This window comes from Arachis ipaensis, chromosome B6 (genome assembly GCF_059453495.1).
Source record: "Arachis ipaensis isolate K30076 ecotype BB chromosome B6, ASM5945349v1, whole genome shotgun sequence".
NCBI lineage: Eukaryota > Viridiplantae > Streptophyta > Magnoliopsida > Fabales > Fabaceae > Arachis > Arachis ipaensis.
The window spans coordinates 37425434-37496043 of record NC_142441.1 but is presented as its reverse complement, the minus strand read 5'-3'; the positions used below and the strand labels follow the sequence as shown (position 1 = coordinate 37496043).

Below are 70610 nucleotides of genomic sequence, written 5' to 3'. Positions count from 1 at the left end.
ATGCTTTCTCTCCATGGTTACAGAAGGAGATCCTTGAGTTTTAAACACAAGGTTGTCCTCATTCAGTTGAAGGATCAATTCTCCTCTGTCCACATCAATCACAGCTCTTGCTGTGGCTAGGAAGGGTCTTCCAAGGATGATGGATTCATCCTCATCCTTCCCAATATCTAGGATTATGAAATCAGCAGGAATGTAAAGGCCTTCAACCTTTACTAACATGTCCTCTACTTGTCCATAAGCCTGTTTCTGGAATTGTCTGCCATCTCTAGTGAGATTCTGGCAGCTTGCACCTCAAAGATTCCCAGTTTCTCCATTACAAAAAGTGGCATGAGGTTTATCCCTGACCCAAGGACACATAGAGCTTTCTCAAATGTCATGGTGCCTATGGTACAAGGTATTAGGAACTTTCCGGGATCCTGTTTCTTCTGAGGCAATCTCAGTTGATTCAATGCATTTAGTTCATTGGTGAATAGGAGAGGTTCATCTCCACAAGTCTCATTACCAAATAAATTGGCATTCAACTTCATGATTGCACCAAGGAACTTGGCAACTTGCTCTTCAGTAATATCCTCATTCTCTTCAGAAGAGGAATACTCATCAGAGCTCATGAATGGCATAAGGAGGTTTAATGAAATCTCTATGGTCTCTAGATGAGCCTCAGAGTCCTTTGGTTCCTCAGAGGGAAACTCCTTATTGATCTCTGGACGTCTCAGGAGGTCTTCCTCACTGGGATTCACGTCCTCCTCCTCTTTTGTGGTTTCGGCCATGATGGTCATTTCAATGGCCTTGCACTCTCCTTTTGGATTTTCTTCTATATTGCTTGGGAGAGTACTAGGAGGGGTTTCAGTGATCCTTTTACTCAGCTGGCCCACTTGTGCTTCCAGATTTCTAATGGAAGACCTTGTTTCATTCATGAAACTTAGAGTGACCTTAGATAGATCAGAGACTAAATTTGCTAAGCTAGATGGATTCTGCTTAGAATTCTCTGTCTTTTGCTGAGTGGATGATGGAAAAGGCTTGCTATTGCTAAACCTATTTCTTCCACCATTATTAAAGTCTTGTTTAGGCTTTTGTTGATCCTTCCATGAGAGATTTGGGTGATTTCTCCATGAGGGATTATAGGTGTTTCCATATGGTTCACTCATGTAATTCACCTCTGCTATTACAGGGTTCTCAAGATCATAAGCTTCTTCTTTAGAAGATGCCTCTTGAGTACTGTTGGATGCAGCTTGCATTCCATTCAGACTCTGGGAAATCATATTGACTTGTTGAGTCAATATTTTATTCTGAGCCAATATGGCATTCAGAGTATCAATTTCAAGAACTCCCTTCTTCTGAGGCGTCCCATTACTCACAGGATTCCTCTCAGAAGTGTACATGAACTGGTTATTAGCAACCATGTCAATGAGTTCTTGAGCTTCTGCAGGCATTTTCTTTAGGTGAATGGATCCACCTGCAGAAGTATCCAATGACATCTTAGCTAATTCAGACAGACCATCATAGAATATATCCAGGATGGTCCATTCTGAAAGCATGTCAGAAGGACACTTTTTGGTCAGTTGCTTGTATCTCTCCCAAGCTTCATAGAGGGATTCACCTTCTTTCTGTCTGAAGGTTTGAACATCCACTCTAAGCTTACTGAGCTTTTGAGGAGGAAAAAACTTGGCTAAGAAAGCCGTGACCAGCTTATCCCAAGAGTTCAGGCTATCTTTGGGTTGAGAGTCCAACCACACTCTAGCTCTGTCTCTTACAGCAAATAGGAAAAGCATAAGCCTGTAGACCTCGGGATCAACCCCATTGGTCTTAACAGTATCACATATCTGCAAGAATTCAGTTAAGAACTGAAAAGGATCTTCAGATGGAAGTCCATGAAACTTGCAGTTCTGCTGCATCAGAGAAACTAATTGAGGTTTCAGCTCAAAATTGTTTGCTCCAATGGCAGGAATGGAGATGCTTCTTCCATGTAAATTGGAATTAGGTGCAGTAAAGTCACCAAGCATCCTCCTTGCATTATTATTATTTTCGGCTGCCATCTCCTCTTCCTGTTCAAAAATTCCTATAAGGTTGTCTCTGGGTTGTTGTATTTTAGCTTCTCTTAGTTTCCTTTTCAGAGTCCTTTCAGGTCCAGGATCTGCTTCAACAAGAATGTTCTTGTCCTTGCTCCTGCTCATATGACAAAGAAGGGAATAACAAAGAAAATATGGAATCCTCTATGTCACAGTATAGAGATTCCTTTGTGTGAGTAGAAGAAGAAAAGAATGTAATGTAAAGAAGAGAAGAGGAAAAATTCGAACACAGAGAGGGAGGTGGTGTTCGAATTTTTGGATGGGAGAGAGGTGTTAGTAGATGAATAAATAAATAGAAGGAGATAGGAGAGAGAGAATTTCGAAATTTAATTAAAATAAAAATTAAATTTGAAAGTTAGATTTCGAAAATAAATTTTAAAAGGAGTTGATGATTTTTGAAAATTAAAGGAAGAATAAAATTAAAATTAAAATTTAAAACAATTAATTAATTAAAAAGAAATTTTGAAAAAGGAGAGATGGAATTTTCGAAAATAAGAGAGAGAGGATTAGTTAGGTAGTTTTGAAAAAGATATGATTGAAACAAAAAGATAAGATTGATTGAAAAAGTTTTGAAATTTGTTTTTGAAAAAGATATGATTGAAATTTAAAAAGATATGATTGAAACAAAAATATAAGATTTGAAAATCAATTTTAAAAAGATAAGAAGTTGGAAAAGATTTTGAAATTGAATTTGAAAAAGATATGATTGAAATTTTAAGTTGAAAAAGATTTGAAAAGAAAATTAAAAAGATTTGATTTTGAAAACTAAAGTTGATTACTTGACTAACAAGAAACTAAAAAGATATGATTCTAGAGTTTAAAGATTGAACCTTTCTTACTAGGCAAGTAATAACTTAATATTTTTGAATCAATCACATTAAATGTTAGTAACTAATTCGAAAATCATGAACTAAAATTAAGAAAAAGATTTTTGAAAATTAATTTGAAAAATTTTCGAAAATATTAGAAAGAAATTTTGAAAAAGATTTGATTTTTGAAAAGATTTTGAAAAGATAAGATTTTTAAATTGAAAATTTGATTTGATTCATAAGAAACAATTAAATTTAAAAACTTTTTGACTAAATCAAATCATATTTTCGAAAATTTTGAGTAAAATAAGGTAAAAATAAAATTTTTTCTTGAATTTTTTTAATGAAGAAAGAGAAAAACATGAAAAAGACTCATAACATAAAAATTATGAATCAAAACACACAATGCATGCAAGAACACTATGAATGTCAAGATGAACACCAAGAACACTTTGAAGATCAAGATGAACATCAAGACTTATTTTTGAAAATTTTTAATGAAAGAAGAACATGCAAGACACCAAACTTAGAAATTTTCAAACTTCATAAACTAACAAATTAAAAATGCATATGAAAAACAAGAAAAGACACAAAACAAGAAAATATGAAGATCAAACAAGAAGACTTACCAAGAACAACTTGAGGATCATGAAGAACACTATGAATGCATGAATTTTCGAAAAATGCATAAAATTTTTTAGAAAAAATGCAATTGACACCAAACTTAAAAATTGACTCTAGACTCAAACAAGAAACGAAAAATATTTTTGATTTTATGATTTTATTAATTTTTTTGGATTTTTGTATATTTTTATTTTTTTTGAAAACCTATAAGGAAAAGGAAGCAATGAATTCAAAGTCCTCAATCAAGATTCCAGGAATCATACCAGGTTAGTCTAAAGCTTGATGGCCAGCCAAACTTCAGCATACCAATTTGAAACTTTAGAATTCATTCTTAAAAAAATTTTTAAATAATTTTCGAAAACAAAGGGAAAAAAAAATTTTTTTTGAAAGATTTTTTAAAACAATTTTTTTGTGAAAAGAAAACGAAAAGAAAGTTACCTAATCTGAGCAACAAGATGAACCGTCAGTTGTCCAAACTCGAACAATCCCCGACAACGGCGCCAAAAACTTGGTGTGCGAAATCGTGATCATTCCATTCCTTGGTAACAGCGCTAAAAACTCAATACGCACGTTCATGATCTTATATCTGTTTTACAACATACAATTAACCAGCAAGTGCACTGGGTCGTCCAAGTAATAAACCTTACGTGAGTAAGGGTCGATCCCATGGAGATTGTCGGCTTGAAGCAAGCTATGGTCACCTTGTAAATCTCAGTCAAGCGGATTCAAATGTATTAAGAGATTATAGTGTACTAAAAGATAATTAAAATAGGATAGAGATACTTATGTAATTCATTGGAGAGAATTTTAGATAAGTGTATGGAGATGCTTTCGTTCCTCTGATCTCTGCTTTCCTGTTGTCTTCATCCAATCAATCCTACTCCTTTCCATGGCAAGCTCTATGTAGGGCATCACCGTTGTCAATGGCTACATCCCATCCTCTCAGTGAAAAAGGTCCAAATGCTCTGTCACGGCACGGCTAATCATCTGTCGGTTCTCGATCATACTGGAATAGAATCCATTGATCCTTTTGCGTCTGTCACTACGCCCAGCACTCGCGAGTTTGAAGCTCGTCACAGTCATCCCCTCCCAGATCCTACTCGGAATACCACAGACAAGGTTTAGACTTTCCGGATCTCAGGAATGGCCATCCATGGGTTCTAACTTATACCACGAAGACACTAATAACTCGGACTCGGTCCCCTGTATTAGATATCCAAGAGATACCCATTCAATCTAAGGTAGAACGGAAGTGGTTGTCAGGCACGCGTTCATAAGTTGAGAATGATGATAACTGTCACGATCATCACATCCACCATATTGAAGTGCGAATGAATATCTTAGAAGCGGAATAAGTTGAATTGAATAGAAAAACAGTAGTACTTTGCATTAATCTTTGAGGAATAGCAGAGCTCCACACCTTAATCTATGGTGTGTAGAAACTCTACCGTTGAAAATACATAAGTGATAAGGTCCAGGCATGGCCGAATGGCCAGCCCCCAAAACATTATCAAAGGATCAAAAGATAATCCAAAGATGATTCGAAGATGTAAATACAATAGTAAAAAGTCCTATTTATACTAAACTAGTTACTAGGGTTTACAGAAATAAGTAAATGATGCAGAAATCTACTTCCGGGGCCCACTTTGTGTGTGCTTGGGCTGAGCTTGAAATTTACACGTGGAGAGGTCATTCTTGGATTTGAACGCCAGTTTGTAACGTGTTTCTGGCGTTGAACTCCACTTTGCAACTTGTTTCTGGCGCTGGACGCCAGACTGTAGCATGGAACTGGCGTTGAACGCAAGTTTACGTCATCAATCCTTATTCAAAGGATGGACTATTATATATTGCTGGAAAGTCCTGGATGTCTACTTTCCAACGCAATTGGAAGCGCGCCATTTGGAGTTCTATAGCTCCCGAAAATCCACTTTTAGTGCAGGGAGGTCAGAATCCAACAGCATCTGCAGTCCTTCTTCAACCTCTGAATCTGATTTTTGCTCAGGTCCCTCAATTTCAGCCAGAAAATACCTGAAATCACAGAAAAACACACAAACTCATAGTAAAGTCCAGAAATGTGATTTTTAATTAAAAACTAATAAAAATATACTAAAAACTAACTAAATTATACTGAAAACATACTAAAAACAATACCAAAAAGCGTATAAATTATCTGCTCATCAATTATACCACACATCATCATAGGTCCAAGTAGAGAGAGAATTTTATGTCACCATATCCAAACACCAAAACCCAGATCCTACTCAAGTGTGAGAAGGGATTTCTAGCATGATTTCATGTTTCCTTTTCCAAGGTTCCCATGAAACCCATTTGCGTTCAACCCCTTTTCCAAGGTGATTGAACACTAGCATGAAGAACGAAATTCCTTCTAAAAAATCAAAGAGAAGATAAAGAGAAGAAGAAATTTACTATCATTAATCCATCAAGTACAACAGAGCTCCCTCTCTTAATGAGAGGGAATTTGGCTACTCATAGCTTAAGAAAAAGTAAAAGATGGAAAAAGTGAATCTAACTATGCTTCAACCAATAGCTCAACTGCTTAACCCCTTCTTCAGTACTTCCAAGGGGTATATATACTACTCCTAGCAATAGCAAGTAAAGAAAAATACAAAAGTGAAAGTAAAATTACATTTTGGAGGGAAAAGAAACTCATAACACGTGATCTCACAGTTGGCATGTGATTGGCGCATCAGTGGCGTGCCACGCCTTGCTCTGATTTTGCCTTGGCGTGCCACGCTCAATCCTCAAGTAGCGTGCCTCCCTTCACTGACCACCCTAGCGTGCCACGCCTTCGAGCCCAAGTGGCACGCCCAGGCCTTTTTAAAGACTTGGATAGCCTGGCGTGCCATGTCTTCGAGCCCAAGTGGCACGTCCAGGCCTTTTTAAAGACTTGGGTAGCCTGGCGTGCCACGCCTTCGAGCCCAAGTGGCATGCCCAGGCCTTTTCCTCTCAATGTTAGCTTCTGGAAATTTGAACTAGCGTGGCACGCCCAAGGTTTAGCGTGCCACGCCCATGGTATGTGCTTGATCTATCTCTCTGGAAAGTTGAACTAACGTGGCACGCCCAGGGTTTGGCGTGCCACGCCCTTCATGTGCTTGGCTCCTCTGCTTGCCGTGCCACGCCCAGAACTCAAGTGGCACGCCTAGGTCTTCTCTTGGGTGATTGGTGATGGTGGCGTGCCACGCCTAGGACTCAAGTGGCACACCCAAGTGATTATTAAAGCTGGCGTGCCACGCCTTCGATACCAAGTGGCACGCCCATATGGTTGGCCTTGTTTCTCCCTCTCTGGAAAATATAACCAGCGTGCCACGCCCAGGTGTTGGCGTGCCACGCCCATCATTTGCCTTGGTTCCAGTAGCTGGCGTGCCATGCCTAGCATTCAAGTGGCATGCCCAGTTTGGAATCTTGAGCTGGCGTGCTACGCCTTCGACACCAAGTGGCACGCCCAACCTTTGCTTTGGCCTTATTTGTACCTTGGCGTGCCACGCCCAGATGCTCAAGTGGCACGCCCCAGCCTTTTTATCCTTCAACTTCCTCTCTGGAATTTTGTACCAGTGTGCCACGCCAAGCTGCTCAAGTGGCACGCCCATTCATTTGTGTCCTTCTTAGCTTGGCATGCCACGCCTGGTTCCTCAAGTGGCACGCCCATGTGATTTTTAAAGCTGGCGTGCGACGCCTTCGATACCAAGTGGCACGCCCATGGCTCAAGTGGTGGGTTTGGCATGCCACGCCCAGCCTGGCGTGCCACACCCATGTATATGCTTGGGGGATCCTCTCTGGACTTTAGTACTGGCATGCCACGCCCAGCTCCTGGCGTGCCACGCCAGTGCAATTTTGTGGCGTTTGCTTTAAGTGGCACGCCCGTTTCACACGCCCAGCTTGTTTTGTTATTTTCTTCCCCTTTTTGATGTCTTTTTCTCCTGAAATTCAGCACAAACTCATTTCAAAGCAATGTACTATAATGTTCATCAATTAATGCATGAATTGCAATGATCTAATGAGATTATGCCCTTTTATGGTCATTTTTATGCAAGAAAGAAGGGTAGATGATGCAATTCATCACAACACCAAACTTAAGCTTTGCTTGTCCCAAGCAAATTAGTGTGAGTAACCCCTTTTTATGACTTGAGACTTTGACCTTGAATAGATGCAAACATGACTAAGAGTAGGACTAAGTGCTTAACACATGCATGAATAATTTTGTTTCAATGTCACAAAGGTTCATAGATCCTTGAGGGTTCCTTCAAGTATAAGCTTCAGGGGTCCTTTTTATTGATTGTCACCTTGAAGTAGCAAGAGTTATTTCATTTTCTTTTTGTTTGTTCTTTCTTTTTTATTTATTGACCACGACTCTAAGTATTTTATCTCAAGACAACCCTTTAGTTAGGCTTTCAATTAGCACTCCCAAACCAGTTGGCTTTAGAATAATAGGTGTTGAAACACCCCTAAGAATTTACTTGCCCAGGTTTCTTCTTGACACATCTTCACCACAAGCATCTACTAGGTTCTCTACTCTTTTGAACTGTTTAATGTTTCTTATCATTCCTAGTAGTTGATGCTCAGAGCCTTGGGTCTTTATTTCTCACTACTTCTTGGTTCTATAGATGTTTAAGGAATACCCCTTAACCTTTACTTGTCATACCTTCTAGGACTAGTTGCCTTTCATGATTTATTTTCCCTTTTTATTCAGTTAAGGTTCTACACTTAGTTCCCTGTTTCTTAGTTTTTGAATGATCTCTCTTGGTCTTAATTTCTTTTATTCTTGTTCTTATAACAACTCACAACAATTCTCATGAAGACAAACTATGCTTTTATTGATATTGTAAAAACTTGAAATAACATTGTAAAAACTTGAAATAACATTGTATTTTCTTTCTTGAAATTAAAAAGGACTCACAAAAGACTTCATGATATATATATAAAAAAAAACTAGGTAGTGAAAATAAACTATCCTAATGTTGCAATTATTCAAAAACATGATTCAGAAATTAGAGAGTGTTAACCATGGGACTTAACAACCTTGAGCAGCTTCAACTTCAGTTCATTAGTCCTTTGCTTTTGTCTTTCTTTTTGGAAGGGGATGAGTCATCTTCATCCTTGTTGGAGGATCCTTCTTGTGCTTTCTTGTCCTTAGGCTTCCAAAATTCTAGCCTTCTCATGTAGTTCCTTTCATCCTCCTTATGCTTGGCCAGAATTCTTCTTGTCTTGCACTTAACTCCTCCATTCCTTGCATGAATGTTGGGTATCCTGGTTTTAGAGCGGCCACAGCATTACACAAGTGATTCAGTTTCGCTTGTGTGTTGATATCATATTGCCTTCTCGAAATGGTTCTAGCATCATAAAGATGCCTGAACTCAGCGAGGTTCCTCTGTTGCCATTTGCCTTGCTCTACAATTTTGTCAAGTGCCCTTTGCACCTCTCCCCAATCAAACTGTTCTTGCTGCTCCTTCCTCATGTGCTCCCAACTCCCTTGGAGTTGTTGTATGCTCTGATTCACTTGGTTCTACTGTTGTTGATTATCCTTGAATTGGTTGACATCCTCCCTCAGATGGTTGATTATCCTTGAATTGGTTGGTATTGCTGATATGGTAGTGGTTGGAGTGCTAAGAAATGTGGTTGCTCCTCTTCCTCTTCTTCTTTTTGTTGTTGTTGCACATGTGGCTCATGAACATGAGCCATATGTTCCCTGGCCCTTTGAAGTGAGTTGACAGCCACCACTTTGGCCATCTTCTTGGCAGTTATGGGCTTTTCTTGCTCCACTAGCATTTCGTCAATTATCCTCTCCACCCCTACTTCATCACACAGCCTTTGGATGATGCTGGGGAATGCCAATCTTGAGCTATCTTTGGTGCTTTTCAGAATTTTGTTGATGTTGTTGGCAATCAATTCCTCAACATTGACATTCTCACCTTTTATGATGCTGTATATGAGTATAGTTCTCTCTTTGGTCACCTCTGAATTGTTAGATGTAGGGATTAGGGACCTCCTCACAAAATCTAGCCACCCTCTAGCTCGGGGGCTCAAGTCTCTTCTTCTCAGTTGGTTGGGCCTCCCATCCTTGTCGTTTATCTATTGTACATTCAACACACATATTTCATTTAGAATTTCATCAAATCCTGGGTCATGTTGCTTCATTCTCTCCTCATAGCTCCGGGTGGAGGTTGTCTGCTTCACCATCAGCGTCCTCTCTATATTAGTGGGGCTATAATCGATAGACTTCCCTCTTGCATAGCTAAGATAGTCATAGGATTGTCCTGGCTGAGGCACGGCATTAGCATAGAACTCTCTCACCAAGCTTTCTACCACCTTTCTTGGAGGATTGCACAAGAGTGCCCAGCCTCTATTATTTATCTCCCTGTTGATCTCAGGGTGCTCATTCCTCCCCAGCTGGAAGCCAACCTCTGGGATGATCCCTCTCTCACTCACCCAACCATAAAACTGGTTTTGGTTAAATGAAGAGAGAAACTTGTACTCATTAAAACCTGAACTTGAGGATCCAGAAGTTGGTTCCTTAGTCTTTCTTTTCTTTGATGCTGTTGAGGTTTTTGGTGATGCCATTGGGTTGAGGGGGTGTGTTTAAAGGTTTGAAGAAGGTTAGGGAAGGTTACAAAAGAGAGCAAGCAAAAAAAAGTTTTGCTCCAACACCAAACTTAGAGCTTGATCGTCCCGATCAAGAAGAGAGTAGGGAAGTGGTGAAAGAAGGGTAAGGAAAAAAGAAAAGAGATGAAAAGAAGGAAGGCTTTGTGGAGTCGTTTCGTCTGTGAGATGGGGTTTGAAGTGTGGGGAGAGGTGGGAAAAGTAGTTGTTTTTATAGGTGTGTAAAGTGGGGTTCGAATGGTGGGAATTTAAGGAATTTAATGTTTTCCCACTTGAGGAGTGGCGCTGAGCGTGGGAAGAGGTGCCAATCCTTATCCCACTTCACTTCCTACATGTTTTGAGTTCCAAAGTGCAAGTACACTTTGACCTCTTTGCTTTATGTGTTATCAATCATGTGGGTCCTATTCTCTCTCCTGAAAATAAAACTGAAACCTCATTAGTAATGACAAAAGAATCAAAAAAATCCTCCACATTCCTCTTTGATATGGATGGCTGAATTTGCAACTGATGGGTGTCCCTTGGGACATCAAACTTAATCCCATTGCATCATAATAAATTGGGTTTATCATTGGGTTTTTAATGTGTTCATAAAGGTAGAATAATTCCACTCTTTTCATATACTTTGCTTTCATCCTCTTTTGAACACATTTAAACCACGTTCATACTCTCCCCCAATATATTAAATGCTTTCGGATTTAGTAGTATTGAGCTTTGCTAGATAGTGGTATTTTGTGTGGTGATGGCCACACCAAATTTAATCTTTGGGCTTACCTTTAATCATAAATTGTTCAAGGTTAGTAAGCCTAGATTAAGTAAATTGGTGGCCACACCAAACTTAATCTCTGGGCTACCTTCAGATATGAGTTTTTCAAAGGTGGTAAGCCTAGATTAAGTACATTGGTGGCCACACCAAACTTAGCTTTTTAGCTAGCTCTCAGCTCAATAGCTCATCATTAGCATAGGTATTCATCAAATTGTATTTCCAGACTAAAAGAAAACAGAATATAAGGGTCTCCTAATTATCAAAACAAGAAACAAAATTCTTAATCCACTATCTACAATCTATTTCTAGAAGGTAGGAAAACATAAATTTTCAACTGAAACCCAAACTATCTAAATTGAAAAATTTTAACTACTTCTAAGAAAGCAATAAATCAAAAGGATATAAAGTGTTGGGGTGCCTCCCAACTAGCACTTCTTTATCGTCACTAGCTTGACGTTCTTCCTTTGTTAGCTGAGGTTGTAGCTCACTCTCTTCTCATCCAATGAGTCCCCTAGGTAATGCTTGAGTCTATGTCCATTCACAATGAAGGTCCTTTGTGTTTTGTCTTCCATGAGCTCTACATGGCCATAGGGGGATACATTGAGGATGGTGAAGGGTCCTGACCATCGAGACTTAAGCTTCCCAGGGAAGAACTTGAGTCTCGAATTGTACAGCAGCACCTTTTGCCCTTCTGTGAACTCCCTCCTTGCTATCTTCTGATCATGCCACCTTTTTGTATTCTCTTTATAGATCTTTGTACTCTCATATGCCTTGTTCCTAAACTCCTCCAGCTCATTCAGCTGGATAAGCCTCCTTTCTCCAGCAACTTGTTCATCAAAATTCAACATTTTTATAGCCCAAAATGCTCTATGTTCAAGCTCAACTGGTAAGTGACAAGCCTTACCAAACACCAATTGGTATGGAGATATTCCAATAGGTGTTTTGAAGGCTATCCTGTAGGCCCATAATGCATCATCCATCTTCTTAGACCAATCATTTCTTGAGCTTCCAACAGTTTTTTCAAGAATTCTTTTAAGCTCTCTGTTTGAAATCTCTGCTTGCCCGTTGGTTTGTGGGTGATATGGAGTTTCCACCTTGTGCTTGACTCCATACTTAGAAAGGAGTGCTTCAAGTTGCCTATTGCAGAAGTGTGTCCCTCCATCAGTGATGAGGGCTCTAGGCACCCCAAATCTGCTGAAGATGTTCTTTTTCAAAAAGCTCATTACAACTTTGTTGTCATTTATTGGAGTGGCTATGGCTTCTACCCAGTTTGATACATAATCTACAACCACCAATATATAACTATTTGAGTGTGAGGATGGGAAAGGTTGATGGGAGGAATACCGTCGGTAAGGAATTTCACAAGATTTTCGCGTTGCAAGTATAGCCCTCAACCGACAAATAATTCGCGAATCAAATTTTGAAGGAATTGGTTGTCACAAGTTCAACCCCAATAAAAGTAAGCGAAGTATTCAAACCTCGGGTCGTCTCACAAGGAATAGGCAAACATGTACATCAACATTGGTTAGAATTCTGGGGTTGCAAGTCATGAGCAAGAAATTAAACTAAGAATCCTAACAAGCAAGTAATCTTGAAGTGCAAGAAACTAATTCAAGTGACTAAAGCAAGATGTGAGCAATTCCAAACTAATAAGATAACATCCAATATAATTCTACTCTAAAACTAAACAAATAACTATAACTAAGACAAAGCAATTAGGATTTTTGGGGTTTTCAAATATGAATAATAAAAGCAACTCTTGGCTAGACATGGGAATTGGGGTCACCATCCTTATCTAATAATCATATCTTGACAATTATGAGAAACCAAACTCATTAAGTTTACTTCTATACTTGAAGTATATTAAATGGTTTAGTCAACATCAACCCATAAGGTCCAACCTAGCTACTAATTGATTTAGTAGTAGGCTAGTGTCAATGGTTATCAAATTGACCACTAAGGGTTCCCAAATCATCAAATCCATTAGACCCAATGACTCAAGTTTACCTAATTCCCTTAGCCTAGGCCAAGAGTAAAGAGAACTACTCCATAATCAAGGAAACATTTCATCAAACACATGGTAAGCATTACTAAAAGACATATTCAAATTGCAACTAAATTGAAATTAACAAGTACCCACTAACAATTATCAATGTAAATTCACTCAAACAACACAATTAATCATGCAAATTATCAATGTAACATTAACAATTCAAGATCCATAAGATTCACAAAATGGGTAGAAAATGACAAGTAGCAAGAAAACATGAATCTAACACAAGATTTAAACAAAATTATACTAAGGAATTCAAATTAAGCAATCAAAACTAGTAATCAACAAGATCCAATTCAGAATTTAACAAGGGAAGATCAACTCAAACTAGATCTAGAGAGGAACAAGGGTTTCTCTTTCTAGAAGAACCAAAAACCAAAAACTAGCTAAATATTATGTCTAAGTGTGAATGAATGATCCCCCCCCCCCTTTTCCCCTAGCATCCTTGGGTCTTTTCCATGCAGAACCAGCTTGAATTTGGGCCTCTTGAGCCTCAAAAATCACCAGGCACGATTTTTTTTAATGAGGTCACGTGCAGCTTGTCGCGCGTACGCGTCATGCGTGCATGCGCCTCGATTGGTTTTGCGATCCACGTGTGCGCGCCACGTACGCGTGCACGCCGGCGTGGATTTCTCTAATCCGCGCGGATACATCGATCTTCGCGCATAGCTTCCAGCTGTCCACATCCACGCGTGCGCACAAGGTGCGCGTGCGCGCCCATGCTGAAATTCCCAAAATCCAAATCTTCATGTTCCTTCCTCTTGTGCATGCTTCCTTTCTCTCTTCTAGGCCATTCTTGCCCCATAAATTCTGAAATCACTCAACAAACACGTCACGGCATCGAATGGTAATAAAAGAGGATCAAAATATAGTAATTCTAGGGTAAAAAAAAGCATGTTTTCCATCTTGAAGCAATATTAGGAAGAGAACACAAAACCATGCAATTCTTGTGAATAAGTGTGAAAAATATTGACAAAACCCCTCAAATTCTACACAATATAAACCACAAAATTGGAGTTTATCAAATCTCCCCACACTTAAACCAAGCATGTCCTCATGCTTAAAAATAAAAAGACCAAAGATCATGGTAAGAAAGGGTTTATGAAGTGCAAATTACCTAAATGAATGCATGCAACTAATGTAAGAGCATCTATCTACTTGGTCAAGGGTAAATCTATCCTCCAAGAACACATATGAGCATACGGGGCGAAAATGATATGTAATTCATAAATTCTACCAATTTGAACATTACTGTGAAGTGCATATAACTTGCTAGATGAACGCTTGTGAAAGCCGGGAACAAGGAGTTGAGCATCGAACCTTCATCGGAAGTGTATCCGCTCTATTCGCTCGAGTGTATAGGGTTCGTCATTCAATCCTCTCCTAATCATGCTTTCCAAGATTTATCTTTCATCTAACAATCAACAATTACTTAATGCATGTATACAAGTATCATGAGGTCTTATTCATGGGTTGTAACGGGGCTAGGGTGGAGGTAAGGATGCATATGGTCAAGTCAGCTTGAAATTTGAATCCTTGATTAACCTAAGATCCCACCAGACACATAGAACAACCTATACAGCTATAATACAATACCTAGCTACCCATGGGTTTCACTTTTTCGTATACTCATGCATTCTTTTCAATTCACATCCCATATGCATTGTTATTATTACTTTGTCTTGGGGCATTTTTGTCCCCTTTCATTGCTTTCTCTCTTTTTTTTTATATTTTTGTTTCTTCTATTTTTTTCTATTTCTTTTTCTTACATTCTCATATATACACATAAATTTTTTTTCCTTTTTGGTCCCCTTTTTCTTGGGATTTCATGTACAAAAGTTTCAATGCATATGGTTCAATCATTCAATACATGAGTATGTTCCCAATTCCCAAAATTTCCGATTACAACTACAAATACACGCCTTTACATCTACCCAAGTTGCCAAGTACACCCCCCCTATTTGAATGATACACACCTTCACTCACCTAAGCTAATCAAGGATCCAAATCTAGGGACATTCATTGTTTTTCACTTAGGGTTGTTGATGTGCTCTATTTAAGAACAAAAGGGTTTATCATGGGCTCAAAATTGGTTAGCAATGGTAGATAAAAGGGTTAAGGCCATTTGGGAAAAGTGACTATTAAAATGATGGCCTCAATCATGTAAATACATTCATACACAAAGTAATAGACATATAGAATCAGACAAAGCAAGGATTACAATCATAGAAAGAGAATAATGCACACAAGAATGGAAAATAGTGGTTAGAAGATATAACCACACAATAGGCACAGAGGAGAGTTTGTTTTTAAGTTCCTTAAAAGCTATCATGCATCCATCATCAAAAACAAAAGGTACATTAGAGACTAGTAGGTTGCTCAAAGGTTTGGCAACCTTGGAAAAGTCTCTAATGAATCTCCTGTAGAAGCCAGCATGTCCTAAAAAACTTTTAATTACCTTAACATTGCAAGGTGGGAGCAACTTTTTAATCACCTCCACCTTAGCCTTGTCCACCTCTATGCCCCTTTTGGAGATCTTATGACCAAGGACCACCCCCTCTGTAACTATGAAATGGCATTTCTCTCAGTTCAAAACAAGGTTGGTCTCTTGGCATCTCTTTAACACCAAGGCTAAGTGGTGTAAGCAATTAGAATATGAGTTACCAAATACATAAAAGTCATCCATAAATACCTCAATGAATCTTTCAATCATGTCTGAAAATATGGAGAGCATGCACCTTTGGAATGTTGCAGGTGCATTGCACAATCTAAAGGGCATTCTCCTATAAGCAAAAACACCATATGGACAAGTAAATGAAGTTTTTTCCTGGTCTTTGGGGTCTACAACAATTTGGTTGTAGCCCGAATAACCGTCCAAGAAGCAGTAATACTCATGTCTAGCCAATCTCTCAAGCATCTGATCCTTGAAAGGTAAGGGGAAGTGATCCTTCCTGGTGGCCTCATTAAGCTTCCTATAATCAATGCACATGCGCCACCTGGTCACCGTTCTTGTAGGTATCAACTCATTCTTCTCATTCGGTACAATAGTGATCCCTCCTTTCTTTAGGACTACTTCTACCGGGCTTGCCACAACTTTAATACTTCTTTTTGGACCACTTCATTCATGGTCGGATTCAGCCTTCTTTGTTGCTACTTTGAGGGCTTAGCACCTTCTTCAAGTAGTATCTCGTGCATGCACATTGAAGGGCTGATTCTTTTTAAGTCTGCAAGTGTCCAGCCTATGGCATCCTTGTGCTGTTTCAGCACTTGGATAAGTTCTTCTTCCTGCTCTTCACTCAAACTTGAATTGATGATCACTGGGTAAGTGTTGTTATTACCCAAATATGCATATTTCAACCTTGGTGGTAAGGTCTTCAACTCGAGTTTTGGTACCTCTACTTCTTTACTGTCTTTGGGGTTCAACATGATTGAATTCTCCATGGTTCCTGGTGGTTGTTCTCCACTTGATGCTTGCTGCTCTAACTCAATAGCTCCTTCACATTGTTCTTCTTCCAAAACTCCTTGAACTATCTGTTCTATGGTGTCTACCATCATGCATTTTCCTATGGATTCCTTGGGGTAACTTATTGCCTTGAAGACATTGAAGACCATCTTCTCTTCATGTAATTTCAAGACTAATTCCCCTTTTTGTACATCAATAATGGCTCCAGCAGTAGCTAGGAATGGCCTTCCTAGAATGATTGATGTGTTAGCCTCTTCTTCCATATCCAACACAACAAAGTCAGCTGGAAAAATAAATTCTTCCACTTTCACCAGCAAGTCTTCTACTACCCCATGTGGGAACTTGAAGGTTCTGTCACCTAATTGGAGTGCCATTCTTGTTGGCTTGGCTTCCTCAATCTTCATCCTCTTCATCATGGTTAGGGACATGAGATTGATGCTAGCTCCTAAGTCACACAAGGCCTTCTCAATGTTGATATCCCCTATGATGCAGGGGATTTGGAAACTCCCTGGGTCCTTCATTTTCTAGGGTAGCTTCCTTTGTATTATGGCACTACACTCCTCAGTTAGCACTATGGTCTCTTTTTCTCCCCATTTTCTCTTTCTTGTCATGAGCTCCTTCAAAAATTTGGCATAGAGTGGCATTTGCTCCAGTGTCTCAGCAAATGGTATGTTGATTTGGAGCTTCTTGAAAATCTCTAAAAATCTAGAGAACTGGCCATCCTTCCCATCTTTCCTCAGCCTTTGTGGATATGGTGCCATTGGCACATAAGGCTTCAAGATTGGCTTTGGTGGTGATGGGGCAGGGGTCTCCTCTTCACTCTTATCTTCAGGCTTCTCTGCAGCTCTTTTTTGTTGGTTGCTCTGACTTAGGGTTGCTTCTTCTACCATAGGTGATGGCTTTGTATTCCCCTCTTGGGTTAGCCATGGTATCACTGGAAAATGTATATGTGGACATAGGAATTTTCTTGGACAAAATCCCTACTTGTGCTTCCAATTTTGAAATGGCTGCGCCTTGATTCTTCATATTTGATCCGTACTCTTCTTGATTGGCATCTATCCTCTTGTCAGCTTGTGTTTGTCTCTCCAAAAGAGTGGAAATAGCTCCTGTCAGCTGTGACGACAATTATGCTATTGCAGCTTCTACTCTCTCAAAGTTGCTTTTGATCTCACATGGTTGCATGGGTGAGGTTGATGTGTCTTGAGGGTGGTTGTTGTGCATTGGTTGCGTGGAATGATATGATGTATTTTGTGCATTGTGGTAGGGTCTGTTATTGTTTGATTGATGGTTGGGGTTGTGATTGTGGTATTGATTGGCTTGGTATGGCTTTGTATGATCTGGATTATGGTTTTGTTGGTTCTCCCACCCAAAATTTGGGTAGTTCTTCCAGCCTGCATTGTACGTCTTAGAGTTTGGGTCATATAGAGGTCTAGAATTATTCACATAATTAGCTTGTTCCCATTCACCTTCGACTTTTGGTGTATCCCCTTATTGAGGGGCTTGGGCTTGGATAGCTGAGACTTGGTTACTCTTCATCTTCTTGGTCAAGGCTGCTAGTTGTGCAGTGATCAATTTGTTTTGGGCCAACAAGGCATCCATTGAGTTGAGCTCCATCACTCCTCTCTTTTGAGTTCTTTCTGAAGCATAGAAGTACTCATTCTCGGCTACAGTCTCTATGACATCTATGGCTTCTTCAATGGTTTTCTTCTTGTTGAGTGAACCTCCAGAGGAATGATCTACTGCTTGCTTGGACTCATATGACAGTCCTTCATAGAATATGTGTAGTTGCACTCACTTATTGAACATATCAGGTGGGCATTTTCTTGTCAAATCCTTGAACCTCTCCCAGACTTCATAGAGTGTTTCAACATCTTGTTGTCTGAAAGTTTGTACCTCAGCTCTTAGCCTGTGGACTCTCTGTGGAGGGTAAAATCTTGCTAGAAGTTTATTTACAACATCATCCCATGTGGTTAGACTCTCCTTGTGGAATGCTTCCAACCACTTTGCTGCCTTATCTCTAAGTGAGAAAGAGAACAAAAGTAGATTGTAGGTGTCAGGGTGCACACCATTAGACTTTACAGTGTCACAAATTTTCAAGAATGTACTGAGATGTTGATTTGGGTCCTCCTGGGCTCCTCCTCCATATGAACAATTATTCTAAACAAGTATGATGAGTTGAGGTTTTAACTCAAAGTTGTTAGCATAGATTGTTGGTTTGAGGATGCTGCTGCCACAGTTTCCTGGATTTGGGTTGATGTAGGAGCCTAAGACTCTCCTCTCTTGCCCAACATGATTTCCAGCATCTCCTCCAACATTGTCTTGTACTTCATCATCCATGGTAGTTCTCAGATCTTCCTCCACTAGTTCCTCTCCAACTATGCATTTGCCTCTTGCTTCCCTCCTTAATCTAAGGAAGGTCCTCTCAATTTTACTATCAAAAGAGGATGAAGTTTCTCCCCTTCTACATGTCATACATTCAACAAATAGCAAGTAGAGAACAAGTGAAAGAATCACTCTAGTGAAGATTAGTGGTTAACTTGGTTGATGCAATTAATCAAACAGTTAGAAGAGTGGAAATTTGAACAAAGAATAGCTAAACTAATCAAGGTAAAAATAAGGAAAACAGAGTGGACAGAAAAGTAAAAAAGCTAAAAGAAAATAACAAGGTAATAAAATGGCTTAATCTAGCTCTCCAATAAATTTAATCATTGTCAAATTCAAACCAATCCCCGGCAACAGCGCCATAAAACTTAATGATCAGAATTCACACCCCATTATAAAATTTGTGAATCCGTTCTTTTGGCAAGCGCACCAAAATTATCGCCAAGTAATAACCCACAGTGGAGTGGGATCGTATCCACATAGTTTGATAGATTTGAGCAACTTTAATCAATTGGTGAATTAGTCAAGCTAAGCAGAATAGCTTGTGATTACAGAATTGTAAATGTACAGAAATATAAATGACTCAAAAGTAAAGGAAAGCAGTAAATAGCAAAATTGAAAATGGCAACAAAATTAAAGAGCAGAAACTTAAATGACTTAATAGTAAATGGGAATGGGGGAATTGCAAAATGTAAAGAAAGCTATAGAGAAAGTAGAAGATAAGAATAAGGGAATTCATTGAGATGAGGAGATGTTGTCTCTTTGGATTAAATCCATCTCATATCCTCTTCAATCATGCAACTCATTGACCTCTTGGCAATCATGATTGATTGAGCCCCAATCCCTTGGTGACTCAATCTCTCAGATCTTGATCAATAGCCAATTCCTTGGTCTAATTGCTCATGAAGAGAGATATGCTTAGTCCCTGATTATACCACACATCATCATAGGTCCAAGTAGAGGGAGGATTTTATGTCACCATATCCAAACACCAAAACCCAGATCCTACTCAAGTGTGAAAAGGAATTTCTAGCATGATTTCATGTTTCCTTTTCCAAGGTTCTCATGAAACCCATTTGTGTTCAACCCCTTTTCCAAGGTGATTGAACACTAGCATGAAGAACGAAATTCCTTCTAGCAAATCAAAGAGAAGATGAAGAGAAGAAGAAATTCACTATCATTAATCCATCAAGTACAACAGAGCTCTCTCTCTCAATGAGAGGGAATTTAGCTACTCATAGCTCAAGAAAAAGTAAAAGATGAAAAAAGTGAATCTAACTATGCTTCAACCAACAGCTCAACTGCTTAACTCCTTCTTCAGTACTTCCAAGGGGTATATATACTACTCCTAGAAATAGCAAGTAAAGAAAAATACAAAAGTGAAAGTAAAATTATATTTTGGAGGGAAAAGAAACTCATAACACGTTATCTCACAGCTGGCGTGTGATTGGCGCTTCAGTTGCATGCCACGTCTTGCTCTGATTCTGCCTTGGCGTGCCACGCTCAATCCTCAAGTGGCGCGCCTCCCTTCACTGACCACCCTGGCGTGCCACGCCTTCGAGCCCAAGTGGCATGCCCAGGCCTTTTTAAAGACTTGGATAGCCTGGCTTGCCAAGCCTTCGAGCCCAAGTGGCATGTCCAGGCCTTTTTAAAGACTTGGGTAGCATGGCATGCCACGCATTCGAGCCCAAGTGGCACGCCCAGGCCTTTTCCTCTCATTGTTAGCTTCTGAAAATTTGAACTAGCATGGCACGCCCAAGGTTTGGCGTGCCACGCCCATGGTATGTGCATGATCTATCTCTCTGGAAAGTTGAACTAACGTGGCACGCCCAGGGTTTGGCGTGCCACGCCCTTCATGTGCTTGGCTCCTCTACTTGGCATGCCACGCCCAGAACTCAAGTGGCACGCCCAGGTCTTCTCTTGGGTGATTGGTGATGGTGGCGTGCCACGCCTGGGACTCAAGTGGCACGCCCAAGTGATTTTTAAAGCTGGCGTGCCACGCCTTCGATACCAAGTGGCACACCCATGGCTCAAGTGGTGGGTTTGGCCTGGCATGCCACACCCCCTTTGGTGGCCCTCATTGTTGCTCTCTGGAAAGTTGTACTGGCGTGCCACGCCCAGCTTTTGGCGTGCCACGCCAGTGCAAATTTGTGGCGTTTGCTTTAAGTGGCACGCTCGTTTCACATGCCTAGCTTGTTTTGTTGTTTTCTTCCCCTTTTTGATGTCTTTTTCTCCTGAAATTCAGCACAAACTCATTTCAAAGCAATGTACTATAATATTCATCAATTAATACATGAATTGCAATGATCTAATGAAATTATGCCCTTTTATGGTCCTTTTTATGCAAGAAAAAAAGGTAGATGATGCAAGTCATCAATATATATATATATATATTAAATTGATGAAATGGGTCAGGGGCCGTGAATCTTGGGTCGGAGGCCGAAAAGAGGTAAGAAAGGTAAGTGGTGTTTGTATGGTGTGATGATACAGGAGATTGAATGAATTTTAGATATTGAATGTGTGAATAATTGGTATGATTGTTGAGTAATGATAATTGAGGAATTGAAGTGTAGAATTTTATGGTTTTAGGTAGAAATTGTGTAAATAAGGTAGGTTTGAATTTGGTAGAGTGTAAATTGGTGAATTTGGTTGGTTTCGTGTCAATTTGATAGATGAAAATGAATTTGGCCTGTGAACCTTGAAAAAATTGGTGATTTTTGTTTTTAGGTAAAAAACTGATTTTTGACCAACTTCGGCGGTCTGTAATTCAGTCATCGGAGTTGGGAATTCTTCAAAACTTTATTTTTAGGAAAGTTCATTCAACGATTGGCGAACAGATTTTTGCTAGTAAAGAAATTCACAAATAAATCTTCGTTAAAAGTATAGTTTCTAAACCAACAAAGAATCCTTTCGTACAAAAATTTTGGTTGTCACAAGTAACAAACCCCTAATAAAATTGATAACCAAAGTATTTAGACCTCGGGTCGTCTCTCAATGAATTGCAGGGAGGTGTACTTATTATTGGTTATGGAAGGTTATCTTTTGGGGTTTTTAAATAAGGAACAAGAAAAAGTAAATTGTGAGAATTAAATTAACAACTGATAAAGCTCTTAGCAAGGTATGAAAACTGGACGTCCTATCCTAGTTATCCTTATCAATTGTGATGAGAATTGTTCATTGATCCCACTTAGTTAACCCTTACTAAATAAAGGAAAGTCAAGTGGACTAATCAATTTGATTCCTCAAGTCCTAGTAAACTCCTATAGAAAGACTAGCTTTAGAGGGACCCAAATCAACCAGCAAATTTCAATTATCAAGCAACATAGGAGTTTGATAACTCAAGTGTCTCCAGTTAATCAATTCAAGCTAAGAATATAAAAAGCTAAATTAAAATCATAAATATGAAATACCTCAAATTGCATTAATTATAAAGAAATCAAGTCTAACATTGGAAAGTTCATAAGCCAAATTGGATAAGAAGAGACTCAACAAGACAAATAGATAAACCAAAGTACTAGAATAAATAAAAGTAGAAGAGAAACTAAATTAAAGGAACATTGAACCTGGATTGAGAAGAAAACTAAGAGAAATCCTAAATCATAAAACCTAGAGAGAGGAGAGTGCCTCTCTCTCTACAAAACTACATCTAAAACCTAAAATTATGTGAATTGATGAATGAATGAAATCCCTAATGATTCTCCCATTCTGCAGCCTCTATTCTGTGTTCTCGGGCTTGGAATTGGGCCAATAAGGAGTCCAGAAATCGCCCCTAGCGCTTTCTGTAACTTTTTGCACGAGGCGCATGTCACGCGTGTGTGTCATTTGGGGAAACTCCTTTTCATGCGTACGCGTCAATCACGCGTGCGCGTCGTTCATACATGCGCGTCGCTGCTAGCTCTTCAAAACTTCATTTTTTGCATTCCTTCCACTTTTGCATATTTTCTTTCCATCTTCTAAGCCATTCCTGGCCTATAAAGCCTGAAAGCACTCAACATACAGATCACGGCATCGAATGGTAATAAAGAATAATTAAAACCAGCAGTTTAAAGGCCTAGGAAACATGTTTTCAACTATATCACAAAATTAGGAAGGAATTGTAAAACCATGCAAACTATATGAATAAGTGAGCAAAGAATTGATAAAAACCACTCAATTTAACACAAGATAAACCATAAAATAATGGTTTATCAACGATCTTTCCAACGCTTCAAGAATGGCTGAAAACAAAATTTTGTGGAAAAAGTTATGAGGTTTTAAAAACTGGACTAAAAAAACTTATTTCTGCAACATATCAGATTTTCTGTTTTCTGATATGGATGCGTACGCGGCTTTTTACATGCGTACGTGGGCATTGGCCTCTGCCAAGGGCCTCTGCGTACGCGGATATCACATGCATACGTGTCATGGTCCAAATTTGGGATCATGCGTACGCGACATTATGCATGCGTACGTGACTTACTAAATTTTCACATCATCCATACGCGGACCTTTGCATGCATACGCGAATCCCAAATTTTTTGCCTGTGCATACGTACACTTCCCAAAATATGGAAAAAGTGTATTTTTATGGCTTTTAACCATTCTTTTGGTCTTTTAAACCTTTATGAACATCGATAAGGGTTTAGAGCCGGTGAAATTAAGTATAGAGGAGCTAAGAACAAGACCTAAAGAGTAAGTTAATGAATTAAAGTAAAAAGAAACTAAGTGTGGCTTGAACTTATGATGAACGCAGTAAGTGTGAGTTGAAATTATTATGAGAATTACATAAGTGGGGATCCTGATGAGATGAACTTTGAGAAGTGTAACGGACACTATATCCTGGAACGAACAGATGAGTCGGGGTTGAGGATTTCTCCTAGTTATTGTGGTTATAAATAAAGAGATACAGGTTTAAAGCCTGCGAGGTGTACATAACACTTAACTCTACGAGGTGTACAGGGCATTCACCTTGCAAGATATATACAGAATATTAATTTTGCGAGGTGTACAGAGCACTCACCCTACGAGGCTATGCTATATAGTAAGTAAACAGCAGAGAGGACAGTGTTTGGGTTAGCTACCAGATGTGTCGGGTTCTGGCAAGTAACCGACACGTGAGCTCAGGACTAGTGGGATAGGCATACATCATATGCATATGTTTGACTTGTTTGGGTTTGCCTAATTGTTTTGGATTGCTAAATCATATATGCTATGTTACCTGATTATATGCTACTTGTTTTGCTTGTGCCTTAATGGTGTATTACTTGTCAGTATTGCTTGTGTTTGTACAACTGAAAGGTTCCTCATGCTGGTGTCGGTTAACGCTGAGGGCTTTTCTTGATGAAATAAAATAATGAGATAATTGATTAACAATGATGAATACTGAAAGAGATTATTTGAGTTCTCTGGGTAGACGCAGTGAAGTGATTTCCCTTGCTCCAGGTGAAAATGTAAAGTATTGATATATAATCACTGAGTCAAATTAGCTGGTGCTGGTTCTGGTCATGGTTCTACAAAGAATTGGTAGTTGGAAAGTTTGGAAGTTGGGAAAGATGATGAATTGAAATAGACTTAGTATCCCCTAGGACAGTTGCCTAAGCTATGGATTATTGAGAACCTAGGGTAGACAAATGATGAAATGGAGATTAGGATGCTTAGTGAGTTCTTATTATAATGCATTATATTTATTTGGCACGTTTACCGTACTGGGAACCATGGGTCGGGGGTTCTTATTTCATATATATCTCTTGTTTTTCAGATGCAGGTCTAGGTACTCAGCAGTGAGTTGTGGTTCATCTGAGAGATGGCGAAGACCTTTGTATTCCTTGCTTTATATTTTGCTTAGAATCTCTCCACCTTTATTTTAAAAAACTTATATTTTGTATTGATCTCCTTTGGAACTTGCCTGTAAAGGCCTTTATGTATCATTTAGGAGAGATTAGGAGATATTGTTGTCAACTACTTTTATTACTGTACCCTAGTCAACCTAAACTTCGCAGGTTGTGATTAGTGGCTATTATATTTATGTCTATATACATATATATACCTTGTCTTTATTTTATTCTTCCTTATTGTTATACCATATCTTGGTTCGCATTCTGAATACGTTTTATCTTCTTTTCTTCGATATGAGAGTGTTTCGATTGTGATTTTATTTTGCTTCTTTTCTGGCTTCTCGTTAAATAACTCCTTTCAATCATATAGATATGTATGTATTTTAATCCACCTTGTGAGTCGTACCACCTTACTATCATTGACTTATGATTCGAACATAAGGATTTGAATATTAGGGTGTTACATTATGGTATCAGAGCAGTTTGTCTTTGTGAGCCTGAAGGATGGACTGCTTATGCTTCAATGCATACTCTGAGTATGTGCCTGTGCTAGTTAGGGTATCTAACTCATACGTCTAGCATGAAGTTCATGAGTGTACCTTTGGTAATTTGAAGCACTTAACTTGAGATATTGAGACTGATCACCTTGATATTGCTTGTTTGGTGTGGACAGGACCTGAATGGCATCTTTTGTACATGATCGAGGTACTCGGGGAAGAATTCCCAAGAACTAACCGATGAGGGAACACTGATATAGAAATCTTGGTAGTGGTATATGTGATATTAGTGTGTTGGTTTTGGATTGTTGAGTAAAATACTTGGAGGCGAATAGTTGATTGGATGATTTATTTAATTTAGTTTGAATTGATTGGATCTTGATGATTTAGAGTATAGGAGGCTTGTAAATAGGCCTTGCTATAGTTTGGATTTGAATTGGAATGAAAGTTTGTGAAATTGATCACTTGTGTAGAAATTGGAAAATGACTAATTGCTAGGCAATTGATATTATAGGTTTTGGACGATTAGCTAATGTGAGTAGGGAGATATAGGATTTTTAAGAGGTTGTGATTGAGTCTTAGGATAAACGTAAGCATTATTTTGGTTAGGTTGAGAAAGGTTAGGAGTGGGCCTAGGTTTTATGATCCAATAGGGAAATATGACATGAATGCATGATTGGATTCTTGGTGGTTAAAAATCAGAGTGACGCAGCAGAAGTTTGTGGAAACAGTATCACAGGATAGTTACGAATAGGAGGTGTAAAGTTGACTAGAATATCTTAACTTTGAAATACTCGAAGGGTTTAGTAGGTTAATGGAAGTAATGATTCCCAGATAATTGAATTTGATTGCGGCTGTGAACTTCGTCCGATTCTGAAGTGGATACGGAAAAGATTATTGGTGTATAATTAGATATAGATGATAAGTGAGTACCAATTGTCGTGTTTGGGAGATAAGTATTACGATATTTGATCATGATGACCTTGAATTTATATTGAAATGTATAATGATTGGAATTGAAAGACGAATTTGGAACACATTAAATTGAAATGCTGATGTTGTACTGAGATTGGTTTGAGGGAACCCGTGAAGGGTGATAAACTCAGATTTATAGGGGAGGTTCTTTCGGAATTCTGAAAGAACTTGAAGAGTTTAGAAATCTTAAGTTATGATTTCAATAAGGAGTTTTAGCTTAGAAAGTTTTATGAAGGGTGAGATGAACTTGACATTGGTTAGTTATTGGGAGAAATCTAGAAGAAGCTAAAAGTGAAACAGATGAATATGGCTTAGGCTCGAATTTGATCAGGTTCATGACCTTGTGTATGAGGGGGTGAAGGACATGATTTGGTATTGAAAATGATGTTGGAGAAAGGTACAATGAATGGTATGAGGATTGTTGAACTTGAGGGAACTTATATGAAGATAGAAGAGCAAATTTTGAGGATAAAATTTTAATTAAGGTGGGTAGAATGTAAAACCCGGTGAAATCGTAATTAATTAAATAATAAATTAAAAATGAGTGAATATGGTTAGAAAATTTAGCAATCGAAATTTGATGATTTAAATATGATATTTGGACTCAGTATATTTTTCTGAGTCGGAAAATATAGTTTTATGCGTAAAAATACGCATTGAAAATTTGACCGACAGTACTGGCTGAGATCTGTCCGGTACCACAGCTAAGAAAAGTAATTGAGTGAGAAATGTTAAAAAGTTAAATATTTGTTGTTGAGGTGGTAAAAACAATTAAAGAGCACATTAAAACGTTAATCTTAAAGGTTTTGGCTCAAAATTGGGCCAACGGACTAAACCAAGTGAACCGGACCTAAGTGGGTCCAAGACCCAACATATATGTAGCCTTATTAAGGCCATTCAGCAGCCACAACCACCCATTTTTGTGTGATTCACGTTGAAGAGAAGAGAGGGAAGAAGAGAGAAACCCTAACCTTCCTTGAAACTTCAAATCACCATAACATTCTCTTTGGAGCTCCGATTGACGAGCCGTTTACGGTCACGTGTGGCTCTCCTCGCCCTCTTTGATTCTATTTAGATATTGTGGTGAGTATTTTTCTCTCCTCTGTCCAGTTTTTGTTTTCCCTTTAAATTCGAATTTGGTTGTGGGTTTTGAAAAAATCTTGTGATTTTGTTTGTTTAGGAGTACTCTAGTATCAGTCATTGGTGAGTTTCATCAATTAATTTCGTGCGTTAAGGTAAAAAACCCTCTAACCCTCGTAATTTGTGTGTATTAGAGTATTGGGTACGCTTTTGGAACTTGGAATTTGCTTGTGGAACGGTTATTAGAGTATTGGGTACGCTTTTGGAACTTGGAATTTGCTTGTGGAACGATTGGGTAGAGCTTGGAGCTGAGACTTCGTGAGATTTCACAAGTTGAGAGCTTAAATTTGACTTTCAAGAGGTACAGTTTAAGTTTTATTTAAGTACCATGTGGTGTGATGAGAATTTCTAGGTTAAATGCCCATAGGATTAAGTTTGAATGGTGTGTTTGGTTGGAATTGATATGTAAAGATGACATGTTGTAGAGAATAATGATTTGGGTATGTATTGTGTGATTTTGCATATTTGGGTGTTGCGAAATTGAGGATTTGGATGATGATAGTATGTGTTGAATTATATATATATATATATATATATATATATATATATATATATATATATATTGAATTGATGAATTAGGCCAGAGTCTGTGAATGTTGGATCGGAGGCCAGAAAGAGGTAAGGAAGGTAAGTGGTGTTTGTATGGTGTGATGATATATGAGATTGAATGGATTTTAGATATTGAATGTGTGAATAATTAGTATGATTGTTGAGTAATGAGAAATTGAGGTGTGGAATTTGATGGTTTTGGGTAGAAATTGTGTAGATGAGGTAGGTTTGAATTTGGTTGAGTGTAAATTGGTGAATTTGGTTGGTTTGGGGTCAATTTGATAGATGAAAATGAATTTGGCTTATGAACCTTGGAAAATTTGGTGATTTCTGTTTTTAGGTAAAAAAAAAACAATTTTTGACCAACTTCAGCGGTCCGTAATTCAGTCACCGGAGTTGGGAATTCTTCAAAACTAGATTTTTATGAAAGTTCATTTAATAGACTTTCCAACGGTTCAAGAATGGTTGAAAATGAAATTTTGTGGAAAATTTTTTAAGGTTTTGAAAATTGGATTAAAAAAACTGATTTCTGCAACATATCAGATTTTCTGTTTTCTGATATAGATGCGTATGTAGCTTTTGACATGCGTACGCGTTATAGTCCAAAATTGGGATCATGCGTACGTGACATTATGCATGCATACACGACTTACTAAATTTTCACATCATGCGTACGCGAACCTTTGCATGTATACGCGGATCCCAAATTTTCTGCCTGTGCATATGCACGCCACATGTATGCGTATGCACACTTCCCAAAATATGGAAAAAATATATTTTTATGGCTTTTAACCATTCTTTTGGTCATTTAAACATTTATGAACGTCGATAAGAGTTTAGAGCCGATGAAATTAAGTATAGAGGAGCTAAGAACAAGACCTAAAGAGTGAGTTAATGAATCGAAGTAAAAAGAAACTACGTGTCGCTTGAACTTATGATGAACACACTAAATGTGAGTTGAAATTATTATGAGAATTACATAAGTAGGGATCCTGATGAGATGAAGTTTGAGAAGTGTGACGGGCACTATATCCCAGGATGAATAGATGAGTCGGGATTGAGAATTTCTCCTAGTTATTGTGGTTATAAATGAAGAGATACATGTTTAAAGCCTGCGAGGTGTACAGGGCACTTAACTCTGTGAGGTTCCCTCTGTCTGCGAGGTGTACAGGGCACTCTCCCTGTGAGACATATATAGAGTATTAACTCTGCGAGGTGTACAGGGCACTCATCCTGCGAGGCTATGCTATATAGCGAGTAAACAGCTGAGAGGATAATGTTCGGGTTAGCTACCAGATGTGTCGGGTTCTGGCAGGTAACCGACATGTGAGCTCTTGGCCAGTAGGACAGGCATACATCATATGCATATGTTTGACTTGTATGGGTTTGTCTATTTGTTTTAGATTGCTAAATCATATATGCTATGTTACCTGATTATATGCTATTTGTTCTACTTGTACCTTAATTGTGTATTACTTGTCTGTATTGCTTGTGTTTGTACAATTGAGAGGTCCCTCATGCTGGTGTCGGTTGATGCTGAGGGCTGTTGATGATCGGACTTTTGACGGTTTAGAAATTCACAAATGAATTCTCGTTGCAAGTATAGTTTCTAAACCAACAAATAATCCTTTCATACAAAAGATTTTGTTTGTCACTAGAACAAACCCCTAAAATTATAAACCGAAGTATTTAAACATCGGGTTGTTCTCCCTAGGAATTGCAACAAAGTGTTTTTGTTATTGGTTATGAGGTATTGTTTGGGGTTTTTGGAATAATAGACAAGAAATATAAATGGCAAAGGAAATAAACTAACAACTAACAAAGCTCTTGGCAAGGTATGAGAACTAGAAGTCCTATCCTAGTTATCATTCTCAATTGTGACCACAAATTGTCCATTGCTACCACTTAGTTAACCTCTAACCATGGAGAAAAGTCAAGTGGATGAATTAACTTGATTCCACAAGTCCTAGCCAACTCCCAAGGGAAAGACTAGCTTTATTGGTATCCAAATTAATTAGCAACTTCTAATTATCAATCAACAAAGGAATTAGATAACTCAAGCGTCACTAATTACTCCACCTAGGCCAAGAGGAACAAAATCTACACTAAAATCCAACCAAGCATTTCATCAAACACTTGTAAGGCATAAAAGGAAAGCAAAGTAAATTGATAACAACAATGAAATCTAACAACTACTTATTGCAAGGAATTAATAACAACAATCAAAAGAAACATAATTATTATGAATTACCTCATATTGAATTGAAAGAAAATGGAAGGAACAAGAGTAGATCTACAACAAAATATAAAAGCAACATAAAGGAAATTACAACAAAAGAATAGAGGAATCATGAATGTAACAACATAGAATTGAGAGGTAGAAGAAGAAGAAAGCATGAATTGAAACCTAGATCTAGATTATTGAACAATACCTAATCCTAATTCTAATCCTAGAGAGAAGTGAGAGCTTCTCACTCTAAAACTAACTTTCCCTCCAAAACTAACCTAAAATAAACTAATGATCAAAAGTATGTTGATTCCCCTTCAATCCTTAGCTTAAATAGCATCAGAAATGAGTTGGATTGGGCCCACAAGGCTTTTAAAATCGCTGGCCACGTGTTTGACTAAGTGAAGCATGTGCACCCATCGGTGCATACGCGTACCGTGCGCGTGCGCGCTCCTATCCGCAATGTAACTATGGAAAATCTTATATCGTTTCGAAGCCCCGGATATTAGCTTTCCAATGCAACTGGAACCGCATAATTTGGACCTCTGTAGCTCAAGTTATGGTCGATTAAGTGCGAAGAGGTCGGCTTGACAGCTTTTGGTGATTCCTTCATTTCTTCATGAGTTCTCCATTTATACATGCTTTTCCTTCATTCCCTTGATCCAATCTTTGCCTCCTAAATCTAAAATCACTTAACAAACATATCAAGGCATCTAATGGAATTAAGGTGAATTAAACTTAGCTATTTTGAGTCCTAAAAGTATGTTTTCACTCTTAAGCACAATTGAAGGAGAAGTTATAAAACCATGCTATTTCATTGAATAAATGTGAGGAAAGATTATCAAAATGCTCTAAATTCATCACAAGATAAACCCTACAAATCGGGTTTATTAGTTGTTCTTGTTGAAATGAAATGATGAGATAACTGATTAACAATGATGAATACTGAAAGAGATTATTTGAGTTTCCTGGGTAGATGCAGTGAAGTGATTTCACTTGCTCCAGGTAAAAATGTGAAGTATTGATATATAATCACTGAGTCAAATTAGCTGGTGCTGGTTTTGGTCATGGTTCTGCAATGAATTGGAAGTTAAAAAGTTTGGAAGTTGGGAAAGATGATAAATTGAAATAGACTTAGTATCCCCTAAGATAGTTGCCTAAGCTATGGATTAGTGAGAACTTAGGGTGGATAATTGATGAAAGGGAGATTAGGATGCTTAATGAGTTCTTATTATAATGCATTGTATTTATTTGTCACTTTTACCCTACTAGAAACCCATGGGTCGGGGGTTCTCATTCCGTATATATCTCTTATTTTTCAGATGCAGGTCCAGGTGCTCAGCAATGAGATGTGGTTCATCTGAGAGATGGCGAAGACCTTTGTATTCCTTCCTTTATATTTTGCTTAGAATCTCTCCACCTTTATTTTGAAAAACTTATATTTTGTATTGATCTCCATTGGAACTTGCCTGTAGAGGCCTTTATGTATCATTTGGGAGAGATTAGGAGATATTGTTATCAACTACTTTTATTACTGTACCCTAGTAGGCCTAAACTTCGCAGGTTGTGACTACTGGCTATTATATTCATGTCTATATACATATATGTACCTTGTCTTTATTCTGTTCTTCCTTATTGTTATACCATATCTTGATTCTCTATTCGAATACGTTTTATCTTCTTTTCTTCGATACTAGAGTGTTTCGATCACGATTTTATTTTGCTCCTTTTTAGGCTTCTCGTTAAATAACTCCTTTCAATCATATAGATATATATGTATTTTAATCTACCTTGTGTGTCATACCACCTTACTATCATTGACTTATAACTCGAGTATAAGAATTTGAATATTAGAGTGTTACATTGCCAATATCTCCACTTGCATAGATAGGTCTGTTAGTGTAGACTGGCACGAGAGCCTCACCTAGTGTCCATACTGGGCGACTACCTGATCCATGGGAGAAAGTGGAGGCTAAGGCTCTGGAGGTGCAGCTGCCTCAAGTGGAGGCTCAGGGACATTCACACTATCTGGGTCGGGCTCAAGTCAAGCCTTATGCGTTGGATGAGTAGGAAACGTGTGTGTAGGTCTGTCTGGATGTAACCATGACATAGGAAAGTCGTACGACATATCTGGGTCAAAATCTAGACTATCTAAGGGTGCATGAATGGTCTGTTACATAGTATATAAAATCTAACACGAGGTATCACATGGATAAAATAACTCCCAAAAATAGGATCCTTTTAAACAAATGGTTCGTACATCTCATAGAACACGAAGCCCGTCTCCATCTGTGGGGGAAAAAAGGATAAGGGGTGAGAACTTGGGAATTCTCAATAAGGGTTTCACACAACATAATTTCCTTTACCTTTGTTGATGTTAACACTTTATTTTCTCTCAGTTCTAACCAAACTCATTCGATTCACCACATTAGACAACTTAACGAATATCATAAAGTCTTAAATAAAAATAAACAAACACATTCATACACTCAACAATAACATCAAATGATTTATGCGACAAATAAATATAATGCATATCTATTCCTATACAAGCCGTGAGCTCACGTGTCGGTTTGTTGCCCGATACCCGACAATGGTCCTGAGATAGGTGTTACGTACCGCCGTTCCTACCTCAGTCAATGTCCCCTCCATGAGCGTTATATATCGCCGTCCTCATGAGGAATCTTCTTTCCGGTCTCAAGTGGGCGTTACGTATCGCCGTTTCCACTAAGCCTTATGCACAATATCTCAAGTGAACATTACGTATCACCATTACCACAAGATTATACTCAATATCATGTTCTTTAATTCAAATTATTCAATCTTCCTCAATCTTTTCTTTAATATTTATTACTCAAACCGTTAAACCTTATTCCTAAATTCCTTAAACTTTAAATTTTAGACTTTAAACCTTAAATTTTAGACTTTAATCATTCCTTCTTTCATCTTTAATCTTCAGTTTCACCTTATAAACAACATTAAAATAAACTTAAATCAACCTTTTGCTAAGACATCTTAGACTCGACTAAAGCATTCTTGAGAAATATAATTCTTTTTTTTCAAGCTTGTATACAACAAATAATCAACCTCAAACAAGCAATTAAACATACATTTTCAGTCATCAAACATCGAATTCATAAATTACATAGCTAAAATACAATTCACACAAATTAATTTAATTAAACATTTACCTTATTTTAAGTTCAAAACCGGTTTTCTTTTTGGAACTTTTAACACCAATTTTTTTACCTAGTTTTCAATTAAAATAATCAAGAAAAATCAAGTTTTCTCCGTGCATTACTTCAAGGCCGAAACTATTAACGAGAAAAGAAAGAAAAAAATAATCCTACCTCAAATTCCTTCAAAAAAAAATTGGTATGATATTGAAGAGAAGAATGAGAGAAACACTTTAATCGGTTTGGAATTTTGGTGGGAGTTTTTGTTGTGAAGTTAGCCAAGGCTAAAGTAACCATGAAGTTCCTGTTTAAAATTTTCTCTCTCGTTCTCTCTTTACTTTTGTGGGATGAAATGAAAATATAAGGAGGAGGTGGCTTTAATGAAATGAAGCCATGGCAAATTAAGGTTACAAAGATGGATTATATTATTAAAATATTATTTGGTAGATAATTACTAAAGTTAGATATATTAGATCACGTGTATTTATTTGATCAAAGTAAATATATGAGTTACTAATATATTTAATACTAAAAACATAATTATCTTGGCCATGAAAGATTTATTAGAGTGCCTTAGCATAGCTAAGTTCATCGGAGTGTCGGCCTTAATCCGTATCGGTAGATTTTGAGCTCGATTATTATATTAATAAACATATCTCAGCTTGTACTAAACCAGGTAAAATAATAACATATTAATAATATTATATTATATTATTATTAGTTGAGATGCCTGCTTTACTATACTTTTAGTAAAAATTGTTTCGTCGCAAAATCAGGTTGTTACACTCTACACTTAAAGAAAATTGTCCTCAAAATTCAGCTACCTATAAAAAGATTAGGATAGTCTGACTGCATTGTACTCTCTAATTCCCAAGTATATTCCTCTAGTCCTTCTTTTTCCCAAGCCACATTGAGTAAAGGAACTATCTTGCGTCTCAACTGTTTATCGCTTCTTTCTATAATCCTTATCGGTGATGCTGGGTAAGTAAAGTCACTTCTTAGCTATACTATTTCCGGTTGCAATACATGACTCTCATCGGTTATAATTTTTAAGTTGAGAAACATGAAAGACATCATGAAGGTTTGACAAATAGTGAGGAAGAGCGATTTGATATGCCACTAGATCGACTCTTTTAAGAATTTGGAAGGGGCCTAAGTATCAATGGTTAAGTTTTAGTCCTAATGGCTCGACCTACTCCTGTGGTAAGGGTTACTTTTAGAAAATTGTGGTCACCTTCCCCAAACTCTAAAGGTCTATGTCTATTATCATCATAGCTCTTTTGATGACTTTGAACTACTAAAATTATCACAAATTACCTTAATTTGTTTAGTCATTTCCTGAATCAATTCTGGGCCTAAGATAGTGGTTTCTCCCCCCTTCGTACCAACACAATAATGACTGACATTTCCTCCCGTATAAAGCTTCGTACGGAGCGATCCTGATACTCTATTGATAACTATTATTGTAAGCGAATTTTATCAGCGGTAGAGACCTATCCCAACTGTCTTCATGTTCCATTATACAAGATCATAACATATCTTCTAGAGTTCAGATAGTCTGTTCTGATTGCCCATCAGTTTGCGAATGATATGCTATTCTCATATGTAACTCTGTACCAAATCCCTTTTGAAAGGCTCCCCAAAATCTAGAAGTGAACCTCAGATCTCGATTAGACACAATAGTGGAAGGTACCCCGTGTAGTCGCACTATCTCTCGAATATACAGTCAGGCAAGTCTTTACAGTGTATAATCCACCCGAATTGGAAGAAAATGAGCTGATTTTGTTAATCTATCCATAATGACCCATATTCCATTGTGTCTTGTAGACATTCTGGGTAACCCTGTGATGAAATCTATCGTAATTTCTTCTCATTTCCACTATAGTATTTGGAGAGGTTGTAGAGTTTTCGAAGGCTTCAGATGTTCCACCTTTATTCTCTGATAGGTAAGGCATTTTGATACAAAAATAGCTACATCCTTCTTCATTCCCGGCCACCAAAATATTTGCTTAAGATCTTGATACATTTTTGTAACCCCACGATGCATAGAGAATCTAATTTGATGAGCTTCTACTAGTATCCTTTGTCACAAGTTTTTCGTATTTGGTATACCTATCCTGCCTTTATACCTCTACAATTCTTCCTTATCCTGGCATACGTCCCCTTGTCTTTTCTCCCTCAGACATGTCAACAGAGCCATTATTTCTAAATCTTGAGCTTGTGCTTACTGAATGGCAGTCTTGAAGTCATGATATATGCAACTGCGCCAAACAAAGTCAATATGGTGTCTCTTTCATTCCTTGTTTAAGATTTTCGAATTCCTTAACTAATTCCTCTTCTTTTATCATCATCCATGAGATACTCAAACTCTTTCTACTCAAAGCATTATCTACTACATTCGCCTTTTCGGGGTGGTAACTCAACTTGAAATCGTAATCCTTTAAAAACTTCATCCACCTACGTTGCCTCATATTAATATTTCTTTTTATCAAAGATGTATTTCAAACTCTTATGATCAGAAAAGACCTCAAATTAAACATCGTATAAGTAATGCCTCCATATCTTAAGACCAAATATAACTGTAGCTAATTCTAGGTCATGGGTTAGGTAGTTTTGATGAGCAAAAAATTAATGTGCTTAGATATTGGTAACTGCACCAAATCTTTTAAGTAATGCCACAATGAGCGGATATCGTTCCCATGAGGATCAACGGATTGAGGCAAGCAGCATCTTAAATCTCTAATTAGATTAGTCAAACCTTGGTAAAAGTATTGTGGATCTTAAATTAGAAGCAAGAACAGTGAAGAAGAGAATGAGAGAATGCTTGATGAAGTTGGAAGAAAATCAATGAATGAGTATGTTGAAGGCCTCAGAGAAGTTTGATTCTCGGAAGAATAATGCTTATGATTTCTTATTTTAACTCATGCAAAAATCTTTTCATAGCAAATCATTTGTAATCAAATTCCAATTCCTTGGTAATTTAATTTTTCTTAACCCAATTAATTGCCAATCTCTTGGTCAACTAATTAAGAGAAGAGGTGAAGAACGGTTTCGATTTTAAGCCACACAATATTTAAAAACTATCCCTAGTTGAATTATATGTCATGTATTCAAAACTAGTTCTAAATAATTAAAGATTATAAGATGAATTTCAAGTTAATTCCGAAATTAATTTTTCGAAAGTAATAATAGAATCCAAAGATAGAATCATAATATTTTCCAATACTTCAAACTATTGGCGATGAAGAACAAAACTCAATCTTGAAAAAGTAAAGAAGCATGAATTAAAATAAAGAAAACACTCACATTATAAATCCATACACCAAATAGAGCTCCTAATAACCTTTAACAATGGAGGTTTACTGACTCATGATAATGAAGAAAACTAAAGAAAAGAGAGAGATGCACATATGGTGATTCTGGATCCTCCATATTATCTCTCTTGTGAACCTTGTTCACTTATTTATATCCTAAGTTCTATCTAAAATTCAAATTCAAAACTAACCCTAATATTATCTTTAGGAATGATAATATAACTACCTACTTGAATTCAAATCAAATCTTAACAATAATTCAAATCTAATATAGAAATAAATTCTAACAACCAAATCTTTATCTTTTTAGAAAGAATTAATACTAACTAATATCTTGAATCTTGAATCTTCATATGAGATCAAGGCTTCTGATGAATGCATTATTAGAGTTGGGCCTTGGAAAATATTATATTCTGGGAGTTTTGAATCTTGGAGTGTTGGGTGTTGGCCTAATTGAGCTTCCAGTGACAAGGAAGCGCTGGGCTTGCTTCTTTCTATTTGGTTGTTGGCCTATTCATGCCAAAGAAGCACCAAGATTTGGTAAGGAGATGTCGGGCTTTGATGAGGGAGCCAGGTAGCGAGGGAATCCGAGCATTGGTGAGGGGAGCCAGGCAGTGGTGGTTGGATGCTAGGCACCCAGTTTTGATGTTTTGGGTCTGGTTGTGCCTCTTTTGGACTGTATTTGTGTTTTCTTGTTTAAAAAAGCTTTAATTCTTGATTACTTAGAGAACAAAAACTCCTTAAAACACAATAAAACTAAAAGAACTCTAAATTCTTGATTAATTTTGAAATTCCACTAGAAAACATAAGAATTTTGATTAAAATCTAAGAAAAATAATGAAAAAGAAACCTAAAAACTACTAAAGATGATAGGCATCAAGTTTCTTTCATGAGGCCTCAACTGTCGCAAAGTATATGCCACCACTTTTTCTGTTCTGCATCAATACACATCTCAATCCCTTCAGAGAAGCATCACAATATTTGAAAGGTTCTTGCAAATCTAGCAAAACTAGAACTAACGCTGTAGTCAACTTTTCTTTCAAGGTCTCAAAATTCCTTTTACACTCAGTCGTACAGACAAAAGGAACTTCCTTTCTTGTAAGATAAGTCAAAGGTAACGTTGTCTTGAAAATTCCCTGATAAATCCTTTGTAATATCCGGCTAATCCAAGAAAATTTCAAACTTCTATAACAGTCGTAGGTCGTTCCTATTGCAACACAGCTTCAACTTTTGAAAGATCCACTACTATACCTCTTTGCTTCACAACATGTCATAGAAATGTTACTTCTATTACCCAAAATTTACACTTCGACAGTTTTGCATATAACTTCTATTTCCTTAATATCTTAGTACAATCCTCAAGTGTTCCTCATGTTCTCTTTCCGTCTTGGAGTAAATGAGAATGTAATCTATAAAGACCACTACAAATTGGTCTAGATAGGGACAAAAAATGCGATTGATATAATCCATGAATATTATAGGAGCATTAGTTAGCCCAAAGGATATAACTGTATACTCATAATGACTGTACCTAGTCCTAAAAGCAGTCTTGAGTATGTCCGATTCTGTTACCTAAATCCGATGATAACCCGACTGTAAGTCTATTTTCAAAAATACCATAGCTTCCCTTAATTGATCCATCAAATCATCAATTTAGTCATAGAATAATATCTAACCCACATAAAGGCAGACAAATCAAATCATGTATAAAAGTTCTACCCTTAATGTCGAAAGACACGTGTCGACACACCAAATTGGTTTAAGCATTTTGCGATGTAGGTGTGTGAATAATTAAATTATATTTTAACTTAGAAAAGTCTAATCCCAATCTACGCGCAAAATTTATTGATGTAAAAGAATGCGTAGCACCCAAATCATACAGTACAATTAGAAGTTGAGTCTTGACACAGCACTCACCTTGGATCAGGGTGTCCGAACGTGTAGCATCATCAACCATCATAGCAAAAATCCGTCCTTCTTGCTGGCGCCTGATGCTTCCTGTGCAAGTCTTTTTGCATAATTTTTGGCCAAATGCCCAGGTTTACCACAATAAAAATAAACATTCATTCTTTGTTGACAATGTCTATTGTCATGACTCCTCCCACACTAGCCACATACAGGACTTGACTGAGCCGCTTGTGGTTGTTTGCCAGTATCTTGCCTTGGCTTGTCACTATTTCCGCTATTAGGACGAGCAAAAACATTACCACCTTGTTGGTTTCAATGTTGTGGTGGTCCAGTTGACTTAAAATTCCTTCTTTAAGTGGTCATATATCTATTAAAACTCATTGGAGGTAATTCTTGTCGGTTCATCCTTGCGGATGCTTCCTTTCGTGCACAATCTTCTATCCGTAGGCTCTTAGTAACCAATTCAACAAAGTTTTGTATTTCCATCGGAACCACAGTGTTCATCAAATCTTCACGAAGTCCTTCTTCAAATTTCAGGCACTTCCATTCTTCAAGCTCTACCGGGGTTCCTTGAAAGATTCTGGAGAAATGAAACAAGTCTTCAAATTTGCACGTATATTCTGCCACTAATATACTTCCTTGCTTTAGCTGCATCAATTCCATTTCCTTAGCATCTTGCATTATTCGTGGGAAGTATTTCTTATAGAACTTAGTTTTAAATACAGTCCATGAGATCTCTGCATCCTCTTATTGCAATAGACTCTGAATTCCTTGCCACCAGCATTGGGCATTGCCTTCTAACATATAAGATGCAAATTTCACATATTGCCCTTCCAGTACATGCTAGGCCTACAACGAGCTTTTTATACTGCGGAACCAATTACCAGCTTCAGTTGCAATAATTGTTCCTTTAAACTGAGGCAAATTCACTTTTAAAAAAGCAACCGTAGATATAGGCCTATCATAACCAACCAGATCAGCTTCATTGTCACCATTGTTATTCCCATTTTGTTCTCCCAAATGGTCAACTGTACTGGTAGTAACAGTCGCCGTTTCACGCACAGTCTCAGCCATGGTATTCATCGTAGCCATGAAAGTGTCCGTATCCAGTACAAGAACGTCACTGGGACATTACAAGAAAAATGAGGAGTACCGTTGGATTTACCGATTAAATGCATCTGACGATATAAACGATGCGGAAAGATGTTTACCGAAGGATTTTTTTTTCCCATGCGTGCAAGAAGCTTGTTGTACCTCTCTTTAGACTGCTGAGCTTGTTGGTGAAGCTCCTATGTGAGCTTCTACTCCTGCTCTCCCAAATGAACGACTTCTTCGAGATTGGCAGGACTAGTGGCAGAGGCAGAGGCAGATGAAGCCGCCAATATGGAGGTGCGGAGGCTGCTGGCGAAGAATGACCCAAACCCATATATGCGATTCTTGTAGAGCTCAGAGGCAGAGTCTCCCAAACCCTATCAAAGGCAGATGAAACCATCGCTCTCTGGTTTTAGTAGGAATCTTCGTGTAGCTTGGCCATGGATTGTCATACATGGACTTAATCACATTGGAGATCTCCTGTGCACATGCATTGTTGTTTGGTGCAAACCTATCAATAAAAAACTTAAGATTAGCAAACACAAAATTTTACAAATTTAAAATAGATTGTGGATAAAAAAACATTAAAATAGTACTGCACCGACATGACATCAGGCCAAATCGTCATTCATATAACAGGCGGTGGTAGAGGGGCATCTAGCTGGGAGGCATTAGAGGATTCTAGCACCGTTGTCTCTGTCGCTAGAGTTGGAAGGGCATATCAGAAGGAGCCACGTAGTTGGGTTCGGGACCATGATGAACTGCTGGTCCGATGGACCCGCCTATGATGTCACAGGGGTCGACAGGGTAGTCGGGACAGAGGACGATGACTAAGAAGTCCTGGGGTACCAATTAACATTAATCAACATATACAACACAAATCCTTCAATATTTATATTATTTCAAAAAAATTTGACATAACCTCCCCTAAAATTGGACATATATCCACCTTTGTAGTTCTCACAATTTCAGCCAACCTCAATCCATCACATTAGTCAAAACTCAATTAAATTCACCAAATCTAAAGATATTAATACACATACAAAAGACAACATTAATTTATAGTGAATTTGTGAAAAAGTAAAGTTTTAAAGTGTGATATGTAGTGATTGAAAGTAAGTTCACAAACAAACCAATGTGGCATTAGGAAACGTTAGAAGTTGAAGTTTGGGAAGTTGAAGCTCTGAAGTTAGTACGAGATCAGTGTGCCGACGTTAAGCACGTCGTTTTAACCCCAACCTATTTTATAACCTTTTTCCGCCTTGCTTTATCATTGCATGTTTGAACCATGTCATCTTTTGCATCAAGCTTGCCTTATAACCTCTGTTTTGCAATCACACTCCTACCCTTATATATATATATATATGAGTGCTAAGGTTCTATGCTTTCTCCATAAAGTTTTAAAACCATGTAATAATTTCTATAATAAGCTAATTTTCAAGGAGGAAAATTTTTATAAGTGGGGTAGATGTAAGACCCCAAATTTTTGAAAATTAAATAGTAAGTTATTTTTAATTCATTATGTTTGTCAATATTTTTATTTCAAGAAAATTAATTTCCTAAAAATAATTAAATTATATTTTATGATACTTCAAGTTTAAAATATATTTGTATCTATAAAATTTTCTAAATAATTGAGTATTTTCATATTTAAAATTTAAAATTTTAATAATTGAAAATAATGAGAATTTTATTCCATTTAAATTGAATAATTGAAGGTTTTGATTAATTTTATGAATTTAAAAAAATTATTTATTTATTTCTAATTTTAAATTAGAGCACTTAATTAAATTTAATTTGTAAGTTAAAAAGATAAATAGTATTCTTAAAGTTAATTATATTGGATTAAATTTGGTTTTAAATTAATACTCTATCCAAACCCTAATTTCCAAATCAAAACACTAATTTCACCCTAATTCTCAAATTGGAATCCATAACCCTAAACCCCATTTTCCTTCCATCAGCAAACAAAAGCTCCACACATAAGCACCCATACTTCCATGAACGAAGAAGGAGAGAGATCCGAGAGGAAGAGAGGGAAGAGCGTCGCTGGAGGGGGCCTGGCACCGCCGCCGCCACTGTATTAAAGGAAGACCAGAACTGAGGGACGGAACCGCACGAGGAGAGGGAGGCGTAACCATTTCGTGGATCCATGTCGTCATCGCCATCGTCGTCGAGGTCTTCATTGTCGCCGTCCAGGAGGTTCGCGAACAGAGGGAAGACGCGTCGTTCTGCCCAGAGCCACCGCGGGAAGGATCACTGTTTAACGCCGCTGTGACTCCTGTCGCCGCCAGATCTGTCGCCGTCACCTCAAGATGTTGCCGCCGTCGAGCTTCGAGGAGAGAGAAGAAGCTCGCGGAGAAGGAGAAAATGCAATGGGACTCCGCTGCTGCTGCTTCCATGGGCCGTCGTTCTTCCGGCCGCTGTTGTGGTTGTAGCCGCCGTGCATGGTCGCCGGGAGCAGCGTTGACACCGCCGGAGTTCGCTGCTGGAGCTGCGGCTACTTCGTTCTAGGTTCCTTTCTTCGCAGTAAGTTGTTCTTGCCTTGAAACCATCGCCACTAGCATATAAGTATTTTGTTATGTTTGGTTAAAGATTCTGATATTTTGGTAACGTAGGGTTGGGTTTCGGTTGTTACATGTCGCACTTAGAGTTGCGGTTGCTGCTACGGATAGTGGGTGAAGCTGTGGTTGTGGCTACCGCTGTCGTGGGCCAAGAAAGAGGGGTTTTGATGCGCTGTATAGCTGCTGGGTTTCGACTAGTCGAGGTAGGAGTTTTTCTTAATACTTATTTTCTATTATGGAATTGTTATAAATAGATTTGATATAAAAAACATATTCTTATGATTATGTGGGTCTTATGGATGTGTTTGATTGCTTGATGAAATTATTCATTACTTGAGTGGTGTTTGGTTGTTGATTAAGATGAATTTGGAAATTTGATTTGATTGAATATTATGAAAAATGATTTTCTTGATTTTGGAGTTAATTTGATATTGAAAATGAATCAGTATTGGAATTTGTTTTTGTTGATTTATCAAAAATGATATTTGAGAATTGAAAATAGTTTGAGAATATTGGATTTGGTTTGCTGGATTTATCCAAAGTCATTTTTGAGAATTGAAAATGGTTTGAAATAATGAAATTAGTCTGATTTTAGAAATGATTTGAAAAGAGTTTGAGAAATGGTTTGTTGGGACCTTTGAAGGATGGCAAAGTTTGAATTTTAGAGGGAATGTTGCCGAAATTTCTATAAAAATTGAAAGTTTCGTTTGAAGTGATTATTTAGAAAGATTTATATTTTTAATTATTTTATAATTTGATTTTGAGTTATTAAGAAAAGGATTTCGTTTTGAATTTGATTTATTTAGAAAAGAATGAATTATGTTATGAATTTGAATTATTGATGAACGGAATAAGAGGTGTGATGAGAATGAGTGTGAGAATGAGGAATGATGATAATTGAAATTGAATGAAGAATGAGGAGGATTGATTTTAAAGTATGATTTTTGAATGAATTGAATGATATTGAGAATGGATTTGAAATTGAAATTAAATTTAATTGAGATACCTGGATAGTAACAAGGGTTGTGGTTCATCCCACTTGCTTTGGGTCAGTGATTGTGATGCCTAGGTAGTAGCAGCAGTAGTGGATTATTCCACTTGCTCCAGGTTGAGTTCTTAAACACCCGCCTGAGTAGTAGCAGCAGTTGTGGTTTATTCCACTTGCTCTGGGTTAAGCAAGTAGTAGTAAGAGGGTTGTGGCTCAGACCCACCTGCTCCGCGATGGGGTGTTTTTGTCCAAGGTTAACTACCAGGATATGTCCGGTTGGCTATATAACTGACAGATGATATCATCAGCCGTAGGACAGACATGCATCATGTGCATTTATATGCATTGTTTAGTTTGAATTTGTTTTTGTTTACCTAATTGCTTAACTGTTATTAACTGCTATTTGAGTTATTTGCTGTAACAAATATCTATACATGTGCTTTCCATGTTTGTTTTGTCTGTGTTTCCTCTGGTGTGGTATTTTTGAGATTGAGTATTGCTACTGAATTGATGAAAGTGTTGGTTGATTGCGTGATGGGTAGGAGATCGTGATTGGTTTCTGATTGAAGTTTAGTTAAATATGAAAAATCAAACTGGTTCAGCACAGACTTAATGAACCTATGCTTGGAACTGGTTGGTCATTTATACAGCCTAGGAAACTTTTTAAGATTTTCTTATACGAAAAGATAGATTTTGGACTTTGGTTAATTAACTTATTTCTTTCAAAATGGTTTTGGATTTTTTTTTTAAATGTTAAACCGTTGGTTTTCAAAAGATTCATAAGATAGCGATAATCACAGAGCTTGAAAACAGTTTTCTTTTTCTAAAATATTTTCTTATGACAATTCTGAAAATCCATGGTGAGACCATGTGGTGCGGAGTTTTTGATAAGTTCTTAGATACCTTATTTCTGTTTGTATACACATGTTATAGATTTTCCTCGCATATATTATTATAATTTTGTAAGAGGGATAGGAATTGTATGTTTTGTATCTATACTATATTTATAAGCTACTTATGTAAGAAGTTTTGTATATATGTATATGCTTGTTTGTTTTCAAGATAAAGTATTTTTCCGATTTTTTAAACAAAAAAAAACAACAATACGATTTCAAGTCAAAAGCTCATACTTTATTATTAACTATACATAAGTCATCATAATACTTCTCCCTGTCAAAGTGGCGCAGTCGAAAGCGTGACATTTTGATAGTAAGGATGTTATAGAAATTTCTAGAATTAGGTAACTGTTGAGATCGTAGTTTAAAGGATTTTTTATTTTGATTAGTACCATTTGCATCTAAATAATGGAGGGACAAATTACTATGAATGCATTATTCCTATTAGTGTCTTTAACTTTTTATTGAGCTTCTTAATGTATTCAATGTTAGTGCTTTTGATTTCATTTTAGAAAGGAATTATTTTATGCATTAAGAAAAAATTGTATTCACTGTGTTTATCTCTCTAAAATTATTTTTATATGAAAATTTTGACTTAGAAATTATTGAATTTAAATATTTAAAATTATATATTAAATTTTTAATAATTTTATTTAACTAAATCGGTTGAACCTGATTGAACTCCAGTCGAACCATTAAACCAGTAAATCAATTGTCTCACCAGTTTATTGATCGGTTTGGTTCTTGCAACCTTGACAAATACACTACACAGGACCGATTTCTCCATTTCTTTGATTTTCCTTCAATTCCAAGCTCAATGTTATATTCCAATTGCTCCAATCTATTCTCTAGCATCATCATTCTTCCTTCAATATCATTGTCATCTTCATGCCCAAAATGTTTAGAAATCATTTCATCTAACCAAACGAAATAGTTGCAGACTTTCAGTGAAGTCGCTCCATCTGCAATTGCCATTATTGTGAATACAACTTGTTAAAGCACACAAGAAGTTGAATATATCAATCGAAGATGGAAACACACTTACACGATAATAGGAACAACCGAGGAAAATCCTGTCTGTGTTCTTCAATGTCCCAAATCCTTGCATGATTGTATAAGTTCCACGCTTGCATTTAGGGTGTTGGAACTTGGCCTTCTTCTCCTCACTAGCATTACTACTCGAACACAACATAGTCTTCCATTACTACTCGAACACAACATAGTCTTCCTCTAGCCACAACGCGTGTGAGAGGTTGAAAATTGCTCTCAACCGATCATGATCACTGCTAGTGTTAGGGTTAAAAAAAAGAGTGGGATTTCACATCAAAATGCAAATGACTTTTACGCAGAACAACGTCGTTTTGCTGACTGTGTAGGGACTTAATAGTCCCAACGAATGGGCAACATTCCACGTAAGATGTGTCCAGACCATATCACACCTTAAACGTTATACCTCAACTTTTTCAAATGACTCTGAACGAAAACACCCGTGAAAGGGCTTATTTGTCTGACAAAATAGATGGACAGAGACCAATTTGACATTTTTTAAAGATTAGGAGATGGGTAGTCTAATTTTAAAAAGGACAGAGACCAAAAAAGATATTTCCTCTTTTTTAAAAGAACACTTTGGTGATCTCGAAATATATGCAAAACCCTTCTCGAAACATTTTTTAGAAGAATAAAAAATATTAATCAACACTTGCACACCGAACACAATTGCATTAGAAAGAAATGATCCATTAAAATAGCCGAAAAAACCATAAAAAAGAAATTTATAAACCCTAACATATCTTCTAGTTGCTAATTTACCACCTGAGGCTTGAGCAATCTTAATTTAAGTTTCAGACACAACCCTATGATCTAGAAGGCTGGATCACCATAACCACCACCTCCACCTCTACGGTAACTACCTCCCCCGTAACCGCCACCACCACCGAAACCTCCGCCACCACCCCGAGGTCCAGAAGGCCTATCATTTGCATAGCTCACCCTGATCACTCGACCATTTAGATCCTGAAGAAACAGTGCATATCAGTAAGGCAAACCATCTATTATGTCAAAGTTTGGTACGAACAAGAAAGCATTCCAAGTTCCAACCTGCCCATCCATTGCAGTGAGTGCTGAGCTTGCAGACTCGTCACTTGAGAAGTTGACAAATCCGAAACCTCTTGATCTTCCGGTGTCTCTATCAGTGACCACCCTTGCTGTAAACAAACAAAATCAGGAAAAAAAATATCATCTCAGTATTCCAAACCAGAACAGTATCAGGCATAGTACACGTGTAAAATCTCATCTCATCTTTATCAGAGTTTTAAGACTAACCAACCCAAGGAAACCCATTCATCTCACCATTTGCGGGATAGCTCCGCTCACTCATTCACTAGAAAAATCCAGAACTCTCGTAACAATTAAGCAAGTGATCAGAGATCCCCTGCCTGAATTGATTATAGCAAACATAATCGTAATGCATGTTAGGTTCCTAACGGAATATCTAACTGTCAATGAAGTGCTGTGATGATACCAAAGCAAACTGGAAAACACGTGACCAAATTTGTGCAATATAAATACCACAGGAGAAGGTGAACTCACCATCAACCACATCCCCAAAGCCAGAGAATGCATCCCGAAGAGACTGGTCATCAACTCCATATGAAAGGCCTAGAAATGCAAAATCCAGCATAAGTAATTAGGGTAAAAAAGAAATCAGTGAACAGATATGTAGTTTATCTTGATAACTACGTTTTCAACAATAGTTAAATACCCCCAATGAAAAGCCTGCTTGAGGACATGCAGCGAATATAATTGAGCATTGATGGAGCAGATGCTAATCTGCTTCCGGAAGCACTTTGTCTCAAGAAATTTCCAAGCTTGTTACACAATGCCATGATGATTTAACCAAGCTTCACGCCTTCAGTGTTCCCTAAACCACCATATAGACCCACTATTATTATTATCAATAATCACACTAGCTACAAGAACTGAATGAAAAATTATACCACTTTACCAGTTTTATTTATATATTATGATGACACACATAAGAACAAAACGCAAACACACAAATTTCATTTAACAGGTATGCCATCATATCATAGAGAACCATCTAATCAATAATCACACTTACTAAAACAACTGAATGGAAAATAATACCACGTTACCAGTTTAAACAAGACAGCAAAAAAGAGGGAAAAAATACATTTCAATTGTAAAATTAAGAATTTCCACAAACATTTAGCAGAGATAGAAAACTCAACAATATAACAGCAACTAAAGACTTGGTAAAAAGAAAACAATCAGTAAAAATTTAAAAAAAAAAAAAAACTTGAAAATAATAAAGTATAAACACACTGACGCAAAACAATGCCTGATGATCTTGCTGGACGGCGACGAAGACGATTCTCCTCTGACGCGACGAAAAAGGCGACGCTTCTGCCTCTGACGATAATCCTCAGGCGCGCGACGACGGCTCTGCGCTGACCTTGAGAGTGAGAGGGGAAAGCAGTGACAGGGGAGGAGCTTGGCGGTGAGAGGGGAGGAGGGCGGCGGGCGGCGGACGGCGGTGAGAGGAGAGCGAGAGAGAATCTGTGAAAGGGTTTGAATTTTGCTGGTGCAGAGAATCTGAGAAGAGAGGTAGTGACGGCAGTTATATTTAGGGTTTCCCAAAACTATATATACATAGATTAGAGTACTAAAAGTCCAAAACTGACGAAAAATTACGAGGCTGAGAGTATTTATAATGCTTAGTTTTAATTTCATTTTATTTTAGATTTTACAAGGAGTCACATAAATATTTATGGAAATATATGTTATAAGATTTAATTTAAAATTTAATATAAAATTTATCATTTTAATTTTTTTATGTTTGGTCTTACTTTAATTTATATTTAAATTATTTTTAATAATTTTAATTAAATTTAAAAATTTAACTAAAATAAAAATTACTAAATTACTAAATTTTGAATTATATATCATAAATATTATACACTAAAAATCATTTGCAATAGAAAAATTAGAATTTTGGGAATATGAAAATTGAGGATTTTGTGTATTTAAATTGGGACAAAAATTAAAATTTTGTAAATAATTGAGAAAAGAATTTACGTTAAATTAATTCGGATCTATTTTTCTACCAAATTGATAAGAAGATAATAAAAAAATAGAGTAATAAAATTCAGGCTGAGTAAATTTAATTTATTTGAGTATATTTTAATTAGATTTTTGTTAAGTTTAATTATTATGTTGGTCCCTATAGTTTTATCAAATTATTTTTTTTTTTCTTTTCAATTAGATCTCTATACCATATCAGATTTTGTAACTAAGTTCGTACCGTGACAAAAATGTTGAAATTAATAAAATATTCTATTAAACTATATAGAATATTCAGTCAAGTGTTAGACATATTTGTTTTGTTTAATAGAATATTATGTTAATTCTAACATTTTTGTTACGGTAAGGACTTAATTACAAAATCTGAAATGGTATAGCGTATAGGGACTCAATTGAAAAGAAAAAAAAAAGTAGAGGAACCTAATTGAAAATTCAATAAAACTATAGGGACCGACATAGTAATTAAATCTTTTGTTACAACGTGAATTTAATGGAAGTTTAATGGATTATATAAGGCGGCATCATTTCACTCATCTTTTTTCAAAAGGATATGGTATTTTCTTACTGATATCAGTATCATTTCAAAGATGATATCCAATACAAATTTCAATTTTAAATCATTTCATTTTATTTAATGTAGAAGTCAAAAGTGACACCCAAAATTAATTTCATTAGAGTTCACTCTTAAATTCTAACCCTATCACATTCTCGTTCTCCAATCCTATTTACCACCCCCAATTTCTCAATCTCTCTTTGATTACCAGACTCCGGTGAATGGATTTGTAGCCGACGAGTGCGATGTTGCGTGGCGGTTCCAGAACAAAAGGAGGAAGTCGTGGTGGAAGGAAGTATTGCAACTTCTGGCTGATGGCATTCAAATACCAATGCACGGTGGAACCCTCACCCCATTCCACTCCTTCAATGTTGCCGCCACAATCTTTGATTTTGCTTCCTCTGGTGGTTCTTTATCTTCATTCCCATGAGGTCGCGGTACTCTATCGTCGAGACCTTGTGCAGCGCTGGGAAGTCAGAGGCTAAAGCAGGGTGTTCTGGCGGTGTCGGAATCGGCGGGAGAGCAGAAGATGTTGCTAACAAGGAACAGGATGATGCCGATGAGGTGGTCGCGAAAGGTGCCGACGGCAAAGATGACAACAGAGATTTCATAGCTGTCGCTAGCAAGGAACTTGGCATTCCAGGTAGGGTTGTGGCTGCCGACCTTGTCGACTCGGGTTCGAGCTTGGTGGAGGAGTCGATCCATGTGAGGGCATAGGTTTGGAGCCTCCGCATGGAGACAGATCAAGTTGATCTCCAATATTTTCTCCTACATCTTCGTCGACGACGCCATTCTCTCTCTCTACAATCTTACTACACCGCCATCTTTCATTCTTTTCAGTATTATTTAGATTTTGAGCATCTGAAGGAGGTAGTTTCCATTGTGGAAGAAGGTGAAGAGGATTGGAGAATGGGAATGTGATAGGGTTAGAATTTGAGAGTGATTATGTTAGGATAGAAGGGTAATTTAAAAATTTTTATTAGTTTTTTAGGGTTTGGATAAATTTGTCTATCCAACCGCATTTTTTATGGTTACAATTAGTTTTAATTTTTTTATGTTCAGATTTGTCAGCGTCATAATCTTTCATAATTAGTTTTGGCACTTTAGTGTATGTGCGTGTATATATATACACGGATATTATACGGGTACCTATGATGCACGGATATAGGACAGGACATCTAGGACATGACACAACATGGAACACACAAATTTTAAAATCTTATAAGACTCAGAGACACAATATTATATAATATAAAGTATTTTTAGATGAATTACAATAATATTTTGATATTTTATTGATATTAGAATATAAAATAATTTTTTAACTATTTTTAATATTTTTTTAATTATATAAAGTATTTAAGATATTTTTGTTTTAATAAATAATAATATATATTATTTCTAAACTCATTTCGAGAATACATGTTAATAATAAAACTGGACACTCTAACATGTGATGGTATTTAAGTGTGTCCAACTATATCAGAAAAGAATTTTCTATTTTTTATTAATACGTGGTTAGACACAGCAGACACGCATATCAGACGAATATCGATGAGTGTTGTATCCAAAATATGTCTGACACGCGGATAAAGCAACATGACAAATTAAATATTCGTAATTACAATCTACAAACCCTAATCTCAACCTCCTAATCTGAAACTCCTACCATCACCCTAATGTCTCACTTTAATCTTAGCCATTGTTAAGTGCCACCACCATCTCTTACCTTACCTTCTCCTATGGCATAGTTCTTTAACAATAACATTCAATTCTTTAAAAAAATACACAAAAATTAGATCTAGAATGAGAAAGAGAACAAGATTTAGAAGGAGGGAAGGAATGACAAATCTAGATAAGGCAGAGATCAAGAGAAAGAGAAAGAGATCTATTACTTCATCTTCCTTTTGCCACTTCTTTGTCCTTCTTTATTTTTTTCATCCATTTCACCATCTGGCATCTTGGAACCCTCCCTCTTCTACTTATGCCATGGCTTTTCTGGCTCTCGTGTTCTAGTTCTCACTAGCAATTTCAGCTTTTTTTTATTGGTGTCTCTACATGCATTGTCAATGTTATTGTTATTAGTATTTTGAAGTTGGCTTCTCTGTCACTTCTACTATCTCCGTTATTTTTCTCTACTACACAAATTCCTTCTACTTTTGTATCTCTATTTCATTCTTGATTTTAAGTTATTAATTTTTTTCATACCTTGGTATATTTACTACATTCTTCTGTTGTAATTGAGAGAGGGCTCCAATTTCTTATTTTTTTTTAATTAAATGCGCTTTGTATATGAAAGAATTTTGAGAGTGATGAAAGATTAATGAGAGGTAGGAAAGTAAAACAAATATGAGAAATTACCATCTCATAAAAGCTGTTAGTCAATTCAGCATTTTTCGTCTACAGAAAGGGAATCACTTGATAAATGATCATTTTTGTCATGTTTAACTATCTTTAAAGGGTTTTTGTTGTTTCCACTTTTCACGATTATTTTGTTATCGACAAAATATTTTGGATATTCTTTTGGCATTTGAATCTATTTTTTTAAAAGTACTAATTTTTAACTGACGTGACACATATGATTAAGAATGATGTGTATTTATGTAAATATCCAATTCTTTTATTGGTTTAGTTTTTTTCTCTTTAATAGCACCATTGGATATTTGAGAAAAATTTAAAAAGTTTAAATATTTATCAATTTTGTTCCAATATGGGTCTATCGATTAATGCTTAATAAAACTCCACAAAGTTCACTCATTAGCTACAAACACTTTTTGAGGAATTCATAGCTGTAAAAAGTCCAATATAGTAACCCCAAAACTCTTCGTATTCGACCTGTCTCAAGAACTAGGTTAGATCTTGTTAGCCAAAATGAGTCCTCTAACCCGTTATCTAACCCGACTAGGGGAGCATCCTGGAAGCTCCCTACTCGCAAGAAAATCACATGCACTAAATGGGATCCAACTGCCCATTATATGACGAAATGCACCAACAAGGGGAATAACTGTCACAAAACCTACTTTATAACACCCATTATCAGCTCTTAAACTTATTTATAAATACTCCTTCAGGTAACTTTTCATTTCAACTTACACACATTCTACTAAAATACCTACTGACTTTAGCATTAGAATCTCTTGTAAGTACTTCCCAACTATCATCTCAAGAGCATTCCAGGACCTTTGGACCATCCTCATGTTAGGCCCAATCTCTCTCACTAATTCAATTAAGCACATCGAAATATTGGTGTCGTTTTGGAAACCCAACGATCACTCTCAAAAAATGACAGACAACCATCATAGCGACAGTCACACAGTTAGTAATTCAGAGTCTCACACTCGAACCAGGAGACAAGACCGCTGTGCTCCCTCATTCTAACGGCCACCTCTGATTCCTTATAGGGGACCTTCCAAATCCACATGAAACTACCACAATGGGAGCCATTTGAGCATAACACCATGGAAAGAATGGACCTAGTGCATGGCCATTGTAACACCCTATTACATTAAGTTTCACCCTATAGCCGTGAAGCAAAGGCGATAAAGCATCACGACAGTTCTAAAGTTCCATACAATAGTATATAATCAAGAAATAGTATAACTAGAAGCCCAATGAAAGAAACAAATGATCAAAGAACTTAGAATAGAGATACTGATAAACCCTAATTTTAGGTTTTATCTTGTGTTGAATTTGGAGGGTTTCATCAATTCTTTTTACACTTATTCATATAAATTGCATGCTTTTATGATTTTTTTCTAATTGTGTCTTATAGTTCAAAACATGCTTCTTAGACCAGAAAAAATGCTAATTTTTAATCCTCTTCTATTACCATTCGATGCCGTGATGCGTTTGTTAAGTGATTTCAGGATCTATAGGACGAGAATGGCTTAGAGGATGGAAAGGAAGCATATAAAAGTGAAAGGAACATGAAGAATAGAAGTTTTGAAAAGCTGGTTCTCGCGCGTACATGTGACATTTGCAAAGTTCGACTGACACGTACGCGTGGCTCGCGCGTATGCGTAACATGCAGCGCATGATCTCATTAGAATTGCACGTGTCAGCGATTTCTGGACCTTTCTTGGGCCCAATTCAAGCGAATTCTGAAGGGAGAAAGGCCAAGAATTGGAGGGGGAAGGAAGGCAACCAAGCATACACACATAAGGACTTAATTTAGCTAATTTTGGTTCTTAGTTCTTCTAGAGGGAGAAACTCTTACTTCTCTCTATGTTTTAGTGCTCTTTGATTGTCTTTTGCTTTAATTTCTGAATTGAAGCTTGTTAATTCTAGTTTTATTGTCTTAATTTTAGTTTCTCTAGTTCTAATTTTACTTAATTATTTTGCTAGTGTTATGTTCTTTTTCTTAGTTTTCTCTTATTTCTCATTTTGTGAACCTTGTTAATTTTGAATTCTCATTAATACATTGAGGTTTTTATATGTTATAGTTTTAGTTGAGTTGCTATTGTTGATAATTGTTAGTTGGTAATTTTAATTTCTATTTACTTTTGCAATTTAGTTATGTCTTTGACTATTGCACATCAAGTGTTTGACAAAATATTTTCATTAGTTATGGAGTAGTTTCTTATACTCTTGGCTTAGGCTAAGAGAATTAAGTGACCTTGAGTCATTGGGTCTAATTGGAATGATAATTTAGGAACCCTTGTTGGTCAATTTGATACTCATTAACACTAGTCTACTACTAAGTTAATTAGTAGCTAGGTTGGGACTTATGGATTGATATTGATCAAGTCTATTTGACATACTTCAAACATAGAAGTAGACTTGATGGGGTTGGTCCCTTATAATTGTCAATATATGGTTATTAGACAAGGATAGTGATCTCAATTCCTATGCCTTAACCAAGAGTTCTTTTGCAATTCATATTTGAAAACCCAAAATCTAATTACTCAATTCTTGATTTAGTTAGTTTTAGTTATTTAATTAGTTCTAGAATAGAATTAGATTCATACATTGTCTTGTTAGATTGCCAATTATTTAGATATTGCTTTAATTGCCTTGATTAATATTATGTAATTAATAAAACATAAACATTAATATTTTATTAAGCATTATTTATATACATTATACTTAAAATTCAAATGCATAGGAAATAAAATTTAACAAAAAAATTTTTATATTATTTTATGACATAAGTACTTAGAAAAACAATAAACTCGAATATTAAACTTTTTCATCGTTGATTAAATGACTAATATTTTATTTAGGATTCTCAAAGAAATCAGATATTTCATAATGAGTGGTGTAATTTTTAGCAACATCTTTTGAAACAAAATTTGTCTCCTTTTCTTTGTCATTTTTCTTTAAAAATTCTTGATAAAGATCAATTAAGTGCCTTAGGGTACGACAGGTATGTGACCAATGGCCTTTTCCACTACAACGAAAATATTTATCCCACATCTAGTGAAATTGCTTCTTGGAAAATTTTTCTTCTTACCAAAGTTTTATTATTTACCTCTTCTACGATTATGATTTATCGTATTTGCTTCAAAAATGGGGCAGTCCCAGCTGAGAACGCTTCATAATTTCTTAAGAGCAATTCATTATTTTATTCAGCAACAAAAAGGTAAGAAATTATATCGAAATATTTTTTAAATTATTTTTCTCAATACTGCTGTTGCAGGAGCACATTCAAGGTATGGAAGGTCGAGAAAATTTTTTCTATGTTATTATTAATTATCTTTTTCCCACATAATTTCATTTGTGAGGTCATTCAAAATATTGCTGAATTCTATTTATTTATGGATTTAAAATCCTGTAAACACAAATGTGTCCATTCATATCGGGCATGAGAAAATATCACTATCTTTTGATGACTATACCTTTCTTTAATGTTCTTCCATATGTATTTAGAATATTTTAATGTGAGATATTCGTTTTTCAATCCTTCATCATTGACGAAGAAAGATCATGACTTTAGTTTTATCCTTTTGAAATGCTTTATTGTCAGCATTAATGGTATCTCCAAGATCCATTAAATCAAGATAAATTTCAGTATCTAATATCTATAATAAGTAATTCTCTCCATATATATTAAGAGTATTAAATTTAAGATGAGAAAATTTTGACATAATAATATAAATTTATTAGATATGTCTTTCTGAATTTTGTTCAAAACTTTATGCTGATAAAGTGGTGTAAAATAAAAAATAGGAAAGAAAAATAGATATAAAATAAAAAAGTGTAAAAAACTCTAGTATTAATATTCTCTAATATAAGTATTTCAATATAATTGAGATAATTCATATGTTTCTTAATAATATATTCACTCTTTCATGCATATGTTATTCTTGAGAGTACAAATATATGTTTTCTTATATTATGTTGTGGATCATACCATATGACTCTATGACCCTATTTATACGTGTACAAATTTACCTTTTTCCTATTTTCATTAAACTTGAGTCTTCCATGAGAATCTTAGGGATCTCCATTGTTTGGTTTTAATTTTATTTCATTTTGGGCCCAAACAATACCGCATAAGTATTTGTGAAATCATATATTATAAAAAAATAATTTAAAATTCAATGTGAAATTATCACTCCAATACTTGGTTTCATTTCAATTTAACGTTACATAACAATATTACAATGTTCGGTTAATGGATTTAATAGATATACAAATGGTAACATTTTACTAGTTTTTCTTTAAAATGATATGATATTTTTTTACTGATACTAATATCATTTCAAAGATTGTATTCAATGCAAGTTTTAATTTCAAATCAGTTTAGTTACCGTAAAAGTCAAAACTAATACCCAAAAAATATCCTATTGAAGTTGCTCTTATGCCGCTCATTCTTTGAAGACTTGTGCTTCCCAAGTTTCATTGAATGGTTGAAAGGGTCATGGCCAATTTAACGATGGGCATCCATATCATAACACTTCAAACTCTTCATCGCTTTTACTATTATAACCTATCCAATCTATATTGGGTTTTGAAAAATCAACATCATGGATTTTTTCGAACTCAACATACAACTCAATAATGAGGCTTGTTCTCTAGTTTAATGGTAGGTAGAAAATATTTCTTACTTACTAGCTTCATCAACCACATGTATTATTTGAAATTAAACAAAACCATCAAATACTAGCACAAACTACCTATACAATATTTGTCACTATCTTCAACACTTGATGAGCTATATTTTGAAAAAGTACACTTTTAAACAATAATAACAGATAGATTCTCATATAAAAAACTCACATCCTCATATATATTAGGTAAAATCTGACCATTGTAATATATTTTTAAACTAACATAACCTTCCATTCTATACTCATCACACTCACTCAAAGTTTTTCACTTCATATACAGAATAAAACTCTTAAAAGGAAGAACAACTCCAAAATTTTTCACTTCAAATGCAGAATAAAGCTCTCAAAATGAAGAACAACTCCACTTCTGCGTTTCACCACAAGACAACACAACACTTATTTTATAGTTGATTTTATATTTTTTAATTCCTACTAGCACAAAATGTTGCTGGTATTTTTACAAAATGTTGTCGACTTTTTTATTTTTCTGCAACGCGTTAATGGTGTTTTGACCAGATTATATTTTAAAAACATGCCGAATATCAAAACATCAACGGCGCTTTAAATTTTTTAATTAGAAAAAATTAAAATATTGGGGCAGTGCCATTTTGTGAATCAAACTTTGTTTTTATTTTTTTAATCAAAACGCAGGCATCATTTTGTATTTAAAGAATTAAAAAATATTGACATTTTGTGTCTTTCAAAAGGTGAAAATTGTCCATAGCAACGTAAAACTCACTTACACAAAAATAACGAAGCATATCACACAATTTATTACAATATAAAAGAAATGAGCTTAAATTGTCACTTTCCATTTAATGATTATATATACTACATGTATAAAAAAAATACAAATTTATAGGAAAAAATAAAATCTCTTCTTAATTATCTTTTTTTAAAAAATTTATTATTTGTAAGGAGTTTTTGTGTAATTTAACGAAGAATTAACTAAAAAACATTCAAATACAAATTCCACCAAAAATACAATTGAATGGAGTCAAAGAAAATCGATACAATAATAATATACAAAGAATTGTTAGTTGTTAAAGCACTTCTCTTGCCAAAATGCTTGAAGGATATGAAGGAATAATAATTAGTTAGTTATTGTGAGTGATTCTTTTTTTTTTTTTTAACTTTTTGACTTTGAGGCATCAAACTTTAAAATGTTTAACACCAGAAATTAAAAAAAAAAAAGTTGAAAATGTCTGCTTCAATCTTAGTTGCCACTTGTCTCCAACCATTTCTAATTCCATATTCTCTTCATCTCTCTCTCTCTTTCCAACTTCCACGATCTGCATCAACATTCATTCCCTCAAAACACATTACTAAGACTTGTCTGAATTTCCATTGTTCATATGATACTTGAATAGTTGTGTTGCTTTGAGCTTCTTTGTGTTCTCCACTGAATTCCTTCACTTCAGCTATGGCAACTCAGCAACAAGAACAAGACTTTCCAATGCACAAAGAACAAGTTGATGGTATCACTACCACTGCTACCGTAGCTCACACTGCAATTCATAAGGTAAATTTTCATTTATTTATTTGTTCATTTTTCTATTTTTCTTAAAGTTTACAGCTAACTGTTTCTACTTTCGGCAACTTATATATCTCCAATAGAATTCATATGGGGAACTGTGTTTTGTTCTTGGTTGATACCTTTTGTCATTGATCATATCTTCCCCCTGTTTCTGACCAATAGGAACTTTAGCTGTAGCTGAGTATTGGAATTTGAACGCTTAAAAGATTCCAATTATCCATGAGCATCAAAGCATACTCATAGTGCATGTAACTATTAGTACTAACTAGGCTGATTAGATTCCTAAACTACACTATTGAAAAACTTGTATAGTTTTCCTTTTGTTTCATTGGATGCCTATTGATTGGTGCTGGTTAAATTCCAAAACTACATTACTGGAAACTTCTATACTTTTATTTTTAAACTATTAAAATGGTACCTGAAAAAATCTGATGCTGACAAAAATAACTCAAAAGACGATTATGGATTCTATGGCTGTCCTATACACTCAGTGGCATATTTAAAAGTTACATGAAATTAGATTGTGTTCATGACATAATTTTGTGGTAAAACATCACATGCATAAGGCATATGCATTCCATGAGAAAAAGGGTAACCGTCATTGGTGTAAATCTTCATAATTGAATTGGTAATGCTCCATCTGAAACACATGTATGAGAGACATTTGCATCTGAAGCTTAACAAAGGCTATGTATGATTCTTCATGTATAGGGTGTAGAATCAAGTGAAATAACTGAACTACCTAGTAGACAACATGGAAGAAGGCAAAATCTTATGTTGGAGATACCTGCAAGAAATCTTGATGAAGCAAGAGAGGAATTCTTGAGAATTAACATGCCTTCTACAAGTCCTGCTTTCTCCAGTATCAATGAGTTACAACCAAAAAATAAATCAAATATTAAGGCCCTTATTCCCAAACTTAGCTTTAAGTTAGGGAACACTGAAAAGGCTTCCATTCTAGCACTTGAAGGTTCTTCCACAGAGGTGCCGAAAAAGCCTATGATTTCGAGGACATTATCTCTTACAAAGTTGATCACACCTAGAGGGAAGAAGATGTCATCTTTACCCGTGACACCAATTGGAGGAAACACAACCAATATGACAACATATGTGGTTAGCAGCGATCCAATTTTCTGTAGAATTTTCATAGTTAGCATGCTTTGATCACAATTTTGAAATGAGCTGCTCTCTCAATAACCATGATTTAAACATTTTGTTACCAAATGGTTCATACTTTCCTCATTTTACAGAGAAAAGGACAGCAATCATCGATCCATCGTTCGCGGTCAGTTCCTGCACTTAACAAAGATGGGAACACATCAGTAGGTGTGATGCTGCGCATAGTTCCTACTACGCCACGGTTAGCTGGTAGCGCTGCCACAACATCTATGAAATCTTCACCTGACATTACTGGTGACTTCCTTCTTCATGTTTGTATCACTTTAACAGAACGCATATGATCACTAGTTAATGCAGGAGACCCTTAAGATTTAAGTTAGTAATTCGAAGATCTCCAAGCACAAGTTATCTTTACTAGGACATTCGAATAATAACCACATTGTGTGTGTATGTGTTTATTCTGGTTTAGTTGAGAATGAGGATGGAGAGGACATTCCTGAAGAAGAAGCTGTGTGTAGAATATGTTTGATTGAACTTGGAGAAGGTTCTGATACCCTTAAAATGGAGTGCAGCTGCAAAGGGGAACTAGCATTGGCGCACCAAGAATGCGCGGTTAAATGGTTCAGGATCAAAGGTAACAGAACATGTGATGTGTGCAAGGAACAAGTTCAGAACCTACCTGTCACTCTTTTACGAATTGCGAGTACTCATTCACCAAACTTCTTGATAAGTAGCCAAGGTCAGCAATACAGGCAAGAGGAAATATTTCTTCCTTTCATCTCCTATCTCGCATTTTCTTTGTTTGAAACACATACCAAACATAACCTTAAATGTTGTTTGCCAACATGGTACAACAGAACTAATGCATAGAATTTTCTCAGGGTTTGGGAAACTGTTCCAATTCTTGTGGTTATCAACATGATGGCTTACTTCTGTTTTGTTGAGCAGCTTCTTGTAAGTACAACTACTGGACGACTTGGATAATTCCCTTTGGTCCAAAATGTAATCTTAATGATGAGATACCATTATTCATTGGACAGGTTTCAAATATGGGGTCTGGTGCCATTGCAATATCTCTCCCATTTTCTTGTATATTAGGCCTTCTTGCAAGCATGACATCAACAACAATGGGTAAGTCTCTCTTTTTCTTCCACTATTAGCCTATGCTGTGAACTTCGAATCCTGCCTTTGGTATTATTAAACTGATTCCTACAATTTTGTTCTTAGCGAGGAGAAAACATGTCTGGCTTTATGCGATTGCCCAATTTGTTATGGTGTTTCTTGCTGGTCGTCTTTTCTATTCACTGGTAAGGGAAATTTGTGTGTTACTTTGTAAAAAGACAAATGATTATTTCAACTAAAGAAAAAAATATTTTATTGGCATACAGTCTTGCATACTCATATAATTATCTTGGAGCAAGGATTGAGTTGTCTCTGTGTAACCTCAAAGTGATAAGTTTAAGCCGTAGAAACAGCTAATGATATAAGTATCGAGTTAGACTGCATATATTATACCCTTTGGGTGCAGCCCTTTTTTCGGAGCCTGTGTTAACAAGGATGCTTGTGTACCAAGCGGCCTTTTTATACTATCTTGCTCACTGGTGGACACATACTTGCTAACTTTGGATGGGATGTAGGAACCATCTCATTATGTGGATCCCATACCCCATTTAGTTATTTAAGACCCAATGTACATGACAGAAATTAATACAATACACATCTCATGTAATAAACTTTCAACTGTACCAATAAAGCACACGTAATAATTGCTTTGTTTAATTCCGTGACAGCTTCATGTGCAAGCAGTGCTATCTATGCTACTTGCTACATTTACTGGGTTTGGAGCTGTAATGTGTGTAGCCTCTGTTCTGTTTGAGTTTCTGAAATGGAGGAGAAGATGGTTTGCTCAGTTGAATCAGCATCAGCTTGGTTCCCAAGAGGTGGCTGTACCAACTCATCAATCATCTGCAACAACCACTTAAGGCTGACATAGCTTTACACTTGAATAATGCTTCCTTCAGGGCACGCTGTGGCATCATAAAACGCATTTCGCTGTACATAAAATATAATGTATAGACAAGTTTGAGCACGTCACTATTATTCTCCAGTGTTTCTTCAGTGCAAGCTTGAAGAAATTGTCTTTATAATACCATTTTGAAGGAATCGAAAAAATTAAAAGTAATAAGCAAGGTTGCGAGAACCGGACTGGTCAATAAACCAGTGAGGTCACTGATTCGACCGGAGTTCAATCGGATTCAACCGGTTTAATTAAATATTAAATAAAATTATTAAAAATCTAAAAATAATTTTAAATATATAAATTTAATAATTTCTAACTTAATAAAATTTAAAATTTCACATAATAAATTATCCATAACTTAATATTAGAAGTTCACAAACAACTTCAAACATCAAAATTTATATCTAAACAAAAAAAAAAAAAACCCACATAATGTTCTACATTTAAAAGAAACCATTACTAGCAAGTTTTCAACTAATCAAAGGTACAACTCATCAAAAATCATAATTATCATTAAGTGTTCCAATATCTCCATCATAAACAGGTAATCCAAAGCCACTATCATCAGAAGTACCACCAAAAGAAGCTATATTTGAAGAATCAAAGTACCACCAAAAGAAGCTATATTTGAAGAATCAGCGACGTCAGACAAATCCACATCAACTTCCACATCTCCATCTAATAAAATAAAATAAAAAACCAAGAAAAAATTAAAGGTATAACTTTACAACAGATATCTTTAGTAAATGAAACAAGTTTTGCTATTTCAATCACCTTTAGGATATGAAGGCATAGCATTATCCGTGTAAATTAAATTTTCAATGCCTTCGATGTCTCTATTAATAAATTCAGGATCATCTTCATCCGCCATTACCCAGAAATCTATTGTGTCAATGCTTTGAATGTCAATTGGATCATAATTCTTCTTCTTGCGATGCATTCTAGATTGAAGGCGTAGATTATAAGTCACATAAACAATGTCACTTAGCCTTTGATGCTCTAATCGGTTCCTCCTCTTTGAATGGATTTGTTTAAAGAGGCTCCAATTCCTCTCACATCCGGATGATGAAGATGTTTGATGAAGAAGACGAATCGCCATTTTTTGCAAGTTAGAAGCACTCCCACCATGTAGCCTCCACCATTCACCTACCAGGATATGAAAGTCAAACATCAATTCTCATTCAATATTTAAAAAACCTTCAAAGTAAATTGAACATAGAAATATTTCAAATATAATAACTTACCAGGTTCAAGTCTCTTAATTGCTTTCAAAGCACTTTTCTTTCCAAAACTTCCTTTTCGATCTCGATACAACTGTATCTCTTGCATTGCGGCAACTAAGTCATCGCAAAGAGTTTCAATATCAAATAAATCAAGCAAAGATTTCAAGATATTTGGCTTCTTAACAAACCCCTCACTATAGAAAAAATCTGGATTCAAAAAGTATGCTGCTGCATGGAGGTCACGCTTCAAATGCTTATTCCACCGCATTTTCAAGATACTTGTATAAGGTGTGTATGCAGATTTTCTATTTCTAAACATTATCTTGATAGCAATTTTGGCTCTTTGCATGCCCTCATACATGATACCTAGAGAAGGTTTCTCATCAGCATCAACAAGCCTCAATAACTTAATAAGAGGACCAACAAGCATAACAGTAGTAATACAATCCTCCCAAAACTTACTATTCAAGATAATTGAGCTAACCATCTTCCCGTTGATCATATATACTTTTCAAAGTAATGAAAACAGTAGCAAAATGTGTAACTCCTGGTCGAATAATTTCTTTCCAATCTTTTCTTTTTCTAAGCCATGACAAGAAAATCATATGATTGTAAACAAATACAGTCACTTTTGAAGCACGAGAGGCAAGGTCAGCTATGTGAGAAATACTTGCTATGTCTTTCAAAATAAGATTTATGCAGTGAGCAGCACAAGGAGACCAAAAAATGTTTGGATACTTTTCATGAATGAGTTTTCCAACAGATACATAATTCGCAGCATTATCAGTAACCTCATGCACAATGTTACTAGACCCAACCCACTCAATAACCTCAGCAAACAATTTAAACAAGGTATCAGCAGTTTTTATCATATCAGAAGCATCAACAGACTTAACAAATTACATACCAGCAGGACAATAAACTAGAAAATTAATTAACGTACACTGCCTTTGATCACTCCAGCCATCTGCCATTAGTGTACAACCAGTGCTTTTCCACGAGCTTCTATAGCCTTCAACAAGCAACTGACACTCCTTCTTAAGATCGGCCAGCAAATGAACTCTCATTTCATCATATGACGGTCGCTTGAAACCAGGTCCAATTACAGCAACGCCGTCCAAGGCAGGTTGAAAGTAAGGCGATTGAATTGCATTGAATGGTGGCGATGCGACTGCGAAGAGGGGAGATTCCTCTACTGGCTTCTGGCTTTGGGTGATTTCTGATTAGGGATTAGGGATTAGGGCTTCGTTAGGCGTTTAGCCTTTCTTTTCTTTTCTTTTTTTTTAAGAGGCAAAACGACGCCGTTTAACACTTTTATTTTCAAACTAAAAACCGCTAAAAAATCGGACAGTTCTTTCGGTTCACCGGTTTAACTACCGGTTCGATCAATTTTTTTATCGATTTTTTGCCGGACGATTTTTGATCTTATTCGGACCGATTAGGTGACCGATTTTCGATTATTTCAGTTGAACAACCGGTCCGGTTCGATTTTCAGAACCATGGTAATAAGTAATAACAATGGATGGCATTCTGCTGTGCAATAACTAGAGTAAGACATCCGTGATGCGCTGAGAGCAAAATTAGTTATACTATATAATATATATTTAAAATGCTACCTTGTTTAGAAATGCATTAGATAATATATAAATAGAAAATATTGTGCAATACATTCATTTAGCAATTTATATATGATTCAATATAATTATTCAACGAAAAGAAATACAATGGAAGATATACAATTTTAATGTAAATAATAATTGTATTTAGCTGTTTCTTTTTTATTCAACTGAGTTAATGTATTAAATTTAATTGATTAAAAAAAATTTAACACTTTGTTTAGTGACATATCAAAAGTGATATAAATTTTATAGTAGTTAATGATAAATGACATATTAATACTATATAAAAATTTAATATATTTTTTATATTACAAAAACGTAAAATTGCTATGTTTGCAAAATTATTGATGTAACACAATTACAAAGCAATATGGCATAAATTAATTCTATTACATATTAGTATCGATTTTTATGTGATATAAATAGATGGTAGCCGAAGTTGGTTTTATTCCGTAAAACCCATTAGTACAATTCCATATATTATTTACACGTGACAGATTATTTTTTGTTCACACTGCCATTCCAAACACCGGTATACTGCACTTTTGTTGCGAGTAAACTTACTGTCCTAAACTCGGAACACAATTGATTCATTGCGAGGATTCACGATGATCACAGCTGAATCAATTTAAATATTAGGACAGCTTCATCGAATATTAATATCCTGAAAAGAGGGCACCCTCACCGACCTCAGATTACATAGCCAAACTATTCAGCTTTATACAATTCATGTTGGTGAAACCAACAATTAAAGAGCTAACGAAATAAATAATGGCTTGTATGCAGTATGCGCTTCCGAAGTATCGATCTTCATGGACCAATTTCACATTATTCCTGTAATCACTAATCAGACATCCTAATAACAGCCGTTCTGTAATTACAGGAGGCGGCCAGAGAGAACTCTCCTTCCCATCCTCTCGCTGCCAACAATGGCATTCTCATCCGCAAATATACAGTAAAACCAGTTGGTTCATCTTTACTAGAATCAACATGTTAAAAACTAAGGGAACCAACTGGATAAAAGATAAACAAACCATTAAAAAATTTGCTTGAAATTCCCTTTAAATTTGGAATGTCATTGTTTGTAGCTAGAATTTCCAATCTTGCTGGAAAGTGAAGGCTTGTCCTTAAGGCTGGTGGCTAACAAGTTTTCAGAGTTGCTTGATTGGCTCTCGGCAACACCAGGTCTCGTCCAGATTTTTATGTGCCCCTCCCGGCAGGCAGTGAGTACAGATTCCTGAGTAAATATCAAGCCAGAGAGTGGTTCGGTGTGCACTCTGTGAGCAACCAATGGGGAGATTTTTGGAACATCACGCATACTTGGAGCAGGTTGTAAGGTACCCAATGGAACAACACTGTCCCAATGGGATGACTGGCTTCCAGTACTGTAAGTCGGAGATCCGCCAGGAGGACGCCTCAAGGGCACTACAATCTCATCCATTTCCAGGTCCCATAGAAGTAATTGAGTATCCTGACCACCAAAACATCTTAGTACCAACATTTGTGTGGAAAATAAAACAACATAAGGAAACACATCCAGATACAAAATACAGGAAATTCAATAACAAGGCATTTTCAAAATTTTATTGCACATCTAATGGTGAGTTCAATGAAATTTAATAAATGTTAAGTTTTATTGAATGGATATCAATGGGAAAAGTTTTCATTCTATTGCCCGGTGGCACAATGGAGGCCGATGAAATGAAAAGAATTTAGTAAGTTTAATTTTAAGTCCATCCAACACCACTCAAATTAGAGTGGAAGGAAAACAAGACTTTTGGTGTTTGAATATCCAAACAACGAAGATTAATGGCATTCCATAATCTCTAATCAACAAATAGTCTAAAGAATTCAAGACATAATTTTGTAAATACCATTCCCATGTTCTAATGTTCTGCAAAATGTTTCACTATGACTGTAGGAACTAGCACTGCCTAACAAAATCAATCATATGAAGTCCAACAGCTGCTAAACCCATCTACTCCATTACTATGTAAAATGTAAAAAGTAATCCTAATTGTTTTTCATCCCTTCAACTTTCAAGTAGCTTCAAATAAGCATATAGTTGACATCAAAGCCTCTTAGAAACTAGTCACAAATCCAATAACTGAAAAGCTTGACCCAATGAACAATTTCCCAAAATTTCTTTCTACACAAGTGGATCCAGCAATTCATTTTCAATCCTGTCAACCAAATCTTGGGTAATACGAAGAACCATGTGGAAAATTTTGGAAAGTATATAACCAAAGCTACAAAAAGAACAAAGGAAAAATCACAATAATAGCAATATTATGGGTACCTGACCGACCGAACCAAATCGATACATCACGTTCTCTCCATTATCACTTGAATTTGGCGATGACCAATATGAATCAAATGCCACTCCACTTACCTGATCACAGCATTTGACACACATTAATTCGGTACAATTGTAGAAACATTTTCCAACTCAATGTTACCAAGCAACATACCCATGAGTTATGTCCCTCACCCCATGCTACAATCTTTCGATCATCCATGCTCCAAACTTGAACTAAATCATCTTCTCCACCCGTCAAAACATATTTCCCATCCATGCTGTTGAAATAGTTTTAATCATGATATTGCATTTTCAAATAATGAAATCAACCAGAAGCAACTAAAAGTAGTAAAGAAAAACAGAATAATTGACTGAGATCAAACATTCTCACCTCCAAGCACAACACAACAAAGCCCCATAATAACTCTTTCCACCACATATAAGTTGTTCTTTTATGTAATCAAACACTCGTAAGTAGCCTGAAAGGAGAGAGTACGATGGAATGATTTATTTATTTTCACAACAAAAACAAAGTTGAACTAATATAGTATTGATGGTGTTTAATAGAAGATATACCATCTCTTCCAACAGTTGCTAAGTATGCTCCATCGGATGAGAAAGAAAACATGTTGATTGAACCCTGGCATATATGCCATCTGGCTATTGGGTTACTCTGCATAGGTCAATAAAAATGAAATACATCACACAAGAAATTCTCCTGAAGTGCAACCTCTAGCATTAATGGTTTCATCTGAAACAAATAGAAGCATCAATCAAGTGTTATATGAAACAACCACAACAATCTAGAGGAACTAAGCATGTTGGTTCTATGTTTGTAAAATTGATTCTTGATGAAATTGATTTTATCAAAATTGTTACGTGACTGGCTGATTGCAATGCAAAGTGATTTATATGTTGAATTGTATTTAAAAATAGATTTGTCCCTTGAAATATCCCAATGATTTAAAAAAAAAAAAGTGATTATCCAAGCATATATTTTCTGCAAAAACTCTTCATTTGCATCACTTTGTGGTGATTTTGTATATCCCACTGGCAATCGAAACATGCACCAATCATATATTATGGCTGCCAATTAAAGCTGTATTTAGCTACAGTAAATTAATAGTCCAAATAAACAAATGGAAGTTGCATACGTAAATTTTACAAAGAAACTAAACATAAGTCAAACTCAATACCTTACTATAACGTGCATGCACAACAGAAAATTGAGTTTGATCTTTAACAACTGGGAATGAAGAATCACCAGCACTGTCTTTATTCTGAAATGTGGGAAAGAAGGGTAAATAGTTGTTCAACTGACCATTAGAAACATCATGGTAAGTACACCCAAGATATGTTAAGTTCTCTAGATAAGTAAATCTCACCTTATCATATACGAATAAATTTCCATCAGCATGAGCAACAACAAAAACTCCATCACCTCCTGGCACCCAAGCAATGCATGTACAACGACTGTTCAAATTAAAATGCATCAATCATAATTTTTTCTAATCAGTGTCCTTTTGACATCATATTCCAAGTTCCAAACTTCCAATAACATCTCAACCACAAAATGTAAAGAATTAAAACCACTGAACTACATATTAACATTAGTATGCCTTACTCAGTAATAGCAAATTGCAATATACACTTTATGAAACAGTTAAACATTGTATGGATATACCATACTGTATGGTAACAAAATAAAACGTTTTCCCCATTGAATGAAAGCAACAAGTGCTCATGTCTGGCATGGTTCCAAATCATTATCAAGCCTACTGAGCTGCTGACAGCCAATAAAGTGCTCATGAATATCAAAACTGAGTAATTCCTAATATTTAAGTCACTGAGAAAAGAGCATGAACAAATTATGTCATACAATACCTTTGGCTTTTGACAAAATATTAGAACTTGTATTTATAGAGAAAACATCATAAAGGATCAATCCTTGCCTGTTACTGACGGTACCATCTTTGTTGTAATGCTGAGCCCCAACAAGCTTTTTGCCAACATCCTGTAATTGCTGTCTCAGTGATACTGAGTAGACTACAATAATACAAACAGGGAAAAAAAATTCATAAAGCTTAAATTTTCCTTAAACAATGGAAATGGAAATTTTAATGAACACTTATTTACCATCTCCAGAGGTCAAGCCAACAAGCAAATCATGTCCATCCTTAGCATCAGGATCAAATGCATGGCACACAGGATTTGAGTTACTAAAGTGAATAGACTTTATTGGGTCCTACAAGTAATAAGAAATCTCTCTTTTAGCGAATCCAAAATACCAACAATCCATCACAACCCAACCCAAGCAATATACCTTGTCTTGAGAATTCAAATCACTTATGAAAATTGCATCTCCGACATTGAAGATCAAGTAGGTTCCTTTGCCGTCAAAATTTGGATTAGCCAGCGAACTACTTGAACTGGAGGCACCAATTGAACCAATCCTACTCGTTCCTCCATTACTCTTGCTTCCACCATTGCCCCCAACAAAACTAAGCGCTCGGCTTCCATTGCTTCCTCCCAACAATCTAGCTGCCGCAGACCGCACCCCACTGCTGGCACTGAAACTTGAAGAAGACGCAGTCGGGGTCGAAGGCGCAGGTTTGTCTTTGAGATGTGCAAGAGTAACCTGCTCATGGGTAAACCCAAACCAACAATGTGTTAAAAGGAACCACACGGCACTTCAACTTAACAATCACTCTTGGAAGAAAAAAGCATTACAGAACTCATCTCTGAAAGTCAACAAAACTAAATTCACAACGGGAAAAAACATTAAAAAATAAAAATCACAATGAATACAAGATATTTGAATGAGACAGATTTAGAAATGAGTGTAAATGAATCGGAAAAAAAAAACCCTAGCAATAAATGGAAGCAAGGTAAAGTATGATACATTGAACTAAGTATGCGTTGAAGAAAGAAGATAGCCTACAACCCTAAAAAATAATAATAATGAAAAGACTGTTGATAAAGCAAGAAGAAGAGGAGACCTGAGTAACGGTTTTGCCATGAGCATAATGAAGAAGACCAGAAGGGTGAGTCTTCTCGTATTGAAGCTTGTATCGGCCCTCAGGGGTTTTGAAATAAGTCTTGAGCCCAGGGGACTGTGCGGTTCCCGATGACGACGGGGACATCATGCCGTTCGAGCTGTTCATCATCCTCGCGATCGACCACGATCATCACATAACCCCTACTCTCTCTATCTCCCTAGGGTTTCTAATCAGAACCTTCCTTCCAATTGAATCCCAAAATCGATTCCAATTTGGATGGAGTAGGTCTCGGTTTTCGAGTTTTGTATTTCAGTCCAGATCGGAGGACAAGACGAAGACGAAGACGAAGACGAGAAGAAGAAGAGAGAGAGGGGGTTTGTTAGAATAAGGTGGCTTGTGTTTTGTGTTTTGCGGCTTATTGATGTGATGATACGCTGGCAACACCAATTGCAAAGTGGGGGAAAATGGTGGGGGTCTTCCTTTCTTGATGGGAAGAACCGCCTCCCTTTTGGTCAACGCATTGGACGGTCACGATTGAGGCATCATTATAATTTCTCCTTTTTTTGGCATTTAAACTTTGAAGACACTATCAAGGAACTACTTCACTCGCGCAAATGACAGATAGGCTTTGCTTCATGACCATGAGCCAACTGCTACTACAGTAAGGAGGCTATGATTTGATTTGGTTAGATTATATTAGATTGGGTTAGCGTTATAATCAGAATTAATAAAATAGGACAAGGACAAGTGGATCTGATGCCGGCACTGGCATTGAGGTGAGGATCCGAAGCACAGTCACACACGCCCCATTCTGCATTTCTGCTGCCATCCAAAGCTAGGCCCAACTTTATTTGGAGAATGCAAGCTCATCAATACTCATGGCCCAGCCGAGAGACCTATAAATATCCCACGTAAAGCCATTGTATTCATGACAAAAAGAAAACCCACTATTGTCCCAAAAAAATAAAGAAACCCACCGGCTTGGCCAATGAAATGTAGCTCAAATTGCATTTGTTCCCTTTCCATATAGAAACTGGGTTCAAACCTCGTTTCATTTAACTTGCCCGAAAAAAAAAAAAAAAAAACCTGTATTGCACTTGTATTAGCATAGCCAAACAAGGTATTAAATAAACAGCTGGCTACATACACAAGCTTTTTTAGCTTACAAGTAGATATAAGTTGGTCTAATCCCAACAAAAACAACCCTCACATCAACGTACGTGTAACCACGCGCTCATCAATCGTTTCAATAGCGCGCTCAAATTATGAAAGACGCTTCTTCTTACTTGATCAAAATCCTAACTCTAAAGATTCAAACGACGCTCGAAATCTCTCAAGAAACTGTTAAAATTATTGCGAAAACTCGAGGAAATCTACAAGAAAACTTCAAAATCTCCATAAAAAAACATAGAAACAAAAGATGAAAGATTATTTAAGGTACTGTTTTACTAATCGTCCAGTTTTTTTCACTTTTCTCTTCTCATTTCGATCGCGAAACACTAGATAGTCATATTTCTATTTATTAAGTAGATTCATTATGTGTTCTTGATTTAAAATACATATTACTGTTCTCATCATACTGTTCAATCGGTGATAACTATTTTACGTACTATTTCACGTATAGTATAACATATATTTTCATGTGTTTTTGAGCATGTTTACATGTTTGAACTAAGTTTGTAAAAATAGAAACTTTCTCTGTATTTCAAGTAAATTCGTGTGTAATTGGTGCTGCTGTTCTTGAATATTGTTCTTGTGCTTCTGGTGTCATTTTATGCATTTTGATTGACTTGAATATCATTTTAAACTCATATTATGTCATGTAATCTAAAAAATAATAAAAGTATATATGGCTGGTATTTCAGTGTATATCAAGCGAATTCGACTGTAACTGGTGATGTTGTTATCTATTAACCTTATTTTTTATTCCTTACAGTAAAAATGGCAAGGAGAAACGCTGCTGCACCAAAATATAATGTAACACATATATCTTAGACGAGCTCAATTTTTTCTTGTATAAATATAATGATTCTTGTTTTGTTTGTTTACAGAAAACTCATGATTTGAGATGCTCGACAAGACTCCTGAATGAAAAGTTCCAAACCATGAGCGATGAAAAGAAGGCCATTGTCCAGGAATTGAAATTTGATGGTTTGATGCACATCCCTCCA

At 36.3% G+C, this 70610-nt stretch overlaps 7 protein-coding genes and 2 non-coding genes across 11 annotated transcripts; 3 read left to right on the top strand and 6 right to left on the bottom strand.

Moving 5' to 3' along the window:
- Positions 1-1529: 1529 nt before the first annotated feature.
- LOC148555170 (small nucleolar RNA R71) lies at positions 1530-1637 on the top strand. Its single transcript, XR_015887214.1, has one exon. It is a non-coding gene; the product is annotated as a small nucleolar RNA R71 (small nucleolar RNA).
- A 9707-nt stretch (positions 1638-11344) lies between these two features.
- LOC148555169 (uncharacterized) lies at positions 11345-11725 on the bottom strand. Its single transcript, XM_088490617.1, has one exon. It carries the CDS (start codon positions 11723-11725, stop codon positions 11345-11347), a length of 381 nt encoding a protein of 126 aa, XP_088346743.1.
- A 6469-nt stretch (positions 11726-18194) lies between these two features.
- LOC148555168 (small nucleolar RNA R71) lies at positions 18195-18301 on the top strand. Its single transcript, XR_015886805.1, has one exon. It is a non-coding gene; the product is annotated as a small nucleolar RNA R71 (small nucleolar RNA).
- A 21865-nt stretch (positions 18302-40166) lies between these two features.
- LOC110263292 (uncharacterized) lies at positions 40167-45188 on the bottom strand. Its single transcript, XM_021104406.2, has 3 exons — positions 44960-45188; positions 44636-44876; positions 40167-40306 (listed from the first exon to the last, which is right to left on the bottom strand). The coding sequence occupies exons 1-3, from the start codon at positions 45045-45047 to the stop codon at positions 40297-40299; spliced, it is 339 nt and encodes a 112-aa protein (XP_020960065.1). The 5' UTR covers positions 45048-45188; the 3' UTR covers positions 40167-40296.
- Positions 45189-45613: 425 nt separating this feature from the next.
- LOC107648637 (glycine-rich RNA-binding protein 2, mitochondrial) lies at positions 45614-47615 on the bottom strand. Of its 3 annotated transcripts, none has more exons than XM_016352437.3 (5): positions 47264-47615; positions 46676-46834; positions 46504-46572; positions 46012-46118; positions 45614-45927 (listed from the first exon to the last, which is right to left on the bottom strand). In XM_016352437.3, exons 2-5 carry the CDS (start codon positions 46797-46799, stop codon positions 45775-45777), a joined length of 453 nt encoding a protein of 150 aa, XP_016207923.1. In that variant the 5' UTR covers positions 46800-46834; positions 47264-47615; the 3' UTR covers positions 45614-45774. The 3 variants fall into 3 exon arrangements, with proteins under 3 accessions (XP_016207923.1, XP_016207925.1, XP_016207924.1); XM_016352439.3 differs by having other exon boundaries at positions 47276-47615; XM_016352438.3 differs by having other exon boundaries at positions 47260-47552.
- Positions 47616-56852: 9237 nt separating this feature from the next.
- On the top strand, positions 56853-60468 carry LOC107648156 (uncharacterized). The gene is made up of 8 exons (XM_016352135.3): positions 56853-57145; positions 57872-58273; positions 58411-58573; positions 58749-59031; positions 59161-59233; positions 59320-59410; positions 59507-59586; positions 60070-60468. The coding sequence occupies exons 1-8, from the start codon at positions 57047-57049 to the stop codon at positions 60259-60261; spliced, it is 1383 nt and encodes a 460-aa protein (XP_016207621.1). The 5' UTR covers positions 56853-57046; the 3' UTR covers positions 60262-60468.
- Positions 60469-60793: 325 nt separating this feature from the next.
- On the bottom strand, positions 60794-61398 carry LOC148555167 (uncharacterized). Its single transcript, XM_088489918.1, has 3 exons — positions 61074-61398; positions 60938-60977; positions 60794-60902 (listed from the first exon to the last, which is right to left on the bottom strand). The coding sequence occupies exons 1-3, from the start codon at positions 61396-61398 to the stop codon at positions 60794-60796; spliced, it is 474 nt and encodes a 157-aa protein (XP_088346044.1).
- Positions 61399-61476: 78 nt separating this feature from the next.
- Positions 61477-62489, bottom strand: LOC107646805 (uncharacterized). Its single transcript, XM_088490616.1, has 4 exons — positions 62466-62489; positions 62146-62412; positions 61544-61928; positions 61477-61496 (listed from the first exon to the last, which is right to left on the bottom strand). The coding sequence occupies exons 1-4, from the start codon at positions 62487-62489 to the stop codon at positions 61477-61479; spliced, it is 696 nt and encodes a 231-aa protein (XP_088346742.1).
- A 1279-nt stretch (positions 62490-63768) lies between these two features.
- LOC107648638 (uncharacterized) lies at positions 63769-69137 on the bottom strand. Its single transcript, XM_016352440.3, has 11 exons — positions 68440-69137; positions 67764-68078; positions 67577-67685; positions 67393-67486; positions 66826-66913; positions 66637-66720; positions 66017-66113; positions 65832-65919; positions 65613-65718; positions 65441-65533; positions 63769-64612 (listed from the first exon to the last, which is right to left on the bottom strand). The coding sequence occupies exons 1-11, from the start codon at positions 68605-68607 to the stop codon at positions 64217-64219; spliced, it is 1638 nt and encodes a 545-aa protein (XP_016207926.1). The 5' UTR covers positions 68608-69137; the 3' UTR covers positions 63769-64216.
- Positions 69138-70610: the final 1473 nt, after the last annotated feature.

Excerpts from the sequence above, each read along its gene's own strand:
- LOC107648638 (XM_016352440.3), bottom strand. The coding sequence starts at position 68,607 with ATGATGAACAGCTCGAACGGCATGATGTCCCCGTCGTCATCGGGAACC. Across the intron at positions 66,114-66,636 it reads TGCATGCACGTTATAGTAAG|AGTAACCCAATAGCCAGATG; the intron begins GTATTGAGTTTG and ends TGACCTATGCAG. Across the intron at positions 65,534-65,612 it reads GTGAGGGACATAACTCATGG|GTAAGTGGAGTGGCATTTGA; the intron begins GTATGTTGCTTG and ends TGCTGTGATCAG.
- LOC148555169 (XM_088490617.1), bottom strand. The coding sequence starts at position 11,725 with ATGTTGAATTTTGATGAACAAGTTGCTGGAGAAAGGAGGCTTATCCAG.
- LOC107648637 (XM_016352437.3), bottom strand. The coding sequence starts at position 46,799 with ATGGCATTGTGTAACAAGCTTGGAAATTTCTTGAGACAAAGTGCTTCC. Across the intron at positions 46,573-46,675 it reads AAGCAGGCTTTTCATTGGGG|GCCTTTCATATGGAGTTGAT; the intron begins GTATTTAACTAT and ends TTGCATTTCTAG. Across the intron at positions 46,119-46,503 it reads CTTTGGGGATGTGGTTGATG|CAAGGGTGGTCACTGATAGA; the intron begins GTGAGTTCACCT and ends GTTTGTTTACAG.
- LOC148555167 (XM_088489918.1), bottom strand. The coding sequence starts at position 61,398 with ATGGCGATTCGTCTTCTTCATCAAACATCTTCATCATCCGGATGTGAG. Across the intron at positions 60,978-61,073 it reads TATGCCTTCATATCCTAAAG|ATGGAGATGTGGAAGTTGAT; the intron begins GTGATTGAAATA and ends TTATTTTATTAG. Across the intron at positions 60,903-60,937 it reads GTGGATTTGTCTGACGTCGC|TGATTCTTCAAATATAGCTT; the intron begins TGATTCTTCAAA and ends TTGGTGGTACTT.
- LOC107646805 (XM_088490616.1), bottom strand. The coding sequence starts at position 62,489 with ATGGCTGGAGTGATCAAAGGCAGT. Across the intron at positions 62,413-62,465 it reads CTGGAGTGATCAAAGGCAGT|TCTGTTGATGCTTCTGATAT; the intron begins GTACGTTAATTA and ends TAATTTGTTAAG. Across the intron at positions 61,497-61,543 it reads AATTAAGAGACTTGAACCTG|GTTTTTTAAATATTGAATGA; the intron begins GTAAGTTATTAT and ends TTTACTTTGAAG.
- LOC107648156 (XM_016352135.3), top strand. The coding sequence starts at position 57,047 with ATGGCAACTCAGCAACAAGAACAAGACTTTCCAATGCACAAAGAACAA. Across the intron at positions 58,274-58,410 it reads CCAATATGACAACATATGTG|AGAAAAGGACAGCAATCATC; the intron begins GTTAGCAGCGAT and ends CTCATTTTACAG. Across the intron at positions 58,574-58,748 it reads ATCTTCACCTGACATTACTG|TTGAGAATGAGGATGGAGAG; the intron begins GTGACTTCCTTC and ends ATTCTGGTTTAG.
- LOC110263292 (XM_021104406.2), bottom strand. The coding sequence starts at position 45,047 with ATGCAAGCGTGGAACTTATACAATCATGCAAGGATTTGGGACATTGAA. Across the intron at positions 44,877-44,959 it reads TCGGTTGTTCCTATTATCGT|ATGGAGCGACTTCACTGAAA; the intron begins GTAAGTGTGTTT and ends TGGCAATTGCAG.